The sequence below is a fragment of the Apodemus sylvaticus genome, chromosome 2, assembly GCF_947179515.1.
Source record: "Apodemus sylvaticus chromosome 2, mApoSyl1.1, whole genome shotgun sequence".
Classification (NCBI taxonomy): Eukaryota; Metazoa; Chordata; class Mammalia; order Rodentia; family Muridae; genus Apodemus; species Apodemus sylvaticus.
The window spans coordinates 46,528,281-46,600,369 of NC_067473.1; the positions used below are offsets into that span (position 1 = coordinate 46,528,281).

Sequence of the window (72,089 nt, forward strand, 5' to 3'; positions counted from 1 at the left end):
CTTTTAGTTACTAGACTTTAAACAGCATTTGAATGTGACCCTATTTTGCATCTATTAAAATACAATGTTTAAGTCTCTAACTCACTGTGAATATAGCATCTATGGCAAACACTCAGGGAAAGAATGGTCTCCTCTAACTCTCACATTTGTAAGAATCCATCTACACAACACACACAGGATCTATTTACACACAGCATCAAGCCTGGATGCTTCGTGCTCCAGTTTTATTTTTGTTTAGCCAAGAGTCTATGTAGTTTTGGTTAGTGGAGTGCTCCCTCTGTTAAAATACCCAAAGCAAGATGGGGCAGTGAAATTATTTCAGGGTAGTATCTGTTTGGCTTACTAACAACTTCATCACTAGAGGCTGCTTGGACTTAACCAGTTTCTTCATCACGTTGTGACTTTGTTTCCTTTGTACAAAGTGAAGGAGATATTTATCACAATTAGTATTGAGAAGAAAGTCAAACACATATGTATCCTAGGTCTGTGTGCTGGCATTTAGCCCTTTGATAGGATGCAAGAAGTTTGGCATTGGGATGCATGCCTGGCATGTAGTGGGTATCCACCGAATCTTGTTAAAAGCATGTCTGCTTTTTGCTCTTCTGAATATTAAGAAAGCCATGCTTATCAGTTTGGCAACCTAGCAAATAGTGCTTTAAGTGCTCTTCACAGACTCATTCTGTCTGGAATCATTCTTGTATGGGAAGCACTAATATTCTATTTTGCCAAAAGGAAGCTAGAGCAGAAAGAGTTGAGCCACTTTGCTTAATTGAAATCATCCTGCTCTTAGAGGAAATTCAAGCTAAGACAGTTTCTAGTATGAAAGCTCATGCTGTATTACATAGAAAGAATTTATCAAACATCAGTATACAAAAGAATCTCCTTGAAAACTTTCTAGAAAAATCTATTCCAGGGTCCAGCCCTTGATATTTTAAGATAAAGAGTTGCTGTTGAGCCAAGGAACCATTATTTCTTATTTTTGCCCCAATTTAGAATGTGTGTGTGTGTGTGTGTGTGTGTGTATGTGTGTGCGCATGTGCATGTGTGCATACACCACATGCATATATTTGTGTGGACACCTATAGAGGCCAGAAAAGGGTGTAAGGTCTCCTAGAACAGGAGTTACAGGTAGCCCAACCCAGATTTTTGGGAAGAACAGCAAGTGCTCTTAAATGCTTAGCCATTTATCCAGATCCAGAAATTATCATTCGTGTCAGTACTAAGAAACTCTGGTGTGACTGACCATTTAACTGACACTGTGGAAAACATTAAAGCAATGACAAGGCACTAATCTGATTAACCTCTAACTGTGTGAAATGAAGGGTGGGAACTATAGTCAAATTTTAAGCCATCATGATACTTAAATAATAATATTCTTGCTCCATTTAGAAATTCTACCTAAGCTTTGACCAGAAATGAGATGAAATGAGAAATAGCAAAAAAAAAAAAAATACACCATGGTCAAGAATAGACACCAGAATAACCACACTGAAAGGTGGCCCGGAGGCAGTACAACCTGTATTTGGGCAGACAGGAGACCAAGAGATTCTGATGACACTACTTGAAGAGCTGGTATTTCTTCACTGGGAGAGATCAAACCCTTCATTTAGTCATATTTAGAAAGCAGTTGAATTGCCAGTGTCTGTCCCACACATTTAAATGAAAAAAAAATTGTTCAGAATTTACTTGTATAGCAAGGACCACAGAATGAAGCTTGATTTCTTGCTAGAAATAAATAATAAAAGAAACTGTTACATCTTTGATTTCAAAATGCACTGTCTTCTGCTTTTAAAGTTCTAAAACTGCAGTGTGTCTTACAATCAGTGGATGCATTCAGGAGAACAGTATTTTCAGCTCTCCAGTCAAAATGGTATCAGGAAATGTAGTAATTTATATTCAAATCAGTTTTCAGATGGCACAGATCATAAGAAATCAGAAAGCATAAATTTAGGTCATAATTAAAAGAAAATGGTTGAAACTACTAGTTACTTCTTAAGAGTCAAAAAGATATGATAGGACTTTTTAGCCTATACATATCAATTCATATTTCAAAACACAGAGTAGTTGGCTGAAATTGAATCCATTCACTAGCATTTGAGTTTCTCTCATTGTAGATATTTATTAATAATTTCCATGTTGATACTATCCCTCTAACACCCCACACCTCTTCCAAAATCAATAGTCAATTATCTTTAAAATGTCTTTTGCTAGAAAAAAATAATACAAGTTGATTAGGCACACTTTTATTTGTGTTTTCTTGCACTTTTTCATATACTGGATGAGATGCTCAGTGTAGAACAATTTGAAGAAAAAGAGAAGTGTAAGGATCTGTGAGGACAGGATGCTTATGAAAAATCTAAAAGATCTAAAACAATACCACAGGACCGTCCAGTTTGCTAAAGGTTATTGAACAGTTGGTGAATGAATGCTTAAGAGCTGCTCCTGGCTTATGTGTAATTAAAGAATCTGAACTTAAGCTTGTGATTTCTAGTTAAAGGGTATTTGGAGAATATCAAATTCGATATGTTTGAAAGAATTTACTTGTACCCAAATTTCAGAATACAAGAACAAAATCCGTGATATTTAAATGAGCATGCAGAAACCTTTGGTTCTATCCACTAAAATCAGGTTCAAGCATAGAACAGGGGCAGATGGGAGAGGCTGGGATGGTCAGCAGGATAGTGAACCTGACTCTGGACCACTTGAGTAGCCTCTGAAGAGACGAAAACAGGACTTCAGTGGCAACACACGCATTTTCAAACATCCCTTTGCCTTGATTTGAGTTACAGAGAAGGTTGTTACTTTTATTTTCTCTATAAAATTGTGAACTTTTATTAATTTGTTAAAAATGATGTTAATGCATAATTGTATCTAGTATCAGAATAATTGACTTAATTTTAACAAAAACACACATCTTTGGCAAGCATAATTGTGTTAAAGATGAAAATGTGTATTAAAACAAACTAGGCTACAAAAACAAAACAAAACAAAACAACAACAAAACCCAAAGAAACTGGCTGCATTTTTGCTGCAGTTCTTTCTAGAGCCAAAGCAAAGAGAAGCCTGAGATTATAATGTTTTAAAAATGTAGTAAAGACTCTGAAAGAGGCAAAAGCCTCTAATGAGGATATTGTGTCTCAAAAGCTAAGAAATAATCAGAGCATGAGGGAATAAAGCCAATTTAACAGAAGATTTTAAATGTGTAGTCATCAAAAGTAGGTTACTTATAGCTCTGGGGGTTAGCAGAACTATTTACCCATGTTTTCTAATTAATTCTGAAACTTCTTGCCTATTGTGTTTTTCTCCCCCACTTTTATCTCCCATCTTGATATCACCCATCTTTTACTACTGTGTTGTGTTTTTGCTACTCCTGGTAAGAGAGAATGTGGGCAGCTCAGTATCAGTGCTGGGGGAGAAGGACGGGACAAGTGTGCCTTTCTGGGGGGTAGGGAGACACTTCAGGCAGCAGCCCATGCTGTACTGTGTTCCCCATGTCCTTCCCTGTGATTCACCAGTTGACTCATAGGAAGTTGTTGGGTGTGATCTCTCTCTTCTGACAGCGAGAAAACTCAGTCAGAATAGCAAGTGATGAGACAGAGAGCCAAGGGCATCCATTCCAGCTCCCTTGGTTAGCTGAAGATTCCCCATCGTCCTTACAGCCCTGTTTCTAGTTGTTTCTAGAACTGATTTGAGCGGCTGTCACTCATTTATCTATCCCCCTCATATCAGTATCCCAAACTATGTCTATAAACATTCTCCTAAAATTTCATAAACCACATTTGTTTTTTTTATATTGATGAGAACTATGATCGTGGCCACTAAGTGTTACACGTACCGCAAGAGATGCCTACTCACTCGTTCTGGAAAAGGAGAAATATCTCATGTAAGTTAAATATTAAAGTCTATATAGAGTGTCTGTACTGTGTCATTGATTCCCAAACACCATCAGATTTCATATCAGTGTTTAGGTTTGAAGGCATTATTTCTTAGAACAGGGGTTTTTAGACAAGGGAAAAGAAAAGGAAGATACCCAAAAGGCAAGAGTTGGCATTGCCCATACAAGCTCTGTGGGAGAAGGTATGAGGTCACCTTCAGGTCAAGAAGAGAATGTCCGTTTGGCAGGTATATACCTCAAGTAGAAACCAGTCACCCTAGCAGAGCCTCATGGTAAAAAGCATTTATGTCAAATAACCAAGCCAATCATTTTTGGTTGTTTGTTAAACTGGAGTTTTATTTTTGATTTTTTCAAAATTTTGCCAACTAAGGGAAAATGCACCAGCTAAATTAGTACTAATATCATTCTTAGTCAACATTTATGCTTTCAATTGTCAATTCATTACTTTTCAGTCAGTAGGTTGTTTAATGAACCTTAATAGATGTTCTTAAACATAACAAATTCCAGAACATGGACAATTTAAATTCTGAGTACTTCAGGTTAAGAAGTTGTCCTGAGGATACATTTGATGAAATAAATCCGACCCGGTGAGCTACGGCAGCAGCCATTTCTTATGGCACTGTAGCTTCATCTCTTATGTTAGCTCTGAAATGTGCGCACTAGCCTGAAAGAGAGATGCAGTCCATCTTACATAGCAGCGAAGATGGAATCAGCAGGCGTGCTCTTCAGCAGGTGAACAGAGGGAGAAAACGTGATGCTTATGCAATAGAGCCATAAAGAACAATGAGATTCTGCCTCATGTAGTGAAATGAGTGGAATTGGAAGGCAGTACGATAGCAAAATATGCTAGATACACACAAAAAATGAGTGTCACGTGTTCTCATTCATATGCAGAAACAACCAAACAAAAAAGGATAATCCTGAAAGTGTTATGAGGAATGAATGACTAAGGTTAGAAAAGTTTTCAGGAAAGGAAACACTAAGGAGATATGAGCGTGATCAATGTATGATGTATGCATATATGATATATATGATATATATACATATATGCAAATATATACACATATATACATGTATACATATATATATACAGATTGCGCATACACATATACATCATATACATATACACATATCATATACATGTACATCATATACACTTACATCATATACACATATACATATACACACATATATATATAACACATATATATATATATGATGCACTCCAACCATCACAGTGAACTCCATTTGTATGATTAGATGCATTAAAGCTAACTTTAAAAAGAAAAGTAACAAAGGTGCATCTATTTCTTTTCTTCATTGAACAATTGGGGTACTAGGTGCAAGAGCACATTAATTTTCTAGGTTTAGTGGAGGAGGTTCATAATAAATGACAAACCAATTGACTTCCAAGTATAAATTCTATATTTAAAATAATGTCTTAAAGATGTTTTCTATGTAGATGACCTTCCTCATGTCTAGTCTCAAAGCTATTATCATTTCTCCTTTTGTGAGACTAATAAAAATAACTTAATAAGTGAAATAAAAATGGAAATCTTCACAAAGCAAAGGGAGAGAAGTTAAACGTCTCTCCCAGGATTAGTTTGCTTCCAATATTTAAGAGTTGTGAGTGCACAAAATGCTTACTTCAGTTTATAGCCACAAATCCACAAATAACAGTACATCACTTTAATAATTTAATTTCTGGGCCACATTTTTATTTTAAAGCCATTGAAACACATGGACAGCTAAGTTTGTAGGCGTTTTGTGATACTCTTTTGCTAAGGTACAGAGCTGAATGTAATGTTAGCCACCATCAAATTTTATTTTTGCTTTGTGTTCTTTAGACTCTTCAGGAGTCACTGTTTTCAAGGAATGACAACAGGGTGTCCAAGAACATTGACTTTTGTTGCTAGGAAACTAAGTCCGAAGATTTTTCCATTTGGATCCTGAGAACTTATCTTTCAATTTCTCTTTCCCTCAGAGATTTTCTTCTCATTCTAGGTCACAGCTTTGGAATGTTGTCAGTGTCAGGGTGCAGGGAGGTGAGGTCTATTTTCTCTCTAGGAGGCTACATGTTCCCTTTCCCACAGATTTCAAATCCCATCTTCAGAAAGAACACGGTGAGGGCTACATCTTTGGTGACCTATTTTGCTCACTTTACAGGCACCCAAGAGCCAGCTGTTTCCTCAGGAAAATGCATCAATTGTCTAGTGTATTCACTGTTGAGATGTGGGCACGAAATGTCCCTCATGGGTTTCTGTATTTCATCTCTCAGTCTCCATCTCAGGCTCTTTGGGACTATTTCCTTTCTTCAGTAACTTGTCTGTGATTCTGACATTTTCTTAGAGTTAGTTAGAGGAAAACAGACTAGTCCTTGTAACTGATTGTTAGTGTTCCAAGCCTGTTATAACTGAATACTACAAACTCCACTGCTAGAAACAACCAAAATTTAGTTCTCAAAAAGCTCTAAAGACTGCAAACCTGCAATCACACCATCAGGTCCATGCTGAGGACTCCTCCCTCACAAACCCTGCCCTCCCTGGAGCTCAGGCATCTCATTGCTTCATTCCAGTACTCACCTCCAATCATGCTGTGCTCTCTAAAGACAAAAGCTTATTCTCTCCTCATGAAAGTATTGGATTACAGTGTGCTCTAATGACCCTCATCTTAATTTTATTTGCCAATGTCCTTATTTCCGGGTAAACATTACATAAAATAATTATTGTGTGTTCAAGTTGAACCAGTTTTGTGCTGGTGAGATAGCTCAGCAGTATTGCACTTGATGAGCAAATTTGATGGTTTCCTGAGGTTCTTAATTTTTTTCTGAAATTGAAATTTCATTACAGAGAAACCCACCCTCGATTCCACAAGGAGAGATAGCCACAAGGAGGTTGGGTCGGGGAGGCAGATCTAGAATTGCAGAGTGCAATTTATTGAGGGCCTTCTGAGAGCAGCGTGGGCCCAGGTGGCAGGAAGACAGTGGGCTTGTCATATGGGTCAGAAGGAAGGACTTTACACCTGAGACAAATGTGACTTTATGCAAGTTAGGAGATACTTGATCAATCCATAGTGTGTTGAGAAATTGTACAGGGAAATCTTATCAGTGTTGTTCAGAGACAATCATGGCAATTATAACTCAACATGGCTGTAGTGATGTCAAGATTCCTACATCAACTTACAATACCTGTTGTGATTTCTACTATATATGATGGCTATTTCGGCAGTTATGTCATTTTTTTCTTTTTAAGGGGCTATCACTTGCTATTGTCTTTGATTCCTACAAAAAGTGATATGATGATGATAGTATAGTCACATCTGTATTTTACTTTATTAATTAGTTTTTATGATTAAAAATGGTGTGTGTATGGGGGGGTTGGAGCATACCCATGTGCTACATATGCTACATATATTTGACTATCTTCAGAGGCCAGGCAACAGTGTGGGATACCTTGGAGTTGCAGGCAGTTGTGAGCTGACTGATATGAGCATTGGGAATCGAACTGTAGCCCTCTGGAAGAGCAGTGAGAGTCCTTAACAACCATGCTACTTCACCATTCCTTTTATTTTTAAATGCCAATTTATTAGAGGTAAGTTCTCAAGTAGCCCAGGCTGGCCCCAAACTACAAATGTAGCAGAGGACAACCATGAACTTCAATCTTCCTATCTCACTTTTCAAGTGCAGAAATGACAATCATGTGTCATCGCGCCTAATTTGATTGCTACTGGAGATTGGATCCATGTCTGCATGCATACTGGGCAAGAACTCTTATCAAAAGAGACATATCTCCAGTCCTGGCATCTCTCTTATTTATCTAGTTAATGATGGAACGTCATATTCCTTTTCTTATTGGGCATTTCTCTATTCATGGTGTATGGTACTCTGTAAGTCATCAACTGGCATGCAGTTGATATGATTAAAAGAAAGGGTTAGTCTAGATTTACCTTAACTATGAGGCCACAGAAGACCGATCATGGCTGTGTGGTTTTTCCATGGCTACATGCCATCACTTTGGAGTCTGTCCGGCTCTGGCCATGCTGACCCCTCCTAGGATATTGTCCTTATAGGTACATCTCACTCTCTCAGACTCAGTTAACCTTGATGTCTTCTTCACTCAGCTTCCACTGTGGTACTTCTTAGCTCTGGTTTTCAGGCCTGACATCATAGACTTCGGGGTTCTATCTGAAGCAGGAAAGCCATTGAGCCCAGCAGTACATCCATCCAGATCCTCTCCCTTCCCTTCCTCCGTGAGCGTGCAAACAGAGGCAGTCACATGCCCTTAAGTGTTTTAAAACACATCGATTACTTTGCTCAGTCTCCATAAGCATCTCTGCCTCTAAGGTCAAAGTTGTAAACAGATTAGTCTGCTGCCACAAAGAAGGATTTAGGGTGGGAAGGACTGAGGACAAAGCTCTGTTGGAGAAGTGTTTGCCTTGCGTGAAAACCAGAGTTCAAACACAACAACCACAGAATAAAAAAAAAATCGTTAGGCTGTCTGTGGTCAAATACATCTTTAATCCTAGCACTTGGGAGGCAGAGGCAGGAAGATCTCTGTGAATTCAAAGCCAGGCAGGTCTGCAAAGCAAGCCTAAGACAGCCAGAACTCTGTTAAACAGAGAAACCCTGTCTCAAAAAAAATTGCTAGGGAAAATAGTAAGCACTCATAATCCCAACACTGGGAGATGGAAGCAGTCAGTGCTGGGAGTATGCTGCGAGCAAGCCTCACCTACCTGGCAAGCCGCAGGCTACTGACAGACCTTAAACAAAACGGTTTAAAAAAAAGAAAGGAAAAAGAAAAAAAGAAAGGAAACAGCAACCCAAGTTTATCCTCTGCCTTCATATACATGCATACACACATATATGTATTCACAAATATACACCACACATACATACATGTATGCACACACATGCATATATATACACACTTACACATACATATACATGTGTATACATTCATTCATGCACAAGAGGATTTGGAATGTATTTCATGAGGGGCCTGAAAATCAAGCTCAGAAAAGGACTTGTTTGACTGTGTCCTGGGTGACTCCTGGTCTTGAGAACACTGTCAGGACTGATTCAGCACCCTTCACCTTTAGGATCCTAGGTTTCATTTTTATCTCCCAAAGAGCTCTCTCTCTCTCCCTCTTCCTCTCTTTCTCTCCCTCTCTCTCTCCCTCTCCCTCTCTCTCTCTCTCTCCCTCTCCCTTCTCCCCCCCCCCTCTCTCTCTCAGAAATGCTAATTTTTCCATTTTTAAATTCTGGAGAATCATTGATTTTTCCATTCTAGACAAAGCCATTTTCTACAAAAGCCAGGCACAAAGAGTCTTATTATAACGGCGTGTTACTGATAAAAGAGCCATTTGCTCTGCTCTGCCCTTGTCAGAACAATGTCTTCCATAATATAAAATTCGTGTTCGGTCCAATAGAGCTAAGCATTGCTTCTCTCAGTAAAATAGATGGCTTCCTCATACCTTCCTTTACAAAAAGAAGAAGAATACTATTAGTGCTTAACATGATCCTGTGATACAAAGATAACAAAGTCCGCCCATTTGCTTCTATTTGACTGTTTCCAGCTCCCTAGTGCTGCTATTACAAGTCCATGAATCAGGCCTGACAATTATTTTTAATGTAGTATAGACTGAAGCAATCTGATCATTCACAGGTATTGGCTTTGGGGAGTCAGGGATAAGCTGTTCATGTGCCTGTCCTCACAGCCTCACTACCAAAGAGCATACACACCTCTTCCTTTAGGTCTTTTCCCTCACACAGATATTTATTTGCAAGTAGGCATAAAAGAAACGACAAAACTAGTCACATTGCCCAGTCTATAATTTGGAAACTTCGGGTTCCTTGCTGTGTCAGGGCCCTGACAAAGATAAAGAGTCTCTTCAATGAAAAAAAAAACACAACTGTTCTGCATCCTGTGTCAGGCGAACCCTATGTTGAACACAGCTGACTTCTCTCATCAAATGCAAGATTATATGTTCTATATGCAGGACTCAGCATGTTCTATATGCAGGCTGTTGTACTGATGGAGTTGTTACATGGACGTTTTGATCATGTGACCTTAAAATTATTTCTCAAACCTTACTCACTTCACAATAAACATTGTTTTGGAATAGTAATGTAAACAAGACCTTCCAAGTGTGTATATGCAACACATTTGCCTTGTTTCCCTTTGCTGCTTCTGTAGCATGGCCTGGTAACACTAAACATATGTAACTAACCACAGATGATAGCGTGAATTTGTGACTCCTGGATAACTTAGATGAAATTGCTATCAGGCCCAGGTAGAAGGTAACATACACTTGTGTGTTCTTGCTATCTAAAGAGAAGGTGTCAAAAGAAAATTAAGAGCAAGTGGAAAGCCTTACATCTGTATACATCTGTATCGTCTCTATTGGCATTTTCCTAACACTTTATAAAATACATACTTTCATTGCAGCTTCATAGGAAGTAAGTAGGACAGAAATCATTTCCGATTTTTCAGATGAGAAAACTGAAATTGAAGGCTCTCTGACCTCTCACACGGGTATTCTCCAAGTGAATAACACAGTCAGGATTTCCACTTCAGAAATCTTCATCAAGGTTTGGTGTTGAGTGAATCTAAGAATAACCATTGGCAGCCTCAGGGAAGTTACCAGAAACAGACCCACTGAACTGTCTGCCCTACAAGTGCTAAATCAGAACTTCCACAGGCTGATGGCACAGTAAATTTAATAGGAGGTGGAGTAAAGCAAAGGTTGATGGTTGGTTTTGAAAATTAAGTTTTACTGGGATACAACTACAATGTCTGGTGGCCATTTTCTCAGCTGAGTTACAGGTTACAGTTGAGACTGAATGACCCACAAGTAAAACCAGGTTTGATATTTAGAGACTTACAAAAGATTCGTTGATGTGTTTCAGAGTTATGCTTCTTCACACGTAAGGGACAGTTTTTTTTTTTTAAATTTCTGATCCAACATGGACTGCTATTTTTAGTATTTACACGTAATAAAAAATATTCTTTATAAAATTATATATATATATATATATATATATATATATATATATATATATATATAATAATATAGAGATAGAGATAGAGATAGACATCCCCTTAGTTGAGAATGCTCTGTTCAACATATACTAGATTCTTCCATCAAATAGCTAAAGTGTGTGAGAACATCCCATAGAGCAGCACTGGCTTGTGGGTATTATCTGAAAGGCAGTAGCTCAGAGAGCAAAACCTGCACCTTTGCCTTTTCCACTGGTTTTCAGTGGCCTGTTTAGTGCTGGGAGAGTGAAACACAGAACCCATCAGTCTTTGGGGATGTGTTTCCTTTAAGGAGCTCAGCTGATGTTTTATTTACCACTTTCTCCTCTACCTGCCTTGTTATTTCAGAAATATATGCAGCCACCACTGCTCCTTTGTATTAAGTGGTGCTTAATGCCACTCACATTTGAACTCTTGGTTTTAAATATAGCATCTATGCTCCTGTTACTAAAGAGACAGACGCTCCCCACACTCCCCAAATATCACATTGCATCCAGGGAGAACTCACTAAATTCTGTCATCTAATTGACATGCAGAACAAATATTAGACTCTAGAAAAGCAAAAGATAGAAGAGCACACTTTCCAAGCTCCCCTAGAAAAATTACCTGCAGTCTGGGAAATGAAAAGCCTCCAACTCCTTTATTAACTGGTCTTACATTGCTAGGCAACAGGTTCTCAATAGCTTTTAGCCAGTATCCACAGTCAGGGATTGAGGAGTCAGGCTTGTTTCATAAGTCCCCAAGAGTCCTCAACTCTGACTCCTTAAGTCTTCTCAGCCTTCTGTTCAGTTACTGTGTGTGCCTGTTTCGCCGGGCTCTGACAAGATCTCTACCCTCCAACCCAACAGATATATCTCCTTCAGGAATCAAAGATGGGCAACAAACTTGGCATCAAAAACCATTCCCGTGTTTTCGAGATACAGGGAAGGTTCTCAGGCTGTGCTGTGTGTTTAAGTAATACTTCTGCATGGAGCTGCTAAAATCTCAAACGATCATATGACTGCAAGTACATATAGGACTGGGTAGAAAGCACAATGGATCAGACAGGCACCTCGGCCCGTGCTCAGTTGTTGGCCCACTTTTTACCCTTCCAGAGAACGAATAGAACCATCATTTTAGTGATTAGGCTCCCTAAGACCAGAAAATGTTGGCATTATCTGTGCAGAACACACTATCAAGGAGGCAACTCAATAAAAGTTAAATATTAATAAACACCACTGCAAGATAAAAGAGCAAGACAAGACCAGCTGCCAAGTAAAATTGTTATAATTATACTCAGTGAATCTCAAAGACGCGTTCCATTCATCACCATATGTAGGAAGAAGAATGGCCCAGGGCCATCATCCAGCACATCACAGATTTTAGCATAAAATTGGCCTATGTGAGGAATACAGGCAGCAGAGTGTACAGAAATTACACAACTCTCCTGATATAGGTGTAGGCAGAAATACAATGGAGAAACCCTTCCTGATTCCAGCACACTGCAGCCCTCTATTCAACCGCAGGGCATGCCAGCTCTTTAATTTTAAATCTGTGGTGGTTGAGTATCTAGCTAAGTAAAGGCACTATTGCTTTAAAATAAGGAAATCAGTTTGAGCATCTTGTCCAAGCCTTGGAGTGTTTATTTTTAATTTTTGGCAGTGCTGGGAAGGAACCCAGGGCTTTGCATATGTTAGGCAAGCAACCACCAATGAGCTACACCCTCAGCTCACTACTGGATTTTGAGAAGGCAGAAGCAGCCCATAAACTTAATGTGCTAGCTCTTTCCTTCCCCAGCATAGCATGCATTATCTTAAAAAGAAACAACTTCTTTAGGCTTTGTGCTATATAGTTTCACTTTGCAGACACTTGGTTTGATTCCTTCTTACATGTAATGAGGCAAATGTATCATGGTGGAAGTGTATAGTGGTGAGATATTATTCATCCCAGGGAGGAAGACAGTGGGAAGGGGTCCAGGAACAAAATATACCCTTCAAGAGTATGTGTCTCAATAACCTACTTCCTCCAACTAAGGTGTACTTCCTCCTAGAGTTTCACAACATCTTATAAACCCATAACTGAATTTATCTGCTGATGACCAGAGCTGATGTGATAGTAGTTTTAGAAGTAGATTTACTATCTAAATCACAGCATAGATCCCCTGACAATCTTCAGTGGTGAATTTAAGTGTTCTGGTGATTGTAGAATCTTAAAAAACAAACAGGGGTCAGAGCAGTCTAGGACACCAAGAGAGCATAGCCCACAGAATCAACTAAGCCTGGCTGGCTCATGGAGGCTCAAAGAGGCCACAGCAATAATCACAGTGCCCGCATGGATCAGAATTAGGTTCTCTGCATAAATGATATGGCTGTGTAGTTTGGTCTCTTCTGGTACCCCTAAAAGTGGATGCATGTCTCTGAATGTTTTGTCTGCTTTCAGGACACTTTTCCTTCTCTAGTTGCCTCATCCAGCCTTGATAAAGGGTTTGTGCCTAGTCTTTTCACAATATGTGATGCCAAGTTTGGTTGATGTTTCTGGGAGGCCAACTTGTATCTGAATGAAAACATAGGAGGATGAAAAGAAAGAGGAGGAGAACAAGGAGGAGGAGGAAGAGGAGGAGGAGGACTGGATCAGGGAGGGAGGGAATTTGAGCAGGGGAAAAGGTGAGGAAGTGAGGCGGGGACATCTGGGAGGAGGGGAGGGAGCAGACACTGGAATCAGGATGTGTTGTATGAGTGAAGAATAAAAAATTAAAAACAAACAAAAACAAAACAGGAGCTAGCAAGATGGCTCAGTGAGTGCTTACTTCTTAAGTCTTACAACTTGAATTTTATATTTAAAAACTATGTAAGAACAAAAAGCTGATTGGAATGGCTTGAATCTATAATCTCAGCACTCCTCCAGTGCCATGAGCAGCTAAGAGAAGGGAGTGGCCTGGAAGTTCACAAGCCAACTTACCTTGAATATACAGCCTGGCAGAAACGATAAGAGAGATCCTACCTCAGAGAAGTAGGAGGGAATGCACCTCTGAGAGCTAATTCTGACATAAGCACATGCAGTTGGGTAGGCACATGACCCCTACCTGCAATGCACATTAAACATATACATGCATATACATACACCCCCCACACATTATACGAATACATAAAATAAAAGAATAATAAAGTCTTCTAACAAGCCATTGAGAACAAGACAAAGCCAAAATAGCAAGCCAATAATCTTCCTCTGGGCTTCCAGGAGTAAGTGTAAAGATGGGGATGGGAGAATGTCTGAAAGGAGGAAGTAGGCAGGGGTGGAGCAAATGGGTGTGATTGGCATTAGAAATGTCTTTGAGTCTTTCTATGGAGGTCTTCTTTGGGGTTTTCCCTGGCATTTAAAGTGTTAAATGTTCTGAAAATATGGTTTCTGAGAATGGATTCAATCCAAGACTTTTTCTAGTAGTACTAAATTTCTACACCAAAGTATAATTTTTTCAGTACTTCAACTTGAGTTTTCTTTTTTTAATTAATAAAATATAATATAATAAGATAAAATGAAAACTAGCATATTGGAATGTAACAAAACAAACAGACGGGAAAGAACCCAGGAGAAGGAACAAGAAACAGACCCACTGGTTCACACACTCAAGAATCCCCAAAAACTGAACTGAAAGTCATAAAATACATGTAAAGAACCTCTAGGGTATATATATATATATATATATATATATATATATATATATATATACACATATATATATATATATATATGTGTGTGTGTGTGTAGTTATGTATATTATATATAATTATATATAACAAAATATATTTACATACATAATTAAGAAATATATGTATGTATATAGTTATGTATATTATACATACATGTATATACATGTATGTATATGCATATTACATATAACACAATATATTTACATACATAATTAAGAAAAAGTTAAAAATATGACAAATAAGGTAAAATAAGATAAATTAAGATAAAATTAAAAAGAAAAAAAGGAAAGCTCAATGACATTAGGAGACAAGGAAGTTCCAAAGCTGCCCTTGCATTCATTTTCTGACTTGCATTCATACTGCTGTGCATGCCGCCTACCTGTAAGAGTGGTTTGTTTCCCCAATAAGACTCCATTGGTGGAAACTGAATTTTCATTTGCAAGTTCTTATCAACTGGAAATAACTTTTGGGTTAGGGATGGGAGCAAGTTCCACTTCTTTTCGGTCTAGGACTCTATCTGCTCCCCCACCCACCCACTCCCACTTCACCACCCCAGCATTCCTCTACACTGGGGCATCAAGCCTTCATAGGACCAAGGGCCTCCCTTCCTACTGATGCCAGATAAGGTCCCTTCAATTCCTTCAGTCCTTCCCCTATCTCCTCCATTGGGATCCCTGTGCTCAGTCTGATGGTTGGCAGTGAGCATCCGCATTTGTATTGGTCAGAATCTGGCAGAGCGTCTCAGGAGACAACTGCATCAGGCTCCTGTCAGCAAGCACTTCTTGGTATCAGCAGTAGTGTCTGGGTTTGGTGTCTGCATGTGGGATGGATCCCCAGGTGAGGCAGTCTCTGGATGGCCTTTCCTATAGTCTCTGCTCCACACTATGCCCCTGTATTTCCTTTAGACAGGAGCAATTCTGGGTTAAAATTTTGGAGATGGGTGGGCAGCCCCATCTCTCAACTGGGCAGCCATGCATAACTTCTGGATATGGTCTCAAGAGGTTCTCCCTCCCATTTTGGGGGTATTGAAGCTAATGTCATCCCCGTGGGGTCTTAGGAAGCTCTTGCTTTTCTGTCATGTGGGACTTTCTGGTTGCTATCCCCAGTTCTCCATCCCCCATTGCTACACACCTCTGTTCAGTTTCCTGACCCTCTTTAATATCTTTTTCCATCCCTTTACCCTTAGATGAAGATATCCCTGAGGTCTATCCTTGAAGTTAAGATTTATTTCTTGGATAAAACAGATGGATGGGTCCTTTTTTCCCACCCATTCTATTAGTCTATGTCTTTTTATTGGGAAATTGAGACCACTGGTGTTAGAGATAACAGTGATCAATGGTTGTTAATTCCTGTTATTTTGTTGTGGGATGTGTGTGTGTTCCTTCTTTTTGATTTTCTGATATGGGATTCCTTATTCCTGTGTTTCTTGGGTGTATTCGACAATTTAGGCTGATGTTTTCTTTTTAGCACCTTCTGTGCAGCTGCATTTGTGGACAGATATTGACTAAATTTGTTCTTTTCATAGAATGTCTTATTCACTCCTTTATTGTTATTGTAAGTTTTGCTGGATATAATAGTCTAGGTTGGCATCTGTGGCCTCTTAGAGTCTGTAGCGCATCTGTCCAGATCCTTCTAGCTTCTAGAGTCTCCACTGGGAATGCAGGTGTAATTCCCTTAGGTCTACTTGCCCTTTTACCTCTATTTTTCAATATTCCTTGTTTGTTCTGCACTTTTACTGTTTTGATTAGTATGTGCCAAGGACACTTTCTATTCTGGTTCGATCTATTTGGTGTTGTATCTGCTTCTTATACCTCAACAGGTATCTTCTTCATTAGGTTAGGGGAACTTTCTTCTATGATTTTGTTGAAAATATTCTTGTACCTTCAGTGCCTGAAATTTTCTCTTCCTTCTTTGTAGTCTCTTGGTAAGGCTTGCCTCTGAGGTTCCTGTTCCAGTTCCTACATTTTTCACTTCCAGATTTCCCTAAGTTTGGGATTTCTTTATGGGTCCTATTTTATTAATTTCCTTTCACTATTTGTTTGTGCTTACATACATGTAATTGTTTTATTCAGTTTCTCTTTAAAGACCGCTATCATTTTCATAAAGGTTATTTTAAGGCTACTGTCTTTGCTTCTGTTATGTGTAAATATTCAGGGCCTACTGTGGTTGGGTTGCTGGGCTCTAGTAAAAACATATAGACCAGAATGCTGATTGTATTTTTATGCTAGTGTCTGAGCATCTGGGTTTGGGAAGATTGTAATTCTTGGTGTTGACATCTGGTCTTGTCTTTGCTGGGTGAGTGTTTTGTTTCTTGGTTTCTATTGCCCCCTCTGTTTCTCAGGAGAGTATGGTGGCTTTGTGGCCTAGCAGAAAATTCATCTGGATCCTGATAGGTGTAGCCATTGTGTGGATTCTGGAAGAAATGTGTTCTAGATATTAGGAGCTGACACTCAGTAATGAGGATGGCTAGAAGGTAGAGGGCCTCAAGGAGCCCAAAAGAGAGAGAAAAGCAGAGTGTTTCATCAGGATCTGCTTAGTCCCCTGTAAATTGGAGCAGAAAGTGAAGAGAGGCTGCAGCAGGCAGTGCACTTAGGAGCTGGGGATAAGACTGAATTGGTTAAAGAGGACATGGGGGAGGGTGGGCATTTGAATCTCACCTACCTGCTTCCCTCACTGTCCTACTTCCTGCAGGCTTTGCTGGTAGGAAAGCAGAATGAGTGGGGAGAAAGTTCGGGGAGAACATCTAAGGAAAACGGCAGATCAGGAGTGGGAGGCCACAACAAGAGGCCCACAGAATTGACAGTGAGACAGGGGGACTGGATTTGGAGAAGGTGGACTTCTTTGGCTGGAACCACCAGAGGGTTCTCAGGGAATCTACTACATCTGGGAGCTGCAATAAGACAATGAATGGGGCAGGGAAACTTGGAGGGGAACATGTGTGTGATCCACTGGCAATGAGGGCAGCAGATGTGGGTAGGGAAGCTGCAGTGAGTGGACTACTGAGCTGGACATGAAACAAGGGGATTTGATTTGGAGGAGAAGAGAGGAGAGGAGGGAGAGGTGGAGATCTGCAGTCAGCCCACTTGTTATCCTGGCCTGTGCTTGGCTCCAGTGTTTCTAGAGAATCTAAATATTTCTAGCTAAATTATTCAGTGAGTGTTTTGCATTCATCTCTTGCTGTTGAATAGTAATAAGATAATGCTAACCTGTTGTATTGTTTTTCCATCACAACAGGAGAGAAAGCCGATGACAGAGTCACTGAGAAATGTCTTCCACAGGTTATGAATCTATAGCTTCCTTCATCAAGTGCAAGGCAAATCGTCCTGATGTGCATAGCAATTGCTTGTATGGCACCACAGTGACACATGGTGATTGTGTGACTGATGGAGCTGAGTTTTGGAGCCAAGATCACCCAGAACCCAATATCAAAGTAAGCTGTCAGTGAAGAACTTCCATTAAGGTGAAGAAATCACAGAAAATTAAGCAATCCAATTAAATAATGACAAAGTAATAGCTTCATAGGAATGACATAGTATTGATATTCACAATCTCTGGAATCTCATCTCACCCTTTATATTGATTTCTATTGAATATACTTTTCTGAAATCACTGCCTTAGATAGAGTTTTCCATCAACTCCATGTTAGCTCTTAGCTACCATCTCTCCTGGCATTCGTGGTGTTTATCTTATTAGTTTCATGTTACCTATCCTATCACATCTGCAATTGCTCTTGTGCTTTGGTACCATTCCATGTCACAGAACTCAAAGGACATGCTTCACTCCTAATTTATATCAGCATCTCAACATCTTTGCATCTCTTGTTATAGAGCTCTTTGTCTTACTTAAAACACTTTCTCTGTTCCTCAGCCCCCCCTTATAGACCTTTAATATGTTCATGCCATTTTTACTAGGTCCTTGTTCCTGTATTTGTGAAGAGCCCCTCTATTTTTCTGTATACTTCCTGCAATTCAGGGTTTTAATTACTATCTGTCACTCTGACTTCTATCTGTGCTTCTTGTTCTCAAATTTATTTCTTTAGTCTATTTCCTTCTCCTGAATTCTAGGCATAGGCATATTATTTGGTTTTTTTTCTAACTACTACTTCTATGCCAGTGTTCTCAGGGAAACCAGGTCAATGAATCCAAAGCTGCATTTACACTCTCTTCTCCCCCACAAATTAAAATATAAATCACAATATCCCACTGTACCTAAGTGAATGAGATCATGAGAAAGAGATCAGCAGCTGTCCGTTTCAAAGGGAGCAATATCTCAGATTAACATTTTTCTTCTATGAAGAAATTGAAGGAGTCTTAAACAAGCCCAGATCTAGCAGAAGGGAGCAAATATTGAAGGTGAGTGAATATATCAATTTGAGCAGACACAGAAAATCAAATAACAACCAGATACTCACATGCAAAAGATTGAAACTAGACCCCTCCCATCATGTATAAAAACTGATTGTAAATGCATCATCAATCTAAATATAAGAACCCAAAATTAAGAAATTTAGAAGAAAATGTGATTAAATAATTTTTTTTACTTTGGATTTGATAATGAATTCTTAAGTATGACACCCAAAATCACAAGCAATGAAAAATTGGTAAATTGGAAGTCATCTAAATTAAAAGCTTTTGCGCATTAAATGGCATTATCAAGAAATTGAAAGAACACCCTACCAACTACAAGAGCATATGTTTAAAGTCATATCTAATAAGGGTCTATGGTCTAGGAGCCATACAAATCTTACAATTTAACAAGTGATTGACAGGAAAGATCAACTGCACACTGGAAAAAGGACTTGAGAACATCCAAAGACACAAAATACTGAAAACTGTATACAAAGATACTTACCATAGGTCATTAAGGACCTCCAGGCCAGCCACTATGATCCAAAATCATGGCCCAGGTTACATAGTAAGACTATCTCACAAACAAAAATCAAATCCAGACATGAGCTCACAATGAGATAGCACTTCACATGCCCTAGAATGGCTACAAGCGAAAGCAAGGAGGGAGAGTAGGTGTTGGGGAAGAAACGGTGAATGGCTCACCCTGCGTTTTACTGGTGGGGACGCAGAAGGATGCAGCAGCTGTGGAAGGTTGGCAGTTGCTTAGGATGTTAAAGATAAAATTGCTCTAACTCAGCATTCCACTTTTAGTTAAATGCCCTCCAGAATTGAAAACAAGGATCTAAAACAGATGCCTATCCTCACATGCTCATAAGAAATGCAATCTACATAAGAAATGTAGTAGAAAGCTATTCATTCATAAAAAGGGAATGGAATTCTGACAGGCTACAACATGTAGAAACCACAAAAACAGTATCCTAATTCCATTAAGCCTGAAAGAAGGCCACAGACCGCATGTGCTACATGAAATCTCCTGAACAGGTAAATTTTTAGAAAAAGTATATTGGGTAATTATCAGGGGACTAGGAGGAAGACTGCTTAGTGGGTATGGGTCTTAACTAGGGTAATGAAGATACATTCATTAGAACTAGATATAGAGGGTGGTTGCATATCATTGTAATTCCATTAAGTACTGCTGAATATGCATTTAATATGATTAATTTATTATTAAGAAAATTTCAACCCAATTACAAATGCTTTGCCTGTGGGACCAGGAAGATGATCAATAGTGTCACTATTTCTCTCCAAACTCCTTTTGAAAATTAATAACTCAGATATGGTGATAGCATTTAATTATACTCTTAAAAAATGCATGATTAGAGAAACTTTAAATGTTTTAATGGAATGTCCATACTTTCTTACTGCATGCATTTTAGAACAAAATTATAATTTTATTTGTAATTAACAAAACCATGTCTTTTTAGGTATGTTTAAGTAAAACCATATAAAGCCCTGTATTTATCTTACTTCATCTACAATGTATGTACAATTTAAGTTTTTATTTCATAGCCTGCTAAAAAAAAAAGCTTTTTTTTCCCCCACACAGAGGCTTTTACTATACCTGAAGCTCACTATAGACCCCAGGCTTGCCTCGAACTTATAACAATCCTCCTGCATCAGCATACCAAGTACTAAGAGCTAAATGGGAGACATAAGCCATTATAGTGGTTTGAAGGATAGTGGCTCTCACAGGCTCATACCTTTGTATCCTTGGTCCCCAGTTGATGGGCTGTTTGGTAAGGATTAACAGGGTGTGGGCTTGTTGGAGGAAGTGTGTCACTAAGAGTGGACTGTGAGGTTTCAGAAGCTCATACAGAGCACGGAGTCCCGCCCTCTGCCTGCTGCCCATGGATCAAGATGTAAAGCTCTCGGCTACTACTCAGCGCCATGCCTGCCGGCTTTCTGCCATGATGGTCATGGACTCACCCTCTGAAATTGCATGCCAGCCTCCAATTTCTTTGTAAATTCCTTTCTTTTTAAATAACTGCCTTGTTCATGGTATCACTTAACACCAAGAGACCAGTAGTTAAAACCTAGCTTTTTTATTCCTTAGAATAAAAGGAAAACAATTCAAAGAAAAGTGTATTAGTCAATAAAAATTGCAGCATATGATTTTTCCTTTCTGAATAAAGGTCATAACATGAATCACAATAAGGACACATTTCACTGAAAATGAAATAAGTGTGGACTTGGTGTTTAATATCTTGCTTGGACAGTTTAAATGGAAAAATTTATAGCAAGTTCCCTTTAAATGTTACTTCTGCCCATATGTCCTCTAAGGATTGTCAAAGGCACGATGCTCTGAACCCATGGACCACAGAACATAGCCCTCTCATTATTCTTAGTCTACATACACAGACCTGTGCTGTTCTGTTTTCAGTACAAGATACTATTTATAGTTTAACTCATTTAAGCTTCTAATAACAAAAATTTGTGAGATAGAGAGAAACAATGTGTGCAAGTCAGTGGAAATGATTCCTAACTTCTTGATTTAGTTTGGACTCCTCAGTCCCATCCTGAGAAAGACAAGATTCAGCTCATTCATCTGTGAGTGAGTTGTGGAAGGCAGTGAGTGGGTGTAAGAGGCAGCACGGGACAAGATGCATGGTGAGTACAGGATCATGAATGAACAGTTTTTTTTCCCCAGTGGTTCGACTGCTCTGAGATGGTAAAATATACATCCCTCAGTTTTAACACAGAAGGGTAAAGAAGCAGGGATACAGGATCACCAGTTCTACATTATCCATTATCCATCTACTAACCACTACCATTATCACGGTTGAACACTGATTCCCAACTTTTCTCTCTTAGTGTGTGACAGATGAGTACACATCAGAAGCTAAACAACACCTCAGAGGTGACAAGAAGCCACGGGCAAGACTAGAGTTTCCTGAAGGGGACCTCAGTTGGCATCTGGTATGTGGGTGTTAGCTAACTAATGAGCACCCTTGGGAGCTATGCTGTGGAAGGAGGAGGAAGCACTGAACCGAAGGCAAAGTCAACTTTCCAAGACATAGTAGTACTCCATCATGACATAGACTGTGAACTACTCAGGAAACTGAAAGATATATTCTGGAACATCCTCATAAATTCAGTCAAAGTGATTGCCTATCCTTGCATTCACAATAACTTATAATCTGTGTGCATCTCACCTTGTCCGTAGCACCTGTTCAATAGTACAAGGTCTTAACATGTTAAAGGAGACAAAAAATAATTTTTTACATTTTCTAAATTGCCAGTGTTTGACTTAAATTGAAATGATGGAAGACAATTTGTGTTTAAAAAACATTAAATTTCAACAACACAAGTCCCTATAAACCCTTTCAATGAGCACAGAAGCACAGGTGAGTTTTACACACACACACACACACACACTTTTGTAGAGTTATAGACTCAGAGGTTGATATGAAAATATGCCCAGGATTGGTCATCATGATTCTTTTTTAGTTCAGATTCTTGTAACCCTCCTGCCACCTCCAAAGAGTCAGTAAGGCAGAGCAGGTCCACACTAAGTACCTACTGCAAACAATTCCCAATAACTCTTTCATCACATCACTGGTAGTCCTGAAATGCAGAGATAATGGAATGTTAGAAGGAATTCAATTTTATAGAGAAAGAAACAAAGAGAGGCTAATTCACACCAATTGTTTCTTCACAACTCACTGCTAATTTCAGCTCAAAGGAAAACACTTCAGAAACTAGATTTATTTTTACTTTAATCCTTCCAACAATATCACAAATGAGTGAACCAAATGGCCTGCTCCCTACATGAACAAGCCCCAAACAAGCAAGACAATGAACATGTTTTAAGAGTCTTAATTAAGCCTTTTTTTTTTTTGGCCATCCTTGTTTATTTTCCTTCTGTGAAAATCTGATGGTAGTTTCATCTGGGAGCATAGACTGACTCTGTTACTAAGAGTCAGTTATCTACAATTCATTGGTTCTTAGCAATGTTACATCATTCTAAGCATGTAATCACTGAAGCAGTGTTACATGGAACAAGCAATACTGTGAATGTTCTCTATTCAAACCACTCCACAGAAAATTTTGTCATGTATTTCTTTTAATTGATACTATCTCTAAAGATAGTGTATTCCCAAACATAGACTCAGATCCAAATTCTAATTCTGAACAAATATAAGCTAAGGAAATTTTTTAAGCTAAATGGTAACAATAACTTTCTAAAAGTATTCACGTGCATTAGTTTTTGATCCACCCAGTAATCCCATGTAGAAAGTAGATTAACTACTATAATCCCTTTTTATTAAAATAAGATATTTTGTGTAAGGCAGTTTTAAAGCATGTGGACATGATCACACAGGCCATAGATGGATTGGAGAAATTGAAAATGAAATTTTCTGAATTCAAACATTATTCTATCTCAAGTCTACTACTTCAGTGTTCTATTTAAAATGAGTTCTTAGTGTAGTTAACATCAAAGTAATAGTTTAGGTTCAAAACAACTATCATAGAACCCTTTACATAGCAACATGTAATAAGAGACATTGAGTGAAAAAATAAAGACACCACCTAGGCAGCATCTATGGGTCCATTCTAGAGCTTTATAGCCAAGTCGCTAGAGAAGCTGAATAGAGGTTGAATTTTTACTCCTTTAACAACAAAGGATAGCACCATTCCAGAAAAGACATTTTCTTCTCAAATACCATTTCTTAGCATAATCATGGTGTTGAAGTTTGATATATTTTTAATGAATGCTGCAAGCTAACTTTAGTCTATATAGATTTTCCTTTGCCTCATTTTCTTTACAGTTACACTCAAGTCAAAGAGGGCTTGGTTTCCACAGCTTACTGTTTACCCCATCCCCTAATGAAAGGATTTAAAGGAAACAAACTAAGAATTTTCATATAACATTTGTAAAACCTTAGCCCTTTAAGTCAGAGGAGCGGACAATAGCAGTATCAATGGGATCTTCAGGGGACAGAAAGGAAGACAGACAGGAAATAACCCTCATGCGTGTAAGGCCAACATGAAGAGTGAGGTGCCAGAACTCTGCCCTGTGAGGAGTCTCTCTGTAGAAGCACCCGCCATTGTCCACCATCAGCTCCCCTGTGTTCAGCCTTCTGAACACCAGCAAAAATATCTCCACTTTATACATTTCATGTTGATCCCATTTTCCTACAATTCCTTGGTTGTTAGTAAAGTTTTCAAAAGCACAGAAAACTCATATTCCTACTCCTTCTCAAATTCCAGTGGGATAATTTTTAAAAGACACTCAGATGACACTTTACAGGCTCACATCATAGTTCACAGTAGACAGAGAAGAAGCCCAATACGGAAGGTGAACAGATACGACATGCTTTTGGACATTGGTACATTGGTCCTCTTCATGAGACTTTGGAGAGAATGAAACTGTGTAGATGTGAACACATCCTAATCATCAAAAAGGAAAATAGCAACAACAACAAAAATGGGTGAATTGAAAACAATTTTAACTGTGGGACAAAGGCATTTGCAAGCAGCAAGTTGTAGAATCTCAAGACCCAAAATTAAAGGTTGAGAGACACAGCGTGTTTTAAGACAGCACTCTTGTAAAAAGTCACGGTACTGTAGACTACTTAAGGTGAGTCAATCTATTTAGCTTGAAGCTCCAGTACCTAGAATACAGTCAACGGTCAATAAATGTTTTCATAGCATCCAGTATACCAAAGAAGAAAAGCTAAATTTTGTGCACCCAGAAATAACATTCTATCCTCAAATTTGACTGGAGTTATAGATTTGAGGATTTGGAAGCATCTTTCAAAAACATTTTAGTGAATTAGGCAAAGTGTTATGAGCTAATATTTTAAATACCAGAAGTTTCTTTCTCTTGCTTTTCAGAAGTTTGTTTCTTATATGAGATGAAAGGTCAAAGCATCACAAAGTGCTAAGAAATTTAGTTCAAATACAGGAAGGAAATAAGGAGGGAGGAGCACACTTGATACTTGCTAGGAAAGAGAAAGTCAGTTTTCTCTAATGGAGTATCAATGGATAAATCAGTCCCACTCTAGGGCAGGTCCCATACTCAGGACTAGTTCGACAATACAAAATGCACTCCATCTTTTTATGTATGTATATATGTATGTATGTACGTTCGTATGTATGTATGTATGTATGTATTTAATCTTTTAATTTTCGAAATTATAATCACATCTCTCTCTTCCCGTTTCTCCCTCAAAGCCCTCCCTATAGCCTTTCCTCTTGTCCTTCAAATTCATGGCCTTTTTAAAGCTAACTGTTATTGCATGCATATATATTCCTAAATATAACCTGTTTAGTCCATATGATATTAATACATATATTTTCAGGCTTCGCTGGCATTGGATAACCAATTGGTTGTATGTGAGGTTTATTTTTTTAATATATTTTGTCATTTTGATTTTCTTTCTGTTTGTTTTGGGTTTCCGGGAATTGGAGGGTTGTTTTGGTTTTGATAGAGAAAGAAAGAGAGGGTAGACAAGAAGTTGGCTGGGTGGGGAGGTGATAAGGAGTTCAGAGAAATTACATGAGGGAAGTAAATACTATCAACATATTGTATTAAAATGTTTAAATAAAAAAGTATTAAACCTTTAACTACAAATAAGCAGTAATTAAGAAAAGACTATTGAGCTACAAACAATTGGAAATATAGTTTGCATTTGATAAATAGACTTTATTTGGTAAAAATATTTAACACTGTACATAAAATTATCTCCATTATTTTTAAATCTTTAAAACATAGGCAAAAAATCCCATTGAATGATATGAGGTCTCATGTGAAAGTTAGGCATCTTTAATAAACGAAATGGCTGGTATTTATGACATGCTTACTATATATTCTGCATACAATTTGAAGTACTTCATCTTCAAAAACATCTCATTTGACAGGTAAGGAAATTGGAATGTGAAGAAAATAATAACTTTCACAACATTCTAAAGATGTTCAAGGAAACACGGAATCAGAGTTTAAAAGGCGTTTTATCTAGACGTAGAAAAATCATCACATCTTATCAATTTATTCCTACTGAATTTATTGAAATAATTCATAGCACTATGGTAAGAAACTTATAGCAACTACTATCACGCATTTGTATAATAGACTCACACACTTAAATACTCCTAAATTGTACATTATAAAAATTAGAACCTAAGAAATAACACTGCACATATAATTTCAAAATAAAAATAATTTTGAAGATTTCAACTGAATATTAGAATAATGCAGTTGCTTAGAGACATGTTTCATCATGAGAATAATTTTCTTGCCTTAATATTTCAGGAGGGCAAACTATTATTTTTCTGGGGCATTCATTTATATATGTACCAAAGCTGCTTCAGAATGCAATATGGTTTCTTAAAACAAACTGACCCTAAAACTTCAATAAAATTTATCTCATAAGAATAATACCTAACATTCAACCACATCGTATCTTACCTAAGTTGTGTATGTGATTCAAGATGAACATTGTTAGCAGACCATGACTCAAAGGCTCAGAGGTTTGCAAAATGTCTATCTAGTAATAATGGAGTCACAAATTGCGTCTAGGACTTTTAGCTGAGAAATTAGAATGAGTGGTAGCAACTTTATTCATTTGTGAAACATCTTTTGAGTACAGTCTAACATTTAAATCCTTGGAGGGAAAGGAAGATAAAAACACAACGTTGTCAGAGATCTGCAATGGCTTTTACCAGCTGTTGACTCCATCCCCAACAGTGGACTTTCTCCTTACCACTGCTCATTTCTCTCATTGTTTGTGTAATATTGGCAAAAACAGGCCCTTTTCTCTAACAGTGAAATGCCTAAAATCTACCAAAAATATATTAACTTGAATTATTATGCTAACAATAGGAGATCCAGACCATAGTACTACATCTGAGCCAAATATGAAAATGTCGTGAAGTAATTCACTTCATTGAATTCTGTTACATAATTTTCACCTGTCACAATGTATGTATCTCTACAGTCCCCACAAAGAACAGTCTACTGGAGGAGGTCTAGCACCTCCAGGTCCTTAGGTATGCTCTCTAGGTTCCTACAGTGTTCCATAGTCACGCTCCTTCACACACACTCCCCCTGAATATTTGAACTATCTCACAGAGAAGGCATCATTACTCTTTCTTTTCCTAAGGAGACACTAATATTAAGGATTAAAACAATGTGCTATTGGTCTCAGATCTAGGAGAAGAAGATGCTTCTTCTTCTCCAATCCCCAAAGGATTGTACTCCAGAGAATACATTTCTTAGTTTATAAAAACAAACAAACAAACAACAAACAAACAAAAAACTCCAAAAAGCAAGAACAAGTTGTTTTCTGTGGTTTAGAAACATGAAATTAAGGATATAGCCTACGTTCCAGGGTCAAAAACAAATGAAGAAAATATATTAGCAGCAGAGTTCAAGGCAGGAGACCCAGTGTCTAAGATAGAGGTGGAACAGGAGGTGTGGTAAATGTATATATGCAAGGCACCATGGACATGGGATTCTACTAAAAATTATAACTTTTTAGCTATAGGAGGAATCCTAGGGATTGAACCAGGGCTTCATGTGTCAGGCAGGCTGTACCACTGCACAGCCCACAGTCCTCACTGACTTCATTGCTATTGTCTTCTCTCTGTTTTATTATCATTTTGCAATCTAGTTCCTAGAAGGTAGCTGGATCCCTGCAGCAATATGACACTGCTCCTAGGGGGCTGAGGGGCAAAGAAAGGAAGGAGAACTGGTATAGGAATGATTGTGTGCTTGTGGTAGAATTTCCGGGCTGAAGAAGGATTGAAAATAATTGAGTCTAGAAGAGTCTTTGTTAATCTCAAAGGTGTGAGGAGAAAGACTATCATCCCAAATCATTACTTGTATGCATGGGCTGCCTGCCCCTAAGTGTGGGTTTTAACAGATCAGCATTGGATGTGATGAAGAGAAGGTTTTATAGCTCAGTGGTAGGGAGTTTCTAAATGGGGAATTTGGTGGGCAAAACAGACCAGGTTACAAGAGCAGAACATAAGCATAGTCAGTTAGTTATAATGACCTCCTGAAACAAAGACATGATTGTGAGATGGTCGTAATATGGTAGTCATAACCTTTTGAAACAAAGGTAGGGTTGCAAGATGGTTCTAATAACTTTTAGAAACAAAGCCATGGTTACCATTTCCTGGAACAGTTAACACAAAACCATTTGTAGTTAAGGTTACAGATGGAGCATAGCCCAGTCTTTCAGAAACATTTTTATTTAATTTATGATTATTAAATCAGAAATAAGAAAGAGCCTCATTTGTCTTTGCTATAAGATTTAAACCTCAAATGGAAGCAAGCTGGGTCTAGTAAGTGTGGCTGAAACACATGATTTGCCCAGATGTTAGTGTACAGAGTAGGCCTCAGTACAAAATGGGTTCTGTTGTTCAGAGTCAGACTAAAAGGAAGCTAAAGTCCATAACATGTCTTACTACACTGAGGAATGCTGAAGGTCAGAATTCTGAGGCAGCTTAAAGAAATGGGAAGTAGAAAAAGAGAGGTGCCTGACCTCTGACAAATTGAACTATGTTTATTGGCATGCACAAGGAGGGGTGGTTGGTTGAGACTGCCTGTAGAAAGAGGTGGCTACAATGCTTTATAGGAGTAGAAATGACTGTAACACGTATCTTACATTTCCTCCCATACTCCTTGGCTTCCAGAGTTTCATGCCCAAGGTGAGATTGGTTGTCTCAGCAGATAACATATCAAGGCTGAGCAAGACAATTCGTAATCTTGTGGGAATACTATTTTACAAATGAGGCACTCTGTCACTGAGAAGGGATAATGACAGACTGACGTGGAGAACCAGTGCCTAAGGACGAGAAGGATGTTCACTGTTCCCAGTGGCCATCAGACACAATGGCAGTACACTGAGACACACACAGGGATGCACAATCAACGGAAATTAATAACAGTGGAGCAGTCTGTATAACAACCCTATGGTCCTTCAAATTTACATAAAGATCATTCAGAAATTTGAAGATACTAAATGTATTGTTCAGTAGGCACTGTGTTAAGAGAAGATGCAGCGTCAGAGGAGCACCGGTGAAAACAGCCTGTATATCAATGATGCAGACCCCAAAGGGACAGCCCCTCATCTCTCTATGTGCGACTGACGTGTGCAGCCTTACAAAGGGATCAGGAGAAAAGTTTTCTTAGAGGAGACTGTGAGGAAGGCCTAATTCCTCCTCAGTAAAGATTGCAATGGGGGCTTTGCTTTGGCAGTTGTACGTTAACATCAAGCTTCCTGTCTCTCCTGCTCCATGCTCTTTCATGCTCCCCAAAATGTCCCTCCAGAGCCCACAGATGAACCAGAGAAAGGGCACATTTCAAATCTTAAGAAAAAGCTGTTATTCATAGTCTTGTTAATCAACAGATGTTAGCATTCATTAGTACCTTGCTATTCTTTTATAGTTGGGAATAATTGGTCTTCATAAGTGCCATAGTGTGTGTCTATGGAATTCATAGCCTTAGTTTGATGGAAGAAGTAAATGCTGCTGTGTTAATTCAGCAAGCATATGGGTCTTTACAAGGTCCTGTGTGATGGCGCCATCTTACATCACGTTCGCTGAGGATTGAAACATGAGAGCTCTATCAAGTAAGCTTTTAAAACAGATATTTAAGACATGGGAATAAATATTTGCCTTTCATTAAAAGAATGAGAGCATGAAGCATTATATGGCTCCTGTATATGAGTCACTCTGCTAGACAACACGTGTCACTATATGCTCAGTAACATAAGCCCTGTTTTTTAAAATAAGGAAATGAGTTTAAGAAAGGTTAACCAGCTCACATTCCCAGTAGGTCACAGATAACTGAATGCAGAAGCAAAGGTTGTGACCCAGGTTTACCTAACGCCACACTATTTCTGCAACACTGCATCACCTGTGACATACACGCTGGGCCTTGAGTCTCTGACTCTACTTATGCTAGCTATATAAATTTCAGACAAACATTTACACATTGGCCAAATATTTCTTTAGCTTCATAGACATCTATCCAGTCTCTAGTATTTTATCATAAAGTGAAACCAGATGATTTCTTTAGTGCATTTTACATTTTAGCAGGCCTGCTCAAACTGCCACCTCCTCCAACACTCTAAAAAATACATCAAGTCACAACATTTACCCTTCTGACATTTAATGCAGGAATATTCAAAACTACATGCTATCTATCTATCTATCTAACTATCTATCTATCTAGTATTAATCATCTATCTATCTACCTATCAATTATCTATCATCTATCTACATATCATCTATCGATCTATCAATCTATCATCTATCAATCATCTATCATCTATCAATCATCTATCATCTATCTACCTATCTATCTGTCAATCATCTACCTACCTACCTATCAATTATCTATCATCTATCTACATATCATCTATCTACCTATCACCTATCTATCTATTTATCTATCTATCATCTATCTATCTATCTATCTATCTATCTATCTATCAATCTATCTACTATCTACATACACACAGCATGATTGTGATGAATGCAGTTAAGAATTTTACCACTCAGTGTCTAGTTCTGCAAGCCAGCATTAGCAATGAAACTACTTTTTGAAATCTGTCATTGTTAATGACAAGGTTAAATGTTAATGCCATTAAGGAGTTTTAGTTTCAAAATCTTAAAATCTAGCTCCAATATTCTGTAGCTTGACACAAAAATAATAGATTCTATATCCACAGTTGACTCACCATGCAATGTCATCAGTAGATCAGTGTGAAAGAAATTCACCTGCTTTTATTGTAACTGTCAGTCATTGAGATCATGCTAGCTTTTCTGTACTTAAACCATCTTTATGGTATTCCTAGTTCTGTTTTTTTCCAAATAGATGATATAATAATAATCACAGAAACAACATACAAATATTCAGATGCCAAAAGTCTGGCATAGGACTCTGAGACCATGCTTGACCTGAAAACCCAAGATGACTTTTATTTATCTACTCCTAGTGTTTAGAGGTCCCAGGTGTCATATAATCTGGATATTTTCCCACTTATTTTTTAATTGCAAAAATAAACAAAGAAATATTTTGTGAGAATCTGCTCAAATGATAAGAAAACTCAACAACACAGTAAAGAAGAGAACTCCTTCCACAAAATATACTTACAGATCTGCCCATGGGAGTCTGTTTGTCATGTCAGCAATGGACTGCAGAAGTAGCATAGATGTACTCATCAGCAGAGAGGGTAACAAACAGGCATAAGTTGCTCATACCTTGGTGCTGAAGCTGCTGGAGAATGCTTAACCCATATAGAAAGGATCTTCTCATTTCTAATCAAGAAAATCTTCACAGGCATGCCAGAAGAAAACATAATCTAGACAATTCCTGACAGAAATCTCCAGATATTTCTCTCCTAGGTGATTCTAGGTCTCTAGATTTTAGGTTGACATCAGTATTAATCATCACAGGAGTTATATTGGGAATTTTATCACAATTCTTCACAATCATGTTCATGTTTTTAGTATTTTTATTTCAATTTATGAACCTTCTCTGCCTGACAAAAGTAATTCTTACCCCTCCTCAAAGACTCTTCTCTTTACAGAAAATAGAGACCACAGAAAACCATAACTTGCCAAAATACAGAGAAAAATTGATTGTAGGGTGCCTAGCCCCAATGCATCCACTATATGTATATAATTTAAGGGCTGACTAGTTGGTATGAATACCTAATTAAGGGTCTCATTCCCAGAGAGGACTAATTCTCCTTTTCACAGTTCTTGGTTGCCATTCTTTGTCTAGGGGTAGAGTCCATGAAACTTCCTTCTTCAGTATTACCTGGGAAAGACACTATGAATATAGCAGAACATGGTTAGGAGTCATTTTATTGCTGAGTTCCTTTAACACAACAGTAATATTTAGATTTCCCCTATATCTATAACCTATCTTGTCTCAGGTTATTAGCCACCTAAGCTGTGTCAGGCATGGGCTCTATCTCACAAAGTGGGCTTTCAGTCCAGTCAGATAGTGCTTGGTTGTTACTAAACTCTTGTGCCACTATTGTATTGGTCTATTAGGTAGACCAGTTACCACTATATATCAAAGGTTTTATAACTGTGTTGATGCTTAGATATCTCTTCTGGTAGTGTTCAGAGAACCCTGAAGACTAGTCTGCAGGTGTGAGAGCTCAGTTTCTCCCTGTTGATTGGGATGTGTTGCTTTCAGCTAAAGGGTCTTACCATCAGTTTGTGGAGAGCAACAATAGCTTTATTAATGGCTTTGGTTGTTTGTATATTTTCACAGAGCCCACGCTGGCCAACAACTCAATGAAATGTAACTCATTACTGCCACTGTATGTTGTCACTTGGTGGTGGGATGGAGTCTAGTTGGGGCTTTGTCTCTCCTGTTATTTGGTTATGCTATTTAGATTTCTTTTTTATTTGTAGATATGCTAAGAAACTCTATTGTAGTAGGTTTCCAAATGACTTCTCAAATAACCCTTAGTGTGAGCTGTTCCTCCCTGTATTCCTCCCTTGCTTCTTTTTTCCTCTTCCTCTCTGTTTAATCTTTTCCCACTTTGTCTCTCCATAACTATGCATCCAATTTCCCCAAATTTGAAGTTTCTTTATTCTCGATAGTTCCTTATTCTATACCTAATTTTTGTGTTATGGATTTCTGCATGCCTGTCAAAGGCATAAAAGCTCCATCCACAGTTAAGCAAAGGCAGATCATATTTGTCTTTCTGGGTCTGAGATAACTCAGCCAGGATGATTCTTTTCTTAGTTGAATCCATTTACTTGTAAATGTTTTGATTTCATTTTTTTAACAGCTGGGTAATACTCCATTGTGCAAATGTACAACATTTTCATTATGCACTCATATGTTGATAAAATATGAACAGGTTGTTTCCAATTTCTAGCTATTATGAATAGAGCAGCAATGGACATGGTTAACCAACTGTCTCTATAGCTGTAAGGAGAGTCCTTTGGTTATATGCTGAACAGTGGTATATTTGTGTCTTCAGGTAGATAAATTCTTACCTTCCTGAGGAACTACCACAGTGATTTCCATAGTATAAGTGTGTGCTCCCACGATAGATGAGTGCTTGCCCTACAACCCCTTCCTTGTTAGCATAAGCTGTCACTCATTTGATTGATCTTAGATATTCTGATGGATGTAAGATTTACATTTCTGGCATGATTGAGTATGTCAATCACTAATAAAAGTTTCTCATCCACTTGTATTTCATCTTTCGAGAACTCCCTATTTAGTTCTGTATCTCATTTTTTAAGTAGGTTATTTCGTTTTTTAATGGGCAAGTTTTTTTTTTTAGATTTTTAATATGTATCTTAGATTTGAGCCCTCTATCTGATGTGCACTTAGTAAAAATATTTTTCATTCTGTAGCTTGCCAATTTTTCTGAATGATAGTGTCCTTTGCCATACAGAAAGCTGAGAAATTTTAAGTAATAATTACTATTCTATATAGAGTGCATATTTTTGCCAGATCTTTGAAACTCACTTTTCTTTATTGTCAGGGAATATGTGCAGAACTGCTGTCACTGAGGTTTGTGAGGTTGAGGATATATACACATCCCAGTCATGGTTGGGCATTTGGAAAGATAATCAAGTGTGTAGCTTGTGGCTAGTCTGATTAGAATCCTCTTTGCCATAGCAGGCCTGTTTATAGTAGCCAGAAGCTGGAAAAAACCCAGGTGTCCCTCAGTGGAGGAATGGATACAGAAAATGTGGTATATATACACAATGGAGTACTATTCAGCCCTTAGAAACAATGAATTCATGAAATTCTTAGACAAAAGGATGGAGCTGGAGAACATCATCCTAAGTGAGGTGACCCAGTCGCACAAGAACACTCATGGTATGCACTCACTGATAAGCTGATATTAGCCTAGAAGCTTGGAATACCCAAGACACAATGCACATATTAAATGATGTCCAAGAAGAAGGAATTAGTGGCCCCTGGTTCTGGAAAGCCTCAGTGTAGCAGTGTAGGGAATACCAGAACAGGGAAGTGGGAAGGGGTAGATGGGGGAACAGGGGGAGGGATTTATGGGACTTTCAGAGAGGGGGGATCAAGGAATGGGGACATCATTTGAAATGTAAATAAAGAATATATCAAATAAAAAAAGAGTGAGTTGCATGGCATATAGCCTGCAATATTATTCTTTTACAAAAAAAGCATTAACACCTTGAAATGTCTAGATTTTTGAAACATTCTTAGTACAAAGAGCTTCTTCTTTCCTTCTTTCTAGCTTATTATATTTGTTTTCTAATCCTCCTCACCAGACCATCACACATGCTGTTTCCAGTGCAGTACCTTTCCTCTATTTGCACATCCATCTAAGGAAAGTGGTCCATCTATCTCTGTGACAACTACACAGGAGATTGCTCCTGTACAGTTCCCATTCTTTTTAGAAGTAAAGGAGTGTGTGTGCACACACTGATGATGCCTGCTCATGTGGATCACGAGTACTCTCTTTAAGGTATTTTATCACAGCTTTTGGAAAAGGAATACATTACTGTCAAAGTTTTTCAAATTGTTGAAAGGGAATGCAAATGTGGCCTAGTTTGAAATAAAAAGAAAATTATGTAAAAAAGCTATTTTTCTATGCTATACAAGGATCCTTTATATTAAGTGGTTGTTTTTTTATGCTAGGTGTACTACAAACTCATGAATCAGAGAATCTGAAAGTCACGTGGAGTCTGTGATGCAGAGTTGGGATACTTGATGAAATACTGAACAGTAAAAGAAGACCCTGCTTTGATGTTAGTGTTAAGCATTGCTTTAATGAGTTAATGGCTATGACAGTTATTAGGTCAATATTTTTCAAAGTAATGAATATTCATTTATGCCAGATATCAGAATTTTTAGGTACTATTAAAATTATTCTTTTTATCTTCTCAAAGTGAGCTGCAAATAATTTTGGAAAGAAATTTAAAAGTGAGAGACTTCTCATTAACACAAATTAACTTGAGTTACGACTTTGTAAAAACTATCTATCTGGCCACATCATCAGCAACTCCTCAAGGAGAAAAAGGCTCCTGGCCCCTCATTTAGTAGTTTATTAATACTAGTTATAAAACTTATTCCATTCCAATTGGCACTGACAGTTTGCCCTTTTAAAGTCAATACTGTCGGGACCACATCCTTTCATTTTACAATCTCCCATCAGTACCACCTCACACAGCGCTTGCCATGCTCTGGCCACTTAATACCTGTTTGTTAGTTATACTGAATGTATTGATTTGGAAATTGGAATGATATTGTTTGTATATTAATGTATCAGGAAATTATATAATTGAAGCATAGAAGGAAGACCCTAAGAAGTCAAGATATTATCTATGGTTAACTCTCCTTTAAAGCCAGAAGATCTCAAACCCAAGTGCTCTAATTCCTAGTGAGATACTCTTTTCCTTGAGCAAAGCTGTTGTGGCTTCTTGGCTGTCATGCCACAGTGCTTGGAACTCAACCCTGACTGTCAGACAAGTCTCATACCTGGCAGGAGAGCAGCCCCCCCCCCCAACCCTCCAATCAGTAGTTTTTCTTGTTATTGTTTTGTTTTTCTATTTTTGAAGAAAGTTCTATTGACATACAAATCTAAGAATTGCTAATTGAATTTGACATTTAAAAAATGTTAAGTTGGGGACACTTAAAATAATTGCAATGCTTTTCTATTGACTGTGGCATTTTTTTCAGAGTACTTGGTATAAATTCTTTTGATTTTTTCTGTTTGTTCTCTCCCACAAAAATTACTTTTGGGCAATTTGAATTTTATAGACAATATGTTTTCAATAAGTTTCATTCCTAGGAGAAAAAAAATAAGGATAGTCATGTTAGTGTCAATATTACAGCAACAAGATTAAATGAAGAAGGGTTAGAAAGAGTCTATAGTTGCTCCTATTTAATCTTCTTAGGTCTATTATGGAGAATGTTTCACAGCTGCATGAGATTAAGAGCATTTAGTTTTTAAAATATCTGTTCATGTATGTATCTGTATGTATGTATGTATGTATATGCATGTGTGTGCAGGTGCCCAAAGGTCAGAAGAAGGTGTTAGATCTCCTGATGATGGAGTTACAAGGAGTTTTTGAGATGCCTGATATGGGTGCTATGGTCTGAACTCTCCTTCTACAGAAGAGCAGCAAAGGTACCTAATCACCAGGCCATCAGTCCAACCCCACGATTGGGAATTAAATTTCCTTGTATTTATGTAAAACATAATAATACAAAAGGTATCTAGTACCTGGAATCAGATAGAGGACTGAATAAATCAGGGCTGAATATGAGCTGATCATCCCTGCCCTCAGTTTCCTTGGAAACCAATTCCATGCCTCACACAAGCAAGTGCACACCTTGCATACAAGCTTGTGAGTCCCACAGTTTGAGATTTTAATCTTACCCCAATGTTTTCTCTTTCCTCACTCATGGAACTTGGATATGCGTACTTTGAAAGACTGAATTTAGGTCACATTTTCACCTTGACATATTTAGAGTAACAGAGTTATAGATATTGTATTATTGTTCATTCTAATCAGCTGTTACAGGAAACACATGGCACATTCTAACAAGTCGTTGAGAAAAATTTATAAGAATAGCATGGTTGGTGTGCTCCCTTGAGGGCTTCCTTCTCAGCTCACTATATTCCTATTTTCTCAGCAGCAATTCTCCTATCTCCTCCCCTCATTTGATCAATACCCCAAGAGCCAGCTAAACCTCACTTTCATGTCCTGTTCTTTCTCCCTTTTCTACATACCTTCTATGCTTACCTACTTACTCTTGCTGCTTCAGCTATCACATTTATGCCAACTAATTCACTACGATTGCAAATATTTGTTAAGTTTTAATCTTTGTGCGAGAAACCATGTTGCCTTGTGGTCTTTAATACCTGCAATATTAACCAGTCTTAATTTATTATGATTAATTTTAATTTTATTATTTTTATTGCTTTTATATTTTTTTAATTCCAGGCATTACCATCCTCCCGGCCCACCTTTCCACAGTTCCTCATCCCATTTCTCCTCCATTGTCTCCAAGAAGATGCCCCCACTTCCCCACCCCAGCCTATCTCCGCCAGGCCTCCCCACTCCCTGGAGCCTGAAGTCTATCAAGGCTTAGGCATGTCTTATTTCACTGAGGCCAGACTGGACAGTCCTCTGTTAAATACGTGTTGGGGGCCTCAAATCGGCTGTGGGGACTCAGTGTCTGGGATATCTCAGGGGTCTGTATTAGTTGAGACTGCTGGTCTTCCTGTGGGGTAGCCCTCCTCCTCAGCTTCTTCCAGCCTTTCCCTAATTCAACCATAGGGAACCATGACTTCAATTCATTGGTTGGGCATAGGTATCTGCCTCTGTGTCAGTGAGCTGCTTGTTGTGGCTCTCAGAGAATAGCCATGCTAGGCTCCTGTCTGTAAGCATACCATAGCATCAGGAATAGTGTCAGGCCTTTAGAGCCTCCCCTTGAGATGGATCCCAAGTTGGGCCAGTCACTGGACCTTTTGCCCCCTCAGTCTCTGCTCCATTTTTCTCCCTGCAGTTCTTTTAAATAGGAACAATTCTGAGAAAGAGTTTTTGACTGTGGGATGGCAACCCCATCCCTCCACTTGATGCTCTATCTTTCTTCTAGAGGTGGACTCTATAGTTTCCTCTCCTCATTGTTGGGCATTTCATCTAATGTCTCTCCCTTTGAGTCCTGAGAGTCTCTCACATTCCAAGTCTTTGGTACATTCTACAGAGTGACTCTCACCTCCCACCACCAAGGTTGCATATTTCCATTCATTCTCCAGGCCCTAAGGGCTTTTCTCCTGTTCCCCCAATACCTGATCATGTTCCCCCTTTCCCCTCCCTCTTCCCTCACGTATGAGCTCCACCCTCTCTATCTATCTCCCTTCCTTTTGTCTGATGATCAGCATGTACAACCCTCAGGTACTTCTCCATTGCTACCTATGTCTGCATGTTGCCTTGCTCCCCACCATATTGGTAATAGACTAAACCTCTGAACTTGAATTAATTGAGCCTAATTGTTTTGTGCCAGACTCTTTGCTGGGTATCAAGGAGCTTAAGCTAATTAACTATGCAAAATTCTCCAAGCCATCCAGGACTCTGTAGAGAGACTTTTAAGGCTCTACCTCAACCTCACTCTGGAAATAAGAAAAAGAAAACAAACAAACGTAAAAAACCAAAACAATAGCAAAAATGCACAGCATGAAAGAAGAAGATCAAGGTACCATTATGAATTAGATGAGAGAACAGAAACAAAGGAAAATGGTGTCGCAGATGACTAGATGCTCCCAAGCCTGGCTGAATCCTCCAAAAAATAATAGAGAGAGGGACGTTAACTGTAGACACCAAAGAAGGACTCAGTAGACTTTCAGATGAATTCTCCACATCTCGTAAGTCAAGAAGAAAAGACTTACCAAACGCAGATGCTGCTAAGTATGAAAAAGTCAAACCAAATATTATCCTTAGAAATTTCTACTCATAAACCAAGTGATAGAGTGACTAGGGGAGACTCTAGAATGTAAACAAAAGGAAGGAGCCTTCTCCAGTTTCATTGTTGCTGGGGAGGCTATAAACCTGGAAGGCTGTAAGGAAGTATATCTCTTTCCTATTCATGCTAAAAACCTTTGGTTCTGTATATGAAGAAAATGATTTAATTGTTCAAGCCCAGAGAGGAATTGGAAAGACATTCTCTTTGTCATACCTGTGAATGAGAGGCTCCAAAGAACTCAAGAAGTGATTTAAAAGAGGTGCCTACCAAGGTTACTTGTTTTGTCTCCAACAAGGGAACTGGGAAACCAAGCAGCCAAGATTTTAAAGATGGAACTAGAAAACTCGGGGTGATGTGGTTTTATGATGGGACATCATACCAATGCAAAATTACTCATATTCAGAATGATGTTGGCATTCTGGTTGGGACCTTAAGATGTATCAAAGACCATCAGCAAAGCCACTGTTTAGGTTTTTCAAAGCTGTGCCATGTTGTGCTTGATGAAGTGGACCAAATTTTAGAGCTAGGTTTTGCTGAACAAATTGAAGACGCTATTCATGAATCCTACAAAACTGATTCAGAAAACAATATGCAGACCTTACTGTTTCCTGTAATTGCCCACAGTGGGTATACAACGTTGCAAAAACAAACAAACAAACAAACCATTAAAATACAGATAGAAACAAGTTGGAAAAATGACTCAAGAAGCTGTAATAATCTATGGAACATTTGGATATTCAGTGCTATTGGCCTCAGAGATGAGCAGTTATTTCAGATGTTCTTCAAGTCTACAGAGAAATTATATTCTGTGTGACCAAGAAAAAAAGTGTTACAGAAATAGCCATGATTCCACACATAAGGCAGGGGACATTGTTCAGTCACAAAAAATGACCTTGAAAGGCTCCAGTGACTATATCAATCACTCGGATATACAGGTAGATCTGGCTGGACAGGAATTTGTGTATGCTTTTATAAACCAAGAAAAAGAATTCAACTGAGCTATGTGGAACAGCGAATAGAAATTACTTTTAAACATGGAGGTGTTCCTTCTACAATGGTTCTAGTTAAATCTAGGACATTCAGTTCTCTGGCTTCTGTTTCTTATTCTGCTGTTGATTGTTTTTCTGATCATCAATTCAAAGATGGATAGAAGAGAAAGGACCAGTAGATGCATGGGTTGCAGCGTTAGCTCACATTTCTGCTTCATTGAGATTTACAGCACAAAAGTTGATTGACTCTGAAAAAGGGGTTGTGACCATGACTCTGGAATGCCCACAAGAAATACAGGATGTCAGCTTTGTTTTAATAGAACTTAACCAAAAGCTAAGGAATAATGTTGTGTCTCAAATAAATAGACTGTTCCTTCTAAAAGAAAATATGGCTGCTTATTTTGATGTTCCTACAACTGAGTCAAAAAGATTACAGGCCGACTGGCCTGATTCAAACTGGATATTCTCAGGGCCAGCTATACTACCTGAAATTTATAAATAACATGATGAAAACATAGATTGCAGTCCCAGACAGAGAGGAGAGTGGTCAGGCAGCAGATTAGACTACTTAGGCCAGTCTGGTGGTTTATCTGGTGGTTGATGAGGTAGACAGAGTCAACAGGAATGTCAGGAAGTTGTCAAGATGATCTAAGACCAACTTGAAACAGAAACTAATCAAGAAGTGAGAGCCATAAATGGAGTTTTAACTGAGCATTTAAGAGTTAATCTTTCAGTATGACCTTACCTATTTATGTCTAATCTTGTACTGTCCTCCAAAATTTAGATGATTGTAGTTGAAATATGTATCTGTAATTTTCAAGGAACTTGATCATATTTTTTAAGTATTTTGCTAGAATAGATACAAACAAATCTACTTGTCATTGAATGTTTAAAAAAGACCCTTAACAAAACCAATCAACCACCAACAAGCAAACAAACAAAAACCCAGCCAAATATCTCTTATTTTCTAACTGATGCTGTCAGCCTACTCATGACCTGTCTACCCATCCCCACATGGGTGGCTACTGTTGTGACACTTTTTTTGCCTTTGTATTTCCTTCAGCTCGCAGAACCCTCCCAAGAGCATTGTTCCCTCAGTCATGAGCTTCATCTGCAGCTGATGAGCCGCTTTTTCATCATGCCCATTTCCCAGGACTATCTTTCTCAAAGGCTCGTTCCCTAGAATCCCTTTCTCCCTCCCATGTCATCTCACTTAAATTCTAGAGTCTGGTACCTAAACCCGTCATCAGCACTGTCCTGACTCCCTAAATTTTCTAAGCAAAATATCTCATTACTCTTCAGTATAGCCCTGCTTTCTCTAACTCTAATAAGCCATCCCTCCTACACACCTCTCAATCACCCTCTTTATGGGCTGTTTTTCCATAACCTCATATTTTCTTTGTTCTTTTCTTTCACGCATGCTTATTACTGGCCATGTTTCTTACTTCTATCTTTGGCCATATAATGACTGCAGCAGGGGTATCTGTTCTGAGATGACAAAGTTTCCTCTACTTCTCAAGTGCCCTAGTTGCAGATCTTTGAGGATGTTTGTGCACAAGTATTCAAAGTTGACTGCTCTATATTGCTTGCAATACCATATCCCTAACCAAATAAGCAGTGAATATAAATGTAAACAGGTTGAGTATAACTCCAAGTGAATGAATAAACATATGTAGTCACCAAATGGATCTTAACATTTGCTGCATGCTGTGGGCTAGGCCAGCATCTAGAAATAAAAAATATTTTAATTTTTTCCTCAAAAATATGTTCAGTTAAAATTATCCTATCAAATTTATTTTCTTATCCCTAGGCCAATACTATAATATTTAGAGTTTGATTATCTTTGTGTCTCTTAAATATTGATGCTTTTTATCTAGGACACATCATGCATTTCTGTTAGAATTTACTGACTTAACCAACGCTTACTGGGGATATTCTAGGAGCCATAGGAGTTCCAAATGAGAGGACTGTATCCTCTACATTTTATTCTATAAAGTATTGATAAAGCATAGGAAACATTAAAAACCACTCTACATATTTAGTAATGTCTGTAAAATTCAAAATATCATGTTTATACTGGATACCGAGGACATAAATATCAATTATATTTTACCCAAAGGCAGAATAAAATTTTACCCATTTTGGTCAGCCTTGAAACCATACATCACCACCCCCATAAATGGTTTCAGCAGGTATTATTTGTATATTTTCACACACACATGTGCACGCTTGTTCATATGTAACAATAGTAATCAAAGAAAACGTGGTTATAAACTTGAGGGGGAATGGAAGCAATTGGAGAGAGGAAACAGAGAGGGGAAAGTATGTAATTCTGTTTCAGTTAAAATATATCTTAAAACTATGGCTTCAAGGTTGACCAAAGTGGGTAAAATTTTATTCTGCCTTTGGGGAAAATATAATTACCTACTCTCTATCCATGTATTGTGGCAAAGATACAGTGTCGTTTACTTCCAAAAGAAACAGGAAATAACAGAAAGCGAGAACACAGTATTTCCTTTATATGTTGAGCTACTTACATAATGATACTTCCAGCCAATTATCACAAAAAGAAATCCTCATTTTGTTAAACATGCTCTTAAATTTTTTAATTACTTTTGAGTGTGTGTGTGTGTGTGTGTGTGTGTGTGTGTGTTTGTATGCATGCCCATGTGCATGCTTATACATGCCATGGCATACTTGTGGAAGCAAGGGGGCAATTTGGAGGGGAGATAAAATTCATAGTGTACAGGGACTGAATAAGAAAGTATGGCATGATGAGCATACGTAGCAAGGAAAGGAAGTCCTTTCCTTGTCAGCATGAGGAACTGAATTTGACTCACAAGAACACTAGTAAGGTCAAAGTTGGTAGCCCACATCTGCAATCCTTTTTCTACTACATCAAGATGGGAGACAGGGACAGAAGAATTCATGAAAGCTAGCAGGACAACAGATGTGGAGTAAGCAGCAGGGAGTGAACAATGAAAATGAGAGACCATCTCAAAACAGGGGAGAAGGTGAATACTGACACCCGAGCTGGTCCTTTGCTGTCTCCATGCATCCATGCCATGGCATGCACATGCTCACATTTATGCACACAAACATACGTGCACATCATATAAAGACAAATATCTACATATCATACACAACACAAAGAAAACTTTTTTAAAATGAACATATGTGCAATGAGAACAATTAGAAAATGCTGTGCTGGCAAACCTCTTTCCATTAACAACCTTGACTCTCAAGCGGATCTTTCAATATCAAACTCAAATATAATCAATAAGGATGTTTCATAAATTACTCACAGGACATGCACTTATGAAGTGGTCAGATAAGAGGCTACCTGTCTTGTGGAAATAGTGAACAAGGTACAGAATAAGAGGTTAGCCTTACATATTTTGTTAAGGTTGAACCTTACACAATCCTAAGAAACACTTTATAATAGAGTACATTGATAACAGTGGGGTTAAGGTTTTCTCTTCCACCTACAGCTCACAATGACCACTGGAATTTCTAGGGGGCTCACCAACCAAGTAAAGAACCTTGAATCTTCAATTCATAGAAAGTATAGTAAATTTGCCTTTCTACTGTCAACACAGACAAACGAATAAGAAAACCTTAGTAGCCTTCAGACAGTTTCTTCTTTTCTAGATTTCAGTTCTGTTAACCTTCAGGAGCGTTTGAATCTCTACACCATTGTCTCCTCCTCATCTCTTTTCTTTTCTTTTCTTTTCTTTTCTTTTCTTTTTTCTTTTCTTTTCTTTTCTTCTTCTTCTTCATCATCATCATAATCTTCATCTTTATCTTCATCTTCCTCCTCTCTCTTAAGAACACCTATGTTTAGGATGCAGCACATGACATCTCTGAGCTATTGGAGAAATGTCTATCCTAAGCTATTCCTGTTTCTCTTCAGAGGTATTATACAGAGGCAGTCAGCATCCGTGGTTCACAGAATTGCACCTATGTTTTCCAGATTGGAACTGAAATGTTTCTTCAAATCATTAGTCTTCATTTTTTAAAAGCTCTTCATGTCCATCAGCAAGACATGCAGGCCTACATCTCCATAGGAGCCACTGAAGTTTCTAGCCAGATCCAAGTCCCTCAAAGAGGAAATCACAGCAGCAGATCCAAGATCATGCTCAGATGCACATCTACTGGAGAGAAAAACAGAAACAAAAAGACACAGATTTCCAAAAGGCACCTTTGAGGCCAGGAAGATAGCTCGGTCTGTAAAATGCTTACTAGTTAAGCATGAGATTCTTAGTTAAATCCCCAGAACACACATTAAAAAAAAAATCCCTTGCACACACTTGTGCCTGCAGTGTTTCAGAGGCAGAGACAGATGCATCATTGGAGCTCATTGGCTGGCAGCCTAGCCTAATCAAGAAGCAAGTCCCAGACCAATGAAAGGCCCAATGCAAAAAAAAAAAAAGGAAAGAAAGGAAAGAAAGGAAAGAAGGAGGGAGAGAGAAAAGAAGGGAGGGAGGGAGAGAGAGAGAGAAAGAGAGAGAAAGAAGAAAAGAAAGAAAGAAAGAAAGAAAGAAAGAAAGAAAGAAAGAAAGAAAGAAAGAAAGAAAGAAAGAAAGAAAGAAAGAAAGAAAGAGAGAAACAAAGCAAGGTCACCAGAGCAAAGTGTCACCTCAGCACCTCAAGTTGTTCTTTAGCATCCACAGGCACATGTATTCACAGGTGTACACACACACACACACACACACACACACACACACACACACACACGCACACGCGCACACGCACACGCACACACACACACACACACACACACACTTTAGACAGTTAAATAAAACAAAGAAAAATCACATTCCCTCCTTTATCTAGAGAACCACAGGACATCCTGCTAAATACCCCAGTTTTACATAAAATTACATTGCTTTTTTTTAAATATCTGAAATTTTATAGTAACTTATTTACATTATTTTGGGGGAGAGCTTGAGTTCACAAGGTGCTACAAATACTAATCTAGGCTACTAAGGATTGTCTCTGGAGAACAATGAAAGTGACTTACTGCTCAGTCAGTCATATTCAGCTTTAGGAATAATACTTAGAAAAGGCCCATTGAGATATATATATGTGTGTGTGTGTGTGTGTGTGTGTGCGTGTGCGTGTGCGTGTGCGTGTGTGTGTGTGTGTGTGTGTGTGTGTGTGTGTGTGTGACAAGAAACATTAATATTAATTATTATCATCAGGTGCTAAGTTGTGAGAACTACTAAAAAATTTGGTTTTTTAAGTTGGAAGTCTCTTATGTAAAAACATTGTTATTTGGCAGCTAGAAGTTATGAAAACCATCTTCAAGAAAAATAATGACTACAGTAGCAGATGCTTTCTTACAAGTTTTCCAAATTTTCAGTACTTTTCTGATGTCAATTATTATTAGATACACAGTAGCTGATGGAATGTTTGTGAGTAATATTATGTCTGTACCACTCACTAAAGATGAAATTATCATTTTTAGTAAAGTGTATAGGAAATGAATAGCTAATTTGTATTTTATAAGATAACAGATCATTTAAAGGTGTGAAATTTGAAATTCTGCCTTATTAAGATGTATAGTTTGAAAGCATATTAATGAGGTTGCTCTTTGACAAAATATTCTAATAATTCCTTTAGGGAATCCAGCTGTTAGGTGGATTCTCTCGAGGGCTGATGGAAAAGAACTGTATGTTATTTTGAAACCTAATGAGTTACTATGGCTTCTTAATACCTTCTATTTATCATAAATACAAGCCACCTTGTTAGAAACATTTATCTGTAGCCTTAGTGCAGCATTTCATTAGGAAGCTTGGCTGCTGTGTTCAGTTATCACTGGGTTATTAATGAATCACAGCAAACTATACACAATTTCTTAAACTGTGATATGGCTTATTAATCACATATGTATTTAGAGAGGCAGACGTTTTCCAAATATAAGGTATCTCCTGGGTAGAAAAGGGGCATTCTGGCACATTTCAACATTGAGTTGCCTTTATTTCAGGGTACTCTTGATTGTACTGCTTAAATAGACACTGTCATGGATTTAGCTGGCAAGGTCTCCATAAACATTTACCAATCTTAACAAAGATCAGAAAATGACTGTTGGTCTCCAACAAACCTTCTGTAACCAGAATGCACTGACGGGTTGCCTAAATGGAGACCCATAATACTGAGGAATTCCCACTTTTTTTTCTCTAGTTTGCATGCTCCCTCTAACAACACAAACAATATATCTACTGCAAAATCAAATCTGAAGTCCTGACCCATAGGATCCATTAGAGAGACCTGGAGTTGGAATTAAGAGTTTGCAAATGGTGTTCTGGCTACAGAGATATTAAGCCAATTATCTAGAGATCAGATTTTCTCCCCCATCAGCACAGTAGCTAGTGAGATGTCATTGATCATTTGTAACTAAGAGTGGTCCAAAGATGAACTGAACTGAATGGTATTATATGAAGTGGCACATTCTGTAACTAACTTTGATACATACAAGGCATTTAACAGCAAAAGAGTGCAGATTCTATAAGAACATTGTATATCAATGGTCATAAATACAGAGAGCCAAAGGTAGTAGAATTATGCTTGCATATGATTTATTTTAGAAAGATTTTGAAGCTGAGGCTTATCTGTGTAATGAAGACCAGATTCTTTGTATATGTACTGTATTTGTAATTTTCAAATGAAATTTCCTATATGATTATTAAAATAAAGTGTTGTTAAAAAAATTAATGAATCAAGTGGCAGCAGCAGCTCGTCCAGCAGAAGGGCCACTACCAGTGGAACCAAGGTGGCAGGATCTTGGCAGGCCCTGCTCCTGCTACCACTGACCATTGCTGGCCAGCCAGGCTGCAAGCAGCAGAGTTACAATGCCTTTCACCGCATTGAAGCCACATCAGAACTCTGCCTCCCACCAGTCAGTTAGGAGAGGCTCTCCACCATCTTGGCTCTCGGACACCAGAGAGAATCGACAGCCCGAGGTATGCAAACTTAGCCCGAGGCCGACATCGTGGGGGTCTAAGCCCGACAGGCGTTGTCCTGCACCCAGGCCCTGAGCTGTTTGGGGGGCCATCAGTGTGCAAACCTGGCTAGGAGGTTGTCAGCCCAGCAATCTGTCCCGGCACTTACAGGAAGCACACACCACCATTTTGGCTACAGGACGCCAGAGAGTTCTAGCAGGCAAAGCCAGCTAACAGTCATAGCCCGAGGCCAACGTCTCAGGGGTCTAAGACCAACAGGTGTTGGACTACACCCAGGCCCTGGGCTGTCCAGTGGGCCATCTGTGTGCCAACCCAGCCAGGAGGATGTCAGCCCAGTAGACTGTCCTGGGACTTGCAGAGGATGCATGCAGCACCATCTTGGCTACCTGACAGAACAAATTAGCAGCCATAGCCCAAGGCGAACATTGCTCAGGCCTAAGCCTGTCAGGTTTTTGCCTGGACTCAGGGCCTGAGCAGCTAGGCTAGCCTTATGTGCACCAAACTGGTTGGGGGATGAGCTGCCCAGCAGAGTGATCAGCACTCCGAAAAGGTTCCCGCAGCAAACACCATCAGCACTCCCTGAAGGAACAAACGGGCATCACCTGGTTCACAGAGACAATCTGGGGCAAAGAACACTAGGACTACAAGCGCACCTAAGAGGAGGGCAGCACATCAGCAATCTGTAACAGGGGAAACCCAGCCATCCAGTGTTGCGGAAATAGCCCCACAGCCTCACAGCAGGCTCAAACATCAGCCATATAGACAAGACCAACTAACACCAGAGATAACAAGATGGCAAAAAGCAAAAGTAGGAATGCAACCAACAGAAATCTAGGCAATATGGCAGCATCTGAACCAAACTCTCCAATGACAGCAAGTCCTGGATGCCCCAACACACCAGAAAAACAAGATTTGGATTTAAAATCACTGGTCATGATGCTGCTAGAGGAACACAAAAAGGACATAACTGAATCTCTTAAAGAAAAACATGAATAAGCTAGAAACCCGTATAATGGAAACAAAAAAATCACTTAAAGAAATTCAGGAGAATAAGGCTCAAGAGATAGAAGCCAATAAAGAAGAAAAAAAAAACCCTTAAAGAAATGCAGGAGAACTTGAGTCAACAGGCAAAAGTCATGAAAGAAGAAACACAAAAATCTCTTAGAGAATTAAAGGAAAACATAAACAAACAAATGAAGGAACTGAGCAAAACCATTGGATCTAAAAACAGAAGTAGAAACAACTAAGAAATCACAAAGGGAGACAACTTTGGAGATAGAAAACCTTGGGAAGAAATCAGGGGACATAGATGCAAATATCAACAACAGAATACAAGAGATGGAAGAAAGAATCTCAGATGCTGAAGATACAATAGAAACCATTGACTCAACAGTCAAAGAAAATGCAAAATGCAAAAAGCTTGTCTCCCAGAATATCCAGGAAATCCAGGACACAAGAGAAGACCAAACCTAAGTATTACAGGTATAGATGAGAGCGAAGATTTACTACTGAAAGGGCCAGCAAATATCTTCAATAAAATTATGGAAGAAAACTTCCCTAACCTAAAGAGAGAGATGCCCATGAATATACCAGAAGCCTAAAAAATTCCAAACAGACGGGACATGAGCAGAAATACTTCCCGTCACATAATAATCAAAACCCCAAATGTACTTAACAAAGAAAGAATATTAAAGGCAGTAAGAGAAAAAGGCCAAATAACATATAAAGGAAGACCTATCAGAATCACACCAGACTTATCAACAGAGACCATGAAAGCTAGAAGATCCTGGGCAGATCTCATGCAGATTCTAAGAGAACACAAATGTCAGCCAAGATTACTATACCCAGCAAAACTCTCAAACACCATAGATGAAGAAACCAAGATATTCTATGACAAAACCAAATTTACACAATATCTTTCCACAAACCCAGCCCTACAAAGAATAATAGGAAGAAAACTCCAATACAAGGAGGGAAACTACACCCTGGAAAAAGCATGATAGTAACCTTCTTTCATCGAACCCAAAAGAAGATAAGCACTCAAATATAAAAATAACATAAAAATGACAGGAAACAATAATCACTATTCCTTAGTATCTCTCAACATCAATGGACTCAATTTCCCTATAAAAAGATATAGACTAACAGACTGGATAAGCAAACAGGACCCTGCATTTTGCTGCATACAGGAAACACACCTCGGTGTCAAAGACAAAAACTACCTTAGAGTAAAAGGCTGGAAGACAATTTTACAAGCCAATGGTCTTAGGAAACCAGTCAGAGTAGCCATTCTAATATCAGATAGAATTGACTTTCAACCTAAAGTCATCAAAAGAGACACGGAAGGACACTTCTTGCTGGTCAATGGAAAAATCCACCAAGAAGAACTCTCAATTCTGAACGTCTATGCGCCAAATGCAAGGGCACCCTCATTTGTAAAAGAAACTTTACTAAAGTTCAAAGCACACATTGCACATAACACAATAATTCTGGGTGACTTCAACACTCCACTTTCCTCCATGGACCGATCATGAAAACAGAAACTAAATAGGGACACAGTAAAACTAATTGAAGCTTTGGACCAATTGGATTTGACTGATGTTTATAGAACATTTCACCCTAAAGCAAAAGAATATACCTTTTTCACAGCACCTCATGGTACTTTCTCCAAAATTGACCATATAATTGGTCGCAAGACAAACCTCAACAAATATAAGAAGATCGAGCTAATCCCATGCCTCCTATCAGATTACTATGGAGTAAGAGTGGTCTTCAATAGCAACAAAAACAACAAAAAGCCCACATACACATGGAGGCTGAACAATACTCTACTCAATGACACCTTGGCCAAAGAAGAAATAAAGAAAGAAATCAGAGACTTTTTAGAATTTAATGAAAATGAAGGCACAACATACCCAAATCTTTGGGACACAATGAAAGCAGTGCTAAGAGGAAAACTCATAGCCCTAAGTGCCTCCAAAAAGAAAATGGAGAGAGCATACACTAGCAGCTTAATGACACACGTGAAAGCTCTGGAACAAAATGAAGCTAAATCGCCCAGGAAGAGAAGAAGGCAGGAAATCATCAAACTCAGGGCTAAAATCACTCAAGTGGAAAGAAAGAGAAACATACAAAGAATCAACGAATCCAGGAGCTGGTTCTTTGAGAACCAGGCCACTCCTCCATTCTTTTTGGACATCATTTTATGTGTGTATTATGTTTTGGGTATTGCTAGTGTATGCTCTCTCCATTTTCTTTTTGGAGGCACTTAGGGCTATGAGTTTTCCTCTTAGCACTGTTTTCATTGTGTCCCAAAGATTTGGGTATGTTGTGCCTTCATTTTCATTAAATTCTAAAAAGTCTCTGATTTCTTTCTTTATTTCTTCTTTGGCCAAGGGGTCATTGAGTAGAGTATTATTCAGCCTCCATGTGTATGTGGGCTTTCTGTTGTTTTTGTTGCTATTGAAAATCACTCTTACACCATAGTGATCTGATAGGAGGCATGGGATTAGTTCAATCGTCTTATATTTGTTGAGGTCTGCCTTGTGACCAATTAATTATATGGTCGATTTTGGAGAAGGTACCATAAGGTGCTGAGAAAAAGGTATATTCTTTTGCTTTAGGGTGAAATGTTCTATAAATATCAGTCAAATCCAATTCGTCCAAAGCTTCGATTAGTTTTACTGTGTCCCTGTTTAGTTTCTGTTTTCCCCGATCAGTCCATTGAGGAGAGTGGAGTGTTGAAGTCACCCACAATTATTGTGTTAGGTGCAATGTGTGCTTTGAGCTTTAGTAAAGTTTCTTTTACAAATGAGGGTGCCCTTGCATTTGGCGCATAGATGTTCAGAATTGAAAGTTCTTCTTGGTGGAGTTTTCCTTTGACCAGCAAGAAGTGTCCCTCAGTGTCTCTTTTGATGACTTTAGGTTGAAAGTCAATTTTATCTGATATTAGAATGGCTACTCTTGCTCGTTTCCTGTGACCATTGGCTTGTAAGATTGTCTTCCAGCCTTTTACTCTAAGGTAGTTTTTATCTTTGACACTGAGGTGTGTCTCCGGGATGCAGCAAATTGTAGGGTCCTGTTTCCTTATCCAGTCTGTTAGTCTATGTCTTTTTATTGGGGAATTGAAACCATTGATGTTATGAGATATTAAGGAATAGTGATTATTACTTCCTATCATTTTTGATGTTCTTTTTATATTTGAGTGGTTATCTTCTTTTGGGTTTGATGAAGAAAGGTAACTATCTTGCTTTTTCCAGGGTGTAGTTTCCCTCTTTGTATTGGAGTTTTCCTCCTATTATTCTTTGCAGAGCTGGGTTTGTGGAAAGATATTGTGTAAATTTGGTTTTGTCATGGAATATCTTGATTTCTCCATCTATGGTGAATGAGAGTTTTGCTGGGTATAGTAATCTTGGCTGACATTTGTGTTCTCTTAGAGTCTGCATGAGATCTGCCCAGGATCTTCTAGCTTTCATGGTCTCTGGTGAGAAGTCTGGTGTGATTCTGATAGGTCTTCCTTTATATGTTACTTGGCCTTTTTCTCTTACTGCCTTTAATATTCTTTCTTTGTTTAGTGCATTTGGGGTTTTGATTATTATGTGACGGGAGGTATTTCTGCTCAGGTCCAGTCTGTTTGGAGTTCTGTAGGCTTCTTGTATATTCATGGGCATCTCTCTCTTTAGGTTAGGGAAGTTTTTTTTCCATAATTTTATTGAAGATATTTGCTGGCCCTTTAAGTTGTAAATCTTCACGCTCATCTATACCTATAATCCTTAGGTTTGGTCTTCTCATTGTATCCTGGATTTCCTGGATGTTCTGGGATACAAGCTTTTTGCATTTTGCATTTTCTTTGACAGTTGAGTCAATGGTTTCTATGGTATCTTCAGCATCTGAGATTATTTCTTCCATCTCTTGTGTTCTGTTGTTTATATTTGCATCTATGGCCCCTGATTTCTTCTCAAGGTTTTCTATCTCCAAAGTTGTCTCCCTTTGTGATTTCTTAGTTGTTTCTACTTCTTTTTTAGATCCAGGATGGTTTTGCTCAGTTCCATCATTTGTTTGTTTGTATTTTCCTGTAATTCTTTAAGAGATTTTTATGTTTCCTCTTTCATGACTTCTGCCTGTTGACTCAAGTTCTCCTGCATTTCTTTAAGATTTTTTTTTTTTTTTGGCCTTTCTTCTTTATTGGCTTCTATCTCTTAGGCCTTATTCTCCTGCATTTCTTTAAGTGATTTTTGTGTTTCCATTATACGGGTTTCTAGCTTATTCATGTTCCCCTGTGTTTCTTTAAGAGATTCATTCATGTCCTTTTTTGTATTCTTCTAACAGCATCATGACCAGTGATTTTAAATCCAAATCTTGTTTCTCTGGTGTGTTGGCATAACCAGGACTTGCTGATGTTGGAGAGTTTGGTTCAGATGCTGCCATATTGCCTAGATTTCTGTTAGTAGCATTCCTGCGTTTGCCCTTTGGCATCTTGTTCTCTGGAGCTAGTTGGTCTTGTCTCTGACTGGTGTTTCAGCCTCCTGAGAGGCTCTAGGGCTATTTCTGCAACACTAGATGGCAGGGTTTCCCCTGTTGCAGATTGCTGATGTGCTGTCCTCCTCTTGGGTGCCCTTGTAGCCCTAGTGTTCTTTGCCCCAGATGGTGCCTGTTTGCTCCTTCAGGGAGTGCTGAGGGTGTATGCTGCCGGGACCTTTTCTGTGTGCTGATCACTCTGGTGGGCAGCGGAACTCCCAACCAGGTTGGTGCACACAAGGCTAGCCTAGCTGCTCGGGCCCTGAGTCTAGGCAAAAGCCTGGCAGGCCAATGTCCTAGCAAAGTTCCGCTCCTCTGTGAGTGTTAATTGGGTCTAAGAGCAAGAATTGACAAATGGGACCTCATAAAATTACAAAGTTTCTGTAAGGCAAAGGACACCATCAAGAGGACAAATCGGCAACCAACAAATTGGGAAAAGATCTTCACCAATCCTACATCAGATAGAGGGCTAATATCCAATATATATAAAGAACTCAAGAAGTTAGACTCCAGAAAACCAAACAACCCTATTAAAAAATGGGGGTACAGAGTTAAACAAAGAATTCTCACCTGAAGAACTTCGGATGGCGGAGAAACATCTTAAAAAATGCTCAACTTCATTAGTCATTAGGGAAATGCAAATCAAAACAACCCTAAGATTTCATCTTACACCAGTCAGAATGGCTAAGATTAAAAATTCAGGAGACAGCAGGTGTTGGAGAGGGTGTGGAGAAAGAGGAACACTCCTCCACTGCTGGTGGGGTTGCAAATTGGTACAACCACTCTGGAAATCAGTCTGGCGGTTCCTCCGAAAACTGGGCACCTTACTTCCAGAAGATCCTGCTATACCACTCCTGGGCATATACCCAGAAGACTCCCCACCATGTAATAAGGATACATGTTCTACTATGTTCATAGCAGCCCTATTTGTAATTGCCAGATGCTGGAAAGAACCCAGGTATCCCTCAACAGAAGAGTGGATGCAAAAAATGTGGTATATCTACACAATGGAGTACTATTCAGCCATTAGAAACAATGAATTCATGAAATTCTTAGGCAAATGGATGGAGCTAGAGAATATCATACTAAGTGAGGTAACCCAGACTCAAAAGGTGAATCATGGTATGCACTCACTAATAAGTGGATATTAACCTAGAAAACTGGAATACCCAAAACATAATCCACACATCAAATGAGGTACAAGAAGAAAGGAGGAGTGGCCCCTGGTTCTGGAAAGACTCAGTGAAACAGTATTCAGCAAAACCAGAACGGGGAAGTGGGAAGGGGTGGGTGGGAGGACAGGGGAAGAGAAGGGGGTTTGCGGGACTTTCGGGGAGTGGGGGGGCTAGAAAAGGGGAAATCATTTGAAATGTAAATAAATTATATCGAATTAAAAAAAAACTACATAGTAGCAAATTTGTACAAAATGATGTGTTCTTTGTGACATTTTCTATAAAATCATGTAACTTTCTAAAAAAAAAAAAAAAAAAAAATTGGGTCTTTCAGGTGGCCAGGATGGCGGCGTGTGCGCACTACTTGAGAGTGCTGGGAGAGTCTGCTGGGCTAACAACCTCCTGTCCTGGTCAGCACACAGATGGCCCACCGAGCAGCCCAGGGCCTGGGGGCAGTCCAGGGCCTGACCGTCTTAGACCCCAGCTATGTCAGCCTCGGGCTAGCCTGTTAGCAGCTTTTGCCCGCTAGGAGTCTCTGGCTTCCCATAGGCAAAATGGAGAAGGCTTGCTGGGCCAGCCCGGGCAAACCACCTCCTGGCCGGGTTTGCACACCGGTGGCCCCCCGACCAGCCCAGGGCCTGGGTGCAGGCCAATGCCCGTCGGGCTTAGACCCCCGCGATGTTGGTCTCAGGTTATATTTGTGTACCTAAGTCTGTCTGTTGTCTCTGGCAACCAAGAACCAATATGGAGGCCTTGTAACTGACTGGCGGGAGGCAGAGTTCTGATGTGGCTTCTGTGTGGTGAAAGGCGCTGTAAATCCTCCACTGCTTGCAGCCCGGCTGGCCAGCGATGGCCAGTGGTCTTGGGTGCAGGGTCTGCCTGGACCCTGTCAGCTTGGTTCTACTGCTGATGGCCCTTCCTCTGGACCAGCCGCTGCTGCTGTTGCTGCTGCCGCCTCTGCTCCTGGAACTCCGAAAGTGGTTGTCTTTATGTAACTAATTGGGAGCTTAGGGGAACTGAAATAGTGGCTAAAACATCTTTATTTGGACAGCAGCCACATTGGACTGTTGTATATGTGTGGGAAAATTTATTGACTGCTGTTAAAACTTGTGCACTTTTCTGTGTGTGTTATATTTCAACTTTAAAAAGTTATGAGATATAAAATAATGCAGAGTGCTGTTAAATTTGAGGAATCAGTGTTTAAACTAAATTATTATTAGGAATCTGTTACTATCCAAAGACCAGAGATAAAAGTATTGATGTTCATTTAAAATGGATTGCCAACTAAACAGTTTAAGGAATTATTACAGATCTTTTTAAGTCTTTTTAGTCTTGGTAGATGCAACAAGGTGAAGATTCTGAAACATGGATTTCAAAGAATGTAGTATACTAACATTTTAAAATGCTATTTATCAAATTACCAAATACTTCAATATTTATCTAAATGTAGTTCTCAAGAAGCCCCTAGAATCAAAGTTAATGACAACTTTCTTCTTTCTAATAAGAAAGTTCAAGAATACTAAATCCACATGATGAAAATAGTTAAGGCACATCAATGAAAACACACAAATGATAAGAGTTGAGTTTGTAGGAGAAGCTGAGATGCCTTCAGCTCCTACCGTAGCTGTTCTACATACGGTTATTCTTCAATGTAAGCTGCCAAGAGGCCCACTAACATCTGGAGATATGATCATTGCAAATTCCCTTGTCATAAGAATATATCATTTTCAAATATGATGGTTTCAGCCTCTACAGCATCATTTTTTTTATTCTTTTTGTTGAAGCATTCAGCATTATAATGGTTCCTCTGCTGCATTCAATATGAGGTGACAGCTAAAGCTATCATTTAGCAGATGATATATATGGAGAAACTAAATTTATGCCTCTTCCAGAAGCTACTATTGAATTCATAGGAGTTATCTGAGTTTTACTTTTTTTAAGTTGGCATAATGATGATAATAATAGTTATTAACTCGGACTGAAGGTGCACTTTAGGAGTGGAAAATGCTATTCCCAGATGTCATATGCTTTTAAATAAAAATCCAGTGTCAGGTGCAGGGTGGTTACTTATGAGTTAGTGGCTAACACGGTTGCAGAGGCCTCTTAAAGAATACTGACTAGCGCTGACACTCTTGGTTGCCTAGAGAATAAGATGCTACTTTTGGAGGCACCATGCTGGACCTAGAGAAATCTTGTAAATATTCTGGAAACTCTCCCCTTGATGGCATTTTCAGAAGGTTTTATGCAGGCTAGTAGAGGAGAAATTTTGCTAATGATCTTATTCAGCTGTAGAACATGATTATTGCAAAACAGGCCTGCCACACAAGCTGTCCACTTGGTATAGTAGTGAACAGCTGTATAAGGCACAGCCAATCATGTTGTGATGGGTTGGAAGACTGCTTCATGAAAGGAAACACACATCTTGTGTTATAAAAAGTATCCGTATTTGGCCTGTCACTGGACCCCCTTTGTCTCAGGCTTTTCTCCATTGACTGTGGGATAGCAACCCCATCCCTCTGCTTGATGCTCTGACCCTCCACTGGAGGGGGACTCTTCTACTACAAGTTTTTCCTCCTCTCTGTAGAGCACTTCATTCAAGGTCCCTCCCTTTGAGTCCTGAGAGTCTCTCACCTCCCAGGTCTCCAGTACATTCTAGAGGGTTCCCCCACATCCTACCTCCCGAGGTTGCCTGTTTCCCTTCTTTCTGCTGGTTCTCAGAGCTTCAGTCCTGTCCCCCCAATACCTAGTCATGTCCCTCCCTTCCCCTCCTAGTCCCTTCTCCCACCCAGGTCCTTACCTCCCTCTACCCCTATGATTGCTTTATTCTCCCTTCCTAGAATGATTGAGGCATCCTCATTTGGGCCCTTCAGCTTGTTAACATTCTTAAGTTCTGTGGATTGTATTCTGAGTATTCTGACAAGGTCCCAAATTGGGATCCAGGTCAAGAAGAGGACTCAGGGCCTGACACTGATACTGTAGTATGATTATAGACAGGATCCTAGCATGGCTGCCTTTTGGGAAGCCCAATAAGCAGGTGAAAAAATCAGATGCAGATAATGGCACCCAACCAATGGACAGAAATTGGGAACCCCCTGTGGTTGAGTTGGAGAAAAGCTGGAAGAAGCTGAGAAGGAGAGTGGCTTCATGGGAAAACCAGAAGGCATGACCTGGACCCCAGAGATCTCTCAGACACTAAGCCACCAATCAGGCAGCATACAACCAGCTGCCATGAGGCCCCTGACACATAAACAGCAGAGAACTACCTGGTCTGTCCTCAATGAGAGAAGATGCATCTAACCCTCAAGAGACTTGAGGCCCCAGGGAGTGGAAAGGTATGGTAGGGTGGGGGTGGGGACATGCTCTTGGAGACAGCAAGGGGAGGTATGGGATGGGCAGAAGTCAGGGGAGGCAGACCGACCGGGAGGAAAAATCAATCAATCAATCAATCAATCAATCAATCAGTATTCATAAGACCCCATCTCTTCCATGACTGTTAATGACTGCTACAGATGGGGATATTATTTCTGTCAATTATGTACCCACTGGAGGAACAAATTGAGAAGGAAAGGGTCTTTAGAGATTAAAAAAGGATTAATGGGGTAGAATAGAATTACAATAGTACATATATACATATATAATAGTACATATTTGTGTACATTATATATGTCAATATGTATGTGTATAAAACTGCAAAAAATTTAAGCTATGGTAAAAGAAAGTTGACACATCTGAATGCTATTACTCAAAAATTCAAGAGAAATATTATAATTAGAAATGTACTCTATTTCTTGGCAAGGGGAACTCAAATCAGATTGAGTTTATGCATTCCCATCTCAAGACCAAACACCTCAGCAACACAGAAAAATTTGATAGCTAAACTGGCACTATTATGGATTTTTACTCTTCCTCAAACTCTTTAGTCAAACAAAAGATTGAAAGAATATTATAGGAATATATGCCTAGCCCTGCAGTTCATCCCAGAGAGCACAGGCATTCCCTAGAGGGTAATATCATAGCTAAAGGAGCTTTTTGTAAGTGAGCCTGTCCAATCTCTTGAATTTTGTGCAGCATTGTTTAGTTCTTTCACAAATCTAGGTGCTATTATATAACATGTAGGAAGATTCCTGTTTTCAATGAGTCTTCAAATTCTAGTGAGCTTCTAAAAAAAAGAAGTGGTGGGCCAAAGCAGACCCTGAAAGCCAGAGCATATTCTGACCTATAAGTTTTTGTTGCTGATTCATTATCAATCACTGGGATTTAGTCAAAGGTCCATATTTGGTTAATCTAACCACAAGTGCTTGAAAATTTCTTTTATAATGTTTTGGTAGCATTGGTAAATAGTTCAAACCAGGCTAAAAAATGTATAATATGGAATGTCTTAAAGTAATACAAAGACCAAAAAATTACTGTGTTTATTTGGAAGGTCTATGAACTTACATTCTAAATGCATACCATCTGAACTCTAGTCCTTTTCTAGCTTCTAATTTTTTATATACTGCTTTAAAAACCACTCTTTACAAAAGATCCTCATTTGTCATTTCAGTCAAGGCAGAAATTCCTTTTTCTAAGTACAAGGTGATAGGAAATTTCAGAATCATTGAAGAATCATTGATGTCCAGACTATTATAAGTGTTGCAATCTGTTTTTGTTTTTACTGTTTGAATACAGAAAGTTGGATCTTGTGAGAATTCGTTTCCTGAGGAGATATAAACAGTAATTATATCCTCCTTATGACATCCCAACAACAAAGTGCATGTGTTGGTTAGTTTTATGTCAACATGACAAATGCTAGAGTCTCTTGGAAAGAGAGAACTTCAACTGAGAATTTTTTTTCATAAGATGGCCTACAGACAACTCTGTGAAATATTTTCCTGATTAATAATTGATGTGGGAAAACCCAGCCTACTGTGGATTGTGCAAACCCTAGGAAGGTAGTCTTTGCTGTGTCTTTGCCTGGGCATGGAAGGGACGGCATGGCATGGTTCCACCACTGGAACAGAGCCAGCAGGGCATGGGCCTCCATGAGTATTGACAGTTGCCGGGCATGAGGCTTATTTGTATAAAAAAAGATATATATTTTTTACTTTATGTTCCTCTTTTGGGAAATATTCTCCCTGCCAAGGTTATCAGGGAATATCCTCTCCACCAAGGTTAGTAACTCAATGATAATCTTAGACAGCATGAGTTCATAAGGTGAGCCTGTGTCTATGTCCTTACCAAAAATCGTAAATGCTGTGATGTTCAGGAGAGCCCTTAAGGCTGTGGGAAAGAACTCTAAAAACATGAGTTCAAAAATATATAACTTTTCATCTATGCAAATGTAAGGATGTAATATGAATTATATGAGTGGCTTCACAGACCGAAAAGAGCAGAGGCAGCTATACTACGAACCAGCTTGTTAGGAAGATATTAAGGAAGGAGATGAAGAGATTTAGGGAGTTGTGATCGCAGGGCAAGACCTCATCCAGCTAAACTTATTGTCTGTGCTTACAAAGGCAAGCAGATCTCTGAATTCATTTGCAATATTAAAAAAAAAAAAACCACGTGCTTCCTGTCTCTTTCTAAGAATCAAGGGGCTGGGGTCATAGAATAATTCATAGGAAAACAAAAGGTAACTTGGAGGAAATGACCCAATTGGGTCTGTAAATAAAATAATTGGCTTTGGTCTATGAAAGCTCAGCTATCTGGATGGGCTGTCTGGAGATCTCCAGAGAAACACACTGTTCTGTGTCTCAAACAGAACATAGGTTGTTAGTTTGTACCCAAGATTTGATTTTGAGTCATTATTTTCACCACTCTTGAACACCCCTTCCTCATATCCCCTCTCTAAGCTAAGGCTGGTCCTTGACAAGTCTTTGGTTATTTAAGAAAGCAGGCTGAACAAGCATGCAAACAGAATTCCTCTATGGCTTCTCTTTCAGTTCCTGCTTTCAGGTTCCTGTCTTTAGTTTCTGTCCTGACTTCCTTCAATGTTGGCATGAACCTGAGATGTATGTTTAAATAAATCCCCTTCCTCCTCCTTAAGTTGCTTTTGGACATTGTTTTATGTAAACAATAGAAATCCTGACTAATACAGTACAATTCTACTAAAGTTTACCATGATGAGCCAATAAGTTTACTAGGTTTACTTATGGAGCATGGCTTGAGGGTATTACTAAAAGGGGCATTGGAGCCTCTTAAACAGCTATATTGGCAGGTCTCTATCATTCATATGTAGCTGCTTATACTATGAATGCAAATTATGTGCCCCCAAAAAATGTTTGAATGAGAGGGTTTGCACTTAGCTTCTGGGAACCTGCCCAATTGGTTCTAATTGGTAAATGAATATGCCAATAGCCAATAGCTGTGGAGGACAGAGGAAGGATTCTACGGTTCCCAGGCTTGGGACCAGACCAGGAAGAAGAAAAGAGAAGATCTTCTATGTTGGCAGAGTATGGAGGAGAGGAGAGACACTATGCCTGAGAAGAGTGCAGGACAGGGAGGCACAGCTGCCAAGTGAAGGAGCCAGGAGAACGAGAATGCAGCCCAACTGGGTCCAAAGCTGCTGAGGTAGAACAAAGAATTTAGTAAGTAGTAATTCAGAATTGTCAGCAGGAAGTAGATTCTAACAGCACTGGAGATCAGTCAGTAACCCAGCTATTGTTCTGGTTAAGGTATATTAAAATATAAAGGCTGTATGTTTGTGTTTCATTCAGGAACATAGACCATTGGGGCAGGTAGCGAACCACCTTCGGGATTTATTAATAACTATTTCTACATTCATGGATGATAGGTTCTCGATGGACACATAGATAAAGCCTCCTTCCCCAAAACGTTCCCAACCTATGTCCTCTAACCTCTTCTTGAGTACATTTGGGGCAGAGTTGTCTGGGAAAGGTAGCTGGACACTCAGATGAGGATCAATGAATATCACACTCTTCCATTCTATGAAAGAATGTCCACAGTCCCTAGAACTGATGGTGATTAACTCATGTAAGCAGGCACAACTGATCTAATGAAGATGGTGGCTGTTTTGTCCCAAGGACATCAGTCTAAAATAATTACATACTATCTAGGCAACCAATAAGTGTATTATCACTAAACCACCTACCCAACTTCATGTTCCTTTTCGATCTTTCTCTCAGAAAAAAAAACAAAAAGAAGCAAAACCAAAAAATCCTTAGAAGAAACAACAAATAAAACTCAAATTACCAAAAGAACCCATAGAACATACAAAAATGCACAGACTTCATTTTGTGTTGGCCAATTATTCCTTGGCTTGCCTGGGAATGCCAATGACATTCTATTGGCCAAAACTGACTTTCCAGTCTGACAGATCTCAATTGCAAATAGCTTCCTTGAGGTAGGACTTTGTATCCACTTCTCTTTATCAGAACTGCAAAACATCTTGGTGTGACTCTAACCAAACAAGTGAAAGATCTGTATGACAAGAACTTCAAATTTCTGAAGTAAGAAATCAAAGAAGACCTCAGAAGATGGAAAGATCTCCCATGCCCATGGATTGGCATGACTGATAGATTAAAAATGGCCATCTTGCTGAAAGCAATCTACAGATTCAATGCAATACTTAAGAGATTCCATGCATAGAGTAGATATTGACAAAGTAATGATCCTCTTGACTATGAGAAATGAATGTATTGCCAAGAAGCCAAAGACAAAGTGATCAATGGGCTCCCAAGGGTGTTTTCCAGATATCGCTTCTGGAATTCAACTTTTATAGGTTCAAACACCTCTACACCATCACCACCACTTGATAGACTGAATTTCTAACACATGGACAATTAAAGAGCCCAACCGGAAATCATTCTTAAACCACACCATGGGAAGAGAGAAAACAAGACCTGGGAAATTTTTTAATGACTTTTCAGTATGAAGGAAAAGAGGGGAGAATTGTGAGATTTAAAGACTCTTTTGAGATTGTGGAAGGACTCTGTTATAAGAATGAGTTTCTGAACACAGCAAGTAAAAGTATTCTAGATTATGTTATGCAATCAAATACTCATTCTTTTCCAGAAGGTTACTGAAAAACAGTAAAGATATTTATAATTTTATTCTTTCTGGAGAAACATATTATAAAATTATATTGAAAAAAACAAGTGGAGTATTAAAATTCTATTAGCCAAGGGAGATGGATGATAAAGACACATTTTGTCGCATTTGCACCAGGGAGCCAGGAGACTCCACAGCCTTCTGTGCATAGCCCTCCAGAAGGGAGTGATCTCCCAGCAGGCTCTCACTTTTGAGAGCAGAGACATGAGATCTCCACTTTCTCTCTGGAGGGGATCCAACTAGAATCACACAAGGCCTAAGATCAGTGGAGCAGCTGGGATGGAAGTCTTCCTGCCACCATTTGCATCAAGAAACTCCACAGTTTTCTGTGCATAGCCTGCCAGGAGAGAGAGATCTCCCAGCAGTGCTTTCACTTTTGAGCTCAGAGGAGTAGGATACAGGCTTACAGGCCCACAGGAGGAACAAACTCCAGCCAGAGACAAGAATACCAACTAGCACCAGAAGGCAAAAGGCAAGCACAAGAACCCTACCAACAGAAACCAAGGCCACATGGAAACATTAGAACCCAGTTCTCCCACCACAGCAAGTCTCAGATACCCCAACACACCGGAAAATTAAGAGTTGGATTTAAAATCATATCTCATGATGCTGATAGAGGGCTTCAAGAAAGACTTAAATAACTCCCTTAAAGAAATACAGGAGAACATTGGTCAACAGGTAAAAGTCTTTAAAGAGGAAACACAAAAATCCCTTAAAGAAATACAGGAGTGCTCGTTTCAGCAGCACATATACTAAAATTGGAACGATACAGAGAAGATTAGCATGACCCCTGCACAAGGATGACACGCAAATTCGTGAAGCGTTCCATATTTTTATGATCACGGTTAAAAAAAATAGAAATACAGGAGATCATGTGTTAACAGGCAGAAGCCCTTAAAGAAGAAACACAAAAATCCCTTAAAGAATTATAAGAAAACACAAACAATCAAGTGAAGGAACTGAACAAAATCATCCAGGATCTAAATGTGGAAGTAGAAACAATAAAGAAATCACAAAGGGAGACATTTCTGGAGATAGAAAACCTTGGAAACAATTCAGGAGTCATAGATGCAAGCATCAACAACAGAATACAAGAGATAGAAGAAAGAACCTCAGGTGCTCAAGATACCATAGAAAACATTGACTCAACAGTCAAAGAAAATGCAAAATGCATGAAGCTGGTAACTCAAAACATATAGGAAGTCCAGGACACAATGAAAAGACCAAACCTAAGGATTATAGGTGTATGAAAGCGAGGATTTACATCTTAAAGGCCCAGTAAATATGTTCAACAAAATTGTAGAAGAAAACTTCCCTAACCTAGAGAAAGAGATGCCCATGAACATACAAGAAGCCTTCAGAACTCCAAGTAGACTGGACCAGAACAGAAACTCCTCCTGGCACATAATAATCAAAACACCAAATTCACTAAACAAAGAATATTCAAGAAAGAATATTAAAAGCAGTAAGGGGAAAAGGGCAAGTAGCTTATAAAGGCAGACCTATCAGAATCACACCAGACTTCTCACCAGAGATGATAAAAGCTAGAAAATCCTGGGCAGACCTCATACAGGCTCTAAGAGAACACAAATGCCAGTCCAGGCTACTATACCCAGCAAAATTCTCAATCATCATAGATGGAGAAACCAAGATATTCTATGATAAAACCAAATTTGCACAATATCTGTCCATAAATCTAGCCCTACAAAGGATAATTGATGGAAAATACTAACACAAGGAGGGAAACTACACCCTAGAAAAGCAAGAAAGTAATCTTCCAACAAACCCCAAAGAAGATACCCACACAAACATAAAAATAACATAAAAAATAACAGAAAGCAACAGTCACTACTCCCTAATATCTCTTAACAACAATGGACTCAACTCTCCAATAAAAAGGCATGGACTAACAAAATATTTCTCATGTAAATCTTCAATTTTATCAGAAAATATTTGTAATTCCCCTTTTAGTTAATTTAGTAATTTCTTTTATGTCTATTATTATATGTGCATTATTTTTCATGATAATCTTCAATTTTAATGTCTTTCTATATACTTCCTCTATTTTATCAGAATGTTTCCAATGTAAATCTTTGATTTTATCACAAATGTTTTTAATTCTACCTTCAATTAATTTAGAAAGAGTTTGTACATCTACCATTTTTTATGTAAAATTTTCCATGAAATAGTCAATTTTAACGTGTTTGTCTATTTATTTCTTGAATTTTAGCAGAAGTATTTTCCATGTAAATCTTCAATGTTATCTGAAAATGTTTATAATTCAACCTTCAATCAAGTTAGAATTATCTTTATGCCTATCATTTTATCTATATAATTTCCATGATAATCTTTAATTTTATATGATTTCTCCATATTTCTACAATTTTATTAGAAATACTTTGCATGTAAATCTTCAAGTTCATCAGAAAATGTTTATAATTCCATTTTTAATCAACTTAGGAATACTTTTATGCCTACCATTATTATATCTATATAAAATTTTCCATGATAATCTTCAATTCTAACATGTTTTTCAACATTTTCTACAATTTTATCAGAAATATTTTCCACATAAATCTTCAATTCTATCATAAAATGTTTCTATCCCATATTTCAATTAATTTAGCAATGTTTTACATGTCTACCACTTTACTCCTTAATTTTCCATGGAAATTGTCAATTGTAATGTGTTAATCTGAAATACTTTCTATATAAATCTTTAATTTTATCATAAAGTGTTTTTACTTCCCTTTACTTCCCTTTTCAATAAATAAAATAATTTTAAAAAACACACACTTTGTCATAGGTAATAAGGTGTATGGGCGTGAGAGCTTCTTTTCTTACTTTGCCTTGCTCCCACAGACAAATTTGTTTCTGAGTGTCTCCAAGGGCTTTGAAGAATGTGAGAGCATTGTATTCTCTCAGATTCATTATTTTTTTAACCTTAATTTTTTTATTGGATATATTTTTTATTTACATTTCAAATGATTTCCCCTTTTCTAGACCCCCACTCCCCGAAAGTCCCATCAGCCCCCTGCCCTCCCCCTGTTTTCCCACCCACCCCTTCCCACTTTCCTATTCTGGTTTTGCCCTATTCTGCTTCACTGAGTCTTTCCAGAACCAGGGGCCACTCCTCCGTTCTTCTTGTACCTCATTTGATGTGTGGATTATGTTTTGGGTATTCCAGTTTTCTAGGTTAATATCCACTTATTAGTGAGTGCATACCACGATTTATCTTTTGAGACTGTGTTACCTCACTTAGTATGATGTTCTCCAGCTCCATCCATTTGCCTAAGAATTTCATGAATTCATTGTTTCTAATGGCTGAATAGTACTCCATCGTGTAGATGTACCACATTTTTTGCATCCACTCTTCTGTTGAGGGATACCTGGGTTCTTTCCAGCTTCTGGCAATTATAAATAGGGCTGCTATGAACATAGTGGAACATGTATCCTTATTACATGCTGGGGAATCCTCTGGGTATATGCCCAGGAGTGGTATAGCAGGATCTTCTGGAAGTGAGGTGCCCAGTTTTCTGAGGAACTGCTAGACTGATTTGCAGAGTGGTTGTACCAATTTGCAACCCCACCAGCAGTGGAGGAGTGTTCCTCTTTCTCCACATCCTTTCCAACACCTGCTGTCTCCTGAATTTTTAATCTTAGCCATTCTGACTGGTGTAAGGTGAAATCTCAGGGTTGTTTTGATTTGCATTTCCCTAATGACTAATGAAGTTGAGCATTTTTTAAGATGCTTTGTTTAACTCTATACTCCATTTTTTAATAGGGTTATTTGGTTTTCTGGAGTCTAACTTCTTGAGTTCTTTATATATATATTGGATATTAGCCCTAAAGACACTCTGAAGCTAATAGAAAAGAAACTGGGGAAGACCCTTAAGGGCATCAGTACAGGGGAAAAGTTTCTGAATAGATCACCAATAGCGTATGCTCTAAGATCAAGAATTGACAAATGGGACCTCATAAAATTACAAAGTTTCTGCAAGGCAAAGGACATCATCAAAAGGACAAATCGGCAACCAACAAATTGGGAAAAGATCTTCACCAACTCTACCTCAGATTCATTATTAACTGATGCTGTTCACAGGAACCCACAGGGACAGTGGTCTTTTGGCTAAGACTCTCCAGCTGTTTTCTAGATGTCTTCTTTCAAATCTTGTTCATTTTCAGGTGACTCTATCACCTTGCTGCCATTGTAAGGTCTGAAAATCAAAATATTTCAATACCTTTTCATTTCTGTTACATTAAAATCCAAATACTTCCTAAAGTTTGTATAGTAAGGTGGTACATCTAGGGCTAAGCTTGGAAGGGTGAGCCATAGAAGGCTCCTGGTTGTGCTCTCTCTACCTCCACTAACATCTCTCACCCCAACATGATAAACACTAAATTAGAAATTTATAAACTTTGTGGAGTATGTGTTGAAGAGTCCTAGAATCTGCTGTTCACTGTCTTTAGAGATCCTAGGAGGGTTTTCTTCCATTTTTCCATTTGGTTCATACTTCTAGAGGCAGGACTAGCTGTAGACATGTACACCCTAGAACTAAGAAGTGGCCAGGGAAAGCTGTTTGCTGGCAGGGCTGTAGTTATCTAAGATGCCAGTGCCTATGTACAATCTCTCAAGTTAAAGCTTACAACTAGAAATGGAAGGAGCGTTAGCTTCAGCAGAGGCCAACAAACAGCCAATGGTAGAAGGACAAACCTAGAATATTTGTTTCTAAATTCTCATAAATTCTTAAGAATTCTGACATGTATTGATTTTTATCAATTTCTCCGTCACTATCTGTCTCTTCAGTTCAGCCATTATTTCATTCATATATATATATCAGCAACACCCTTTAGCCAAGTCCCAGCTTGTATGGAGAATGCAAAAAATTCTTTATGTGCCGTGGTATATCCAGTACTGAGGTATGTGTCTTCAGGTTATTTTCCAACCCAGAGAAGTTTAGACTTGTGACAAGGATTCCAAAGTCAAAATTGTTCTCATTTTCTTGCAAGAGTTGGCACATTGACCAGATCTCATGTGAACCGTGACTCATCAGTCACTGACAAACAGAAACAGTTGCTCTGAAATCCTGGGTAAAAATACAGACAATCATCCTCACTCATGAGTTATTAGCCCAAAGTGAAGTCAGGGTAAATGCCAAACATTTACAACAAAGTATAGAGCTAATGGCCTGAGAGGATGACTTCCCCGAGCCAGGTAAGTTTCTGGGTAAACCGTTCACATCTATCTCTCAGAGTATCAGTAATTTCTCTTCTGTGTGGTCAGTTCTGAACATACATTTTTCCTACTGAGAAAGGGAGAAGATCATCACATGACTGGAAGTCCACATCACATCGCTTTGTTTCTCTCCTCTAGTTCTGTGTTCCAGAAAAGCAGGAACCTACATTTATCTTGTTTATACTCTACCTGGAACTTGTAAGTATATTTTGCCTAAAGCAATGAAAGAAAGAAAGAAAGAAAGAAAGAAAGAAAGAAAGAAAGAAAGAAAGAAAGAAAGAAAGAAAGAAAGAAAGAAAGAAAGAAAGAAGGAAGGAAGGAAGGAAGGAAGGAAGGAAGGAAGGAAGGAAGGAAGGAAGGAAGGAAGGAAGGAAGGAAGGAAGGAAGAAAGAAAGAAAGAAAGAAAGAAAGAAAGAAAGAAAGAAAGAAAGAAAGAAAGAAAGAAAGAAAGAAAGAAAGAAAGAAAGAAAGAAAGAAAGAAAAAATCTGCCTTTCCCCTCTCTGGAATCTGCAGTTGGTGGCAATGAATTCGGTAAGGGTTGTGTGGTAGCTTAGGCTAAGTGTTCACATACTTGAGTAGTGCAGGCTTCTCATATCTTATCTTAATCCCATCATGGTTCTACACATGGAATCATGATGGTGAAAACCAGAGCTCCAGCAGGCCCAGCAGGCAAGGCTTAGCCACTCCTCAGGATGTCATAAAAGAGATAAGTAAGGAGGCAAAACTGAGTAGGGCTTTAATTAGTCTGACCCCTATTTAGGGATCTAGAAACCACAAACCATTGTCAGGTTACTGTCAGGAGCTGTAGGCATTAGTAGAGGCAAAAAATTGAGACAAGAGATATGCATACACAGGCATAGTAGGTGGTCTAGTCAATGTCTCAGGTCTGGGTCTGTGATATGTACTGAAGAAGTTCTTATTATTTTCATCAATTGAATTCAATTTGAGTCTTACACCTTTACATTCCTGGGCAGTCTCATTTAAGGGAGGTCTGTCTTAAAGAGTTTTGTTCTTCTAGGAATTTAAGATAGCTCATGAGGAAAGGTTAAGAACTATGACTTATCTCTGTGCCTTCAGCCAAAGTAAAGGAGACAGACTGAAAGAAAACTAAGACAGAGATGGCTGATTTTATTCTGCTTTTGATGACTTTGTAGACCCAAATGAGGAGTCAAGACTCTAGCAAAAGCCACTTCATTTTTTTTATTTGATATACTTTTTATTTACATTTCAAATAATTTCCCCTTTTCTGGCCCCCCACTCCCCGAAAGTCCCATCAGCCCCTTTCCCTCCCCCTGTTCTCCCACCCATCCCTTCCCACTTCCCTATTCTCGTTTTGCCTTATACTGCTACACTGAGTCTTTCCAGAACCAGGGGCCACTCATCCGTTCTTCTTCTTCTTCTTCTTCTTTTTTTTTTTTTTTTTTACTATCTAGACTTTTTTTTCCTTTTTTTTTGTATTTTTTTATTCGATATAATTTATTTACATTTCAAATGATTTCCCCTTTTCTAGCCCCCCCACTCCTCGATAGTCCCGTAAGCCCCCTTCTCTTCCCCTGTCCTCCCTCCCACCCCTTCCCACTTCCCCGTTCTGGTTTTGCCGAATACTGTTTCAGTCTTTCCAGAACCAGGGGCCACTCCTCCTTTCTTCTTGTATCTCATTTGATGTGTGGATTATGTTTTGGGTATTCCAAATAACCACTTATTAGTGAGTGCATACCATGATTCACCTTTTGAGTCTGGGTTACCTCACTTAGTATGATGTTCTCTGTTCTTCTTGTACCTCATTTGATATGTGGATTATGTTTTGGGTATTCCAGTTTTCCAGTCTAATATCCACTTATTAGTGAGTGCATACCATGATTGATCTTTTGAGACTGGGTTACCTCACTTAGTATGATGTTCTCCAGCTCCATCATTTGCCTAAGAATTTCATGAATTCATTGTTTCTAATGGCTGAATAGTACTCCATTGTGTATATATACCACATTTTTTTGCATCCATTCTTCTGTTGAGGGATACCTGGGTTGTTTCCAGCTTCTGGCTATTATAAATAGGGCTGCTATTAACATATTGGAGCATATATCCTTATTACATGCTGGGGAATCCTCTGAGTATATGCCCAGGAGTAGTATAGCAGGATCTTTGGGAAGTGAGGTGCCCAGTTTTCTGAGGAAACGCCAATCTGATTTCCAGAGTGGGTGTACCAATTTGCAACCCCACCAGCAGTGGAGGAGTGTTCCTCTTTCTCCACATCCTTTCCAACACCTGCTGTCTCCTGAATTTTTAATCTTAGCCATTCTGACTGGTGTAAGGTGAAATCTCAGGGTTGTTTTGATTTGCATTTCCCTAATGACTAATGAAGTTGAGCATTTTTTAAGACGCTTCTCCACCATCCGAAGTTCTTCAGGTGAGAATTCTTTGTTTAACTCTGTACCCCATTTTTCAATAGGGTTATTTGGTTTTCTGGAGTCTAACTTCTTGAGTTCTTTGTATATATTGGATATTAGCCCTCTATCTGATGTAGGGTTGGTGAAGATCTTTTCTCAATTTGTTGGTTGCTGATTTGTCCTTTGGATGGTGTCCTTTGCTTTACAGAAACTTTGTAATTTTATGAGGTCCCATATATCAATTCTTGATCTTAGAGCGTAAGCTATTGGTATTCTGTTCAGGAACTTTCCCCCTGTACCGATGTCCTCAAGGGTCTTCTCCAGTTTCTTTTCTATTAGCTTCAAAGTGTCTGGATTTATGTGGAGGTCCTTGATCCATTTGGAGTTGAGCTTAGTACAAGAAGACAAGGATGGATCAATTCACATTCTTCTGCATGCTGACCTCCAGTTGAACCAGCACCATTTGGTGAAAAGGCTATCTTTTTTCCATTGGATGTTTTCAGATCCTTTCAGGATCAAGTGGCCATAGGTGTGTGGCTTCATTTCTGGATCTTCAATCCTGTTCCATTGATCTGCCTGCCTGTCACTGTACCAATAACATGCACTATTGCTCTGTAGTATTGCTTGCGGTCAGGGATACTGATTCCCCCAGAATTTCTTTTGTTGTTGAGAATAGTTTTAGCTATCCTGGGTTTTTTGTTATTCCAGATGAGTTTGAGAATTGCTCTTTCTAACTCTATAAAGAATTGAGTTGGGATTTTGATGGGTATTGCGTTGAATATGTATATTGGCAAAAGCCACTTCTAAGTGGCCATTTCAGCTCTGACTTTATGCTATGGGATTCTGAAAGGAGAATCATAAACTGTTCTTTTACAATTGAAGGCTCCAAAGGTTTCATTTTTACATATAGGTAGGAAGCATTCTTCTTATTTCACATTGTAATTGATTTATAAATATATACTTTCAGATAACTTCTGATCATAAATATTTTATATATCCACAGAAAACCAAATATGTTCCTTTTAATTTTTTCAGAATACATTGCTGTTCTGGGGTGCCTGAATATTGGATCCCTTCAAAGACTGTTCTTTGCTGACTTTGAGCCACGGTCAGAATTTCTTTCATGTACCATCTTGGGAGAAAAAGTCTATTGAAAGTAGAAGGGATAAAAGGAATACCCCCTTCTTACTGCATTTCAGGTTTTTAGATATCCTGGAACTGTAAGAAGTTTAAGTTCAGCACTTTATATCAAGTCTTAATTAATATGATTATTTAAAATTCACAACATAATGAACCTCTTGAAACATTCTTGAAAAAGCTTGAGCACAGATTGCTCTATGTAGTTCTCTAGCTCCTAAAGTAGTGGCTCTCAACCTTTCTAATGCCGAGACCTTTTAACACACATGTTGTGATGACCCCTGGCCATAAAATTACTTTCATTGCTACTTCATAATTATATTTTTTTTACTGTTATGAATCACAATATAAATATCTGTGTCTTCTGACAGCCACCCCTGTGAAAGGGTCCTTCAACCCATAGGTTAACAACCACTGTCCTAAAGTCTCGTGACAAATGGGCATGTTTTTATGTTGTTGATTTTTAAATGTTTGCCTCAGGAACTAGCTGGAGGTGTTTTGTTTCTTCCAAAAGTGTATCTTATATCTCAAAAGTCTTAAACCACTTCCAGGTGGTCTAATTGGGAATCTTATGGAACCTGCACTATATTGTTCAACAAATGTTCACAGACTGGAGACACACTGTGATATTATAATTTCGCATAATCCCAAACACACCAAACACCATTAAATGGAGAGGAATTCCTGAGAATTTCCAGGGAAACCCAGGGAAATGCAAATGAGTCTCACTTCCTCTTCAAGACAAATGATGTGAATATCCAATCAAAGTATGTTTGGTGCTGAAGGAAAATGCAGAGGAGGCTTTGAGCTCTGCACATGCATGCAACCAACAGGCTGCCTTTATTGACTGCGAACCCTCGAATGAATTTATATTTCAGTCTCCCCAGGAAAATCACTCTATAAACCAGTTTATGATTTTTCTCTCTCTGATCTTCATTGCAGCTGCTGATTACTGAAAGCGATGATCTCAGAGTCGGCTATCCCTGCCAGGGAGCTCGCACACAGAGAGATGCCTTTGTGAAGCCAGCCATAGAAACCTGCATAAAATTGGCCTTCTTTCCTTAATAGAAGCACACGAACAAAGATGAGTTTGTTGCTGACTCACAGCTCAAAGCTTTGTTTTGTAAAGCCCTCTGAATGTATTGCACTCTGCCAGAGAAGGGTTCCTTCCATCCAATAGAATGGGAGGGGGGACAGTAAGCGGAAATCAGACAACAAATCCGAGTGCACACCCTTCGGGTGGAAATTTGTGAATAAAGTGGACTGAAACTTTTTTTTTCCTTTTTGCTGAATACTGGTCACATTTCACAAACTGAATAAAAATGAAAGGAGAAGGAACTTCAATTAGTGGGATGCCTTTTGATTTGCAGAGCAAAACTGCCCCAGCAGATGTACCAGCAAAGAGGATTAGATTGTCCCTTCTCTGAGGCACTGAAATTTCTTTTTTCCCCCTGTAGTAACCCCATTGAAGAGAGGCTGTCTTTAGTGTCTAAGATTCAGAGCTGCAAAGAAACTGTTGTCCTGGGGCACAATGGACCACTCTCATAAGACCAGAGAGAAGATGCGAGGGGAGAGCTAATGGCCCCCTGAAAACTGAGCAGTGCACTTTCAAATTTACTGTTTGTGAAAAGGTGAAATTAAAAGAAAAATTGGCCATGCACTCAAAATTGATACAACGCGCATTAAAGTGAGTCTTAAACCATTCACGAACAACATTCCTCATTTAGAGGATTCAAATTGAATCAAGAAGGAACCTGAACTAATTGTCCTTGGTTTTAATTTAATCAATCCAGGGTGCTTCGGGTTTTAGAAGGGTGCTTGTTTTGTTTCCAATTATTGTTTAGATCTTCATCTAAAAATATAGGCCTACTTCTAATCAAAAGGAATAAGTCCAGAATGTCAAATATCAGAGCTCAAGGCATTCAGCTGCAAGTCATATGGAGAACAAAGGAGGGGATGATACTACATATTCTCCCTGACCTTGGTGTGTCCATGAAGGACAAGGGAGAGCAAAGAAGTGCTCTTGTCCTTAAGTCTAGTCCGAGGTCCTGTTTTTACTAACAGAATTATGGGGAATGGCTGTGAGAGCGGAGTGGAACACTGAGCTGAGGCCAGAGTCTATGGAAAATCGCTGTGGTTCTCTGTGTAATCCAGATGGAAGG

At 38.7% G+C, this 72,089-nt stretch overlaps 1 non-coding gene and 1 pseudogene across 1 annotated transcript; both read left to right on the top strand.

Moving 5' to 3' along the window:
* Positions 1-19,660: 19,660 nt before the first annotated feature.
* On the top strand, positions 19,661-39,472 carry LOC127677859 (ATP-dependent RNA helicase DDX50-like; annotated as a pseudogene).
* Positions 39,473-61,894: 22,422 nt separating this feature from the next.
* On the top strand, positions 61,895-62,001 carry LOC127679648 (U6 spliceosomal RNA). Its single transcript, XR_007976895.1, has one exon. It is a non-coding gene; the product is annotated as a U6 spliceosomal RNA (small nuclear RNA).
* The last annotated feature ends 10,088 nt before the right edge of the window (positions 62,002-72,089 follow it).